Below are 62,185 nucleotides of genomic sequence, written 5' to 3'. Positions count from 1 at the left end.
CACTCCAAAGCTCTTGCATACACAACTTATTTCAAAGGCCGCAAATAACCCATACGCTCTGAAGTTTCCCTACACGTTATGCATAATGTTCCCCTTATATTTGCCAAGTCTAAACAATGTGCCTTGTTTAGTTCAACTAAGACACCAGGAAAACAAACTATATAAGAACTTCGCATATAAAGTATGAAAATGGGAAAAAAGAAACGAGGGTTCATTCACTTTTTTGCAACACTTTCAATTAAGTCAGGAACATGAAATGTTTGCCGCATATTGCACTTAAGATTCCCTTAATTTTCCCTGAATGGGAACTTGGTACCCTTGTGCAGTTGTTTTAGGTCTGTGGGAAATATTGCAAATAATGGCAGTATGAAACTCTGGAATGCTTGAATAAGTAAGTTCCAACAAAGGCTGTGATTACCCTACAGAGAGTAAACATTTATCATTTGTCACTCGCAACATGGTTCCTAATTCAACGAAATGTAAACATACCTTATGCGGACTGGGAAAACCAGCTAAACGCGTCGTATGATGCATGCAAATTAGGAGAAGAGTATTCATACAATTATTTTTAAATCACCTAATTAACCTACACACTCAAAACTTTCGATACACATCACCTATAGAGCGTCATTTCTTTATTCTAAATATGAAGCCTCTGCTATTTTCTGTCCTCCTAGGGAAGTGGGAAATCTTTTAAGCATTTCATATAACGTCTCAAAACAGGCCGAAAGTGAGGGTTTATAAATTCTCATTTAACCCCTACTTCACACACACATTAAAAACTTGCCTGTGTATTGCCACTAAAGTTTCCCACATTTCCTCAAAATATAAACATTACGAGTGGGCCTAGTTTTTCAGAAAACTGTTAAAACAGGCATGACATTTTTGCGCATTTCTTTGCTGTAAAACGGGCGGCTTGCTTGGCCACAGGACGAACACTGTGGTACGAAAACAACACAGTGTCTGCCTTTCCATGTTGCAGTCAATTTCTGCACAGATCTTAAGTATGAATCCATTCCAACTAACACAGCTTTCTACCCTATATATGGCAAGCGGTCACGCAACTGTCACGTGCAGCAAGTAGTGCACGTGGTGTCACAAAGTGCTCAGGTAAACCTAAAGCAGAGCTGGCTTGAACACAAAGTATAACCCCCCAGATGATGTTCAAGAGCTCTGTGGTTGTATGGTTCCTGGTTACTTACTCCATTGGTCTAGTCAAGTTATTGTTTGCCCATTTCCGGTTACATACTGTTTCATATCTGCATACCTTTGTGATGTAAATTACTATGAGGGGCATTCATAAAGTTCATATCATTGGTACCACAAATATGAAGGGAGGGTGGGACAGGTGCACACGATAGGCATCAAACTGAGCGCGTGTCCTGCTAGTGGAATATAAAAATTATGCTCTATATGGCATCAAGGAACACAGCTAGGGCACCAAAACAAAAATGACCTATTGTTACAAATTTATAACGATAATACAAACTTTATGAATGCCACTATTATGCAGAGTTTTGTTTTCAATGAATCGATTCCTTCCTGGCTCATTTCCTGCACTGGAGATAAGAAATCTGCATATAATGAAGACGAGGGTTCTTAGCTGGGCTTGTTGGTTTACGTGTGGCAAAACAGCGCAGACGACGGGAGGTGGGAAAAACGGACAGGACAATGCACTGACTACTAACCGATTCTTTATTGGAAGCAACATCAAGGCAGATGACACAAAAGAGCACAATGCTAACTATAATTGACTCGATCGGCCGGCCGGCATGGAAAAGCTGTTAGACATCAATGAACAAGTCATACTTCATATGAAACATGACTTGACAGGTTAAAAACTTGGGAGCGCACTAAATGTAAACGTCTTTTACCAATCCCTCTTGTTTGATTTGTAGTAATTGTTTACTTTCAGTGCTGTTGCAAGTTTTACGCCAGTCACATTATGTTTAGCATCAAGCACGATTTTCATCGATTTCCAACTGCTTTTCTGTGCCAGCCAGCCGAGTCACTTCCTAATATTTAATTTGGTTAGACATTCGGGTTTCTTTTCTTCATTTGGTTTGATACTTGATTTGAAATTTAATATTCAGTATACACACAACCATAATAAATATCTTTGTGGGAATCTCATGGCCACTTTTTTTTGGTCATCGCATATCGCCCCCATTTGTGCTATTGCATTTAAAACACTTGGTCTTTTGTGGTGCAATCCGTGAACTTCAACTACTTATGTGTGTAAATTAGCATGCCTTACATTGGTGTGCATACAGCTCGAATTTGGTTTGTCTGCATGGTTGCCATATCAAAGTTACTTAGCTGCCATGTTCGAATGCACATTTCCAGAAACTATGAACGTTAACTCTAGTATCTAATCACACAGATTAAGCTTGATATCTCTTTGCATCATCTGAAAACTAGTGGCACAATTTCTTTGCTGTGTCTACTTCACAAGTACGTTCATACCGACACACTATGCCCACTACCCACTGAAGCACTCGCACGCTCCTCATCCCAATTACATAATCATCCGAGCTTGAAGCACATTTTCGGTAAGACACATACCTTCAGTTTATCTTTAAATAAATAAATAAAGAGTGTTTGTTCCTTTCTCCCAATGGCAAACACAATCAAGGATGCTATAGCCCACGCATGGTGAATGCGGATCATTCATAAAAACATTTTACCGACAATTACGATACTCCCTAATGGGAATCTTGAGTGCAGCTGTTTAGGTGTTTTGAATTCACGATATATTGTGGCGAAGAATTTGATTCTGAACGACAGAGTGTTCTCGGCGCTGAGCTTCTGCTTAGGCAGCTTGTTTTGCAGCAGCGGCAAGCAAAGCATTTCCACCGGTTGCGTTGCTCCCTGTTCAAAAAGCAAGCGTGAACACGCGAATGCGTGGCTCACGTGGAGCGGTCTCTAGCGGCGACGGCAGCGCAGGCAAAGTAGCTCATGTGCAGTGGATCCGAAGCTCACGCCAGCGCTTTGTTTCCATGCTCACCACATGCCTGGTCGCCACCGGCACTCCGCTTTCCTCCTCACCCTTTCGCCATACCCACCTCTGCTTTCTGCCTCAGGGTTCCGCTGCACCCTCCACTCCGGTTTCCTCCTAAGCCTCTTCACTCTCGTCACTTTTTCCATCCCCCCACGGTGCACCGCGTTCGCTCTCGTCTTTCGCTGTGCACATTCTCTTGGCTACAAGTGACGCCGACGTCTGCTGCAGGAACGGGCGCCTAAGAGCTGTGCTATAAAATTAAAATACAATGTTGCAGCTACGGATCTGTGGCATAACAAGTTCAGGACGGAAAAATGAAAACTCTGGCTAGTTATAATTAGTGCAGCACGGTGCCTTCTCATAGTACACAAACACTGTCCAAAACGAGCCTACGTCTAGGGATTGACTGCATACTCAAGTAGCTCGAGGATGGGCTGCTCAATATTAGGTATGTATACGTAACATTCCGAGGGTCCCAAACCAACCTTTTGTCTGCTAATAATACAACAGTGAGCAATTGTTGACAAAAAGGGGCAAAATTCCTGGACAATAAATACAAAAGCACGCCTCCCAAATTGCGTGAGAAGAAGGCCCCATGCGAGCCGTGCAAGCTCTGCCGAGATGAAGCAGTGTCATGTGATCCAACTTTCTAAGCAAAAATGACAGCAGCACCAGCACTCCCAGTGTTGGCATATGCGCCCAATATTGGCTCTGCCAATAAAAAGCAACCTGACGCAATGTCTGTAGCGGAACGCCAGGTCTTTATTTTCTTCCAGCAAAATAACACAACTTGTTTCAATCGTGCCGTCTTTCACAAAGCTCAAAATACAGATCTGCAACCCATGTACACCACGTCACATAGTAAAAGTGGACATGTAATACCTACCACACAGCAGACATCATTGGCATACGGAGGACATAAGGTAGGCAAAAAAAAAGAACGAAAAAGAAGGCGCGACGTCATGAACACCTACCGCTAGGCGAGAAAGGTACTCCAATATGAAACAGCTGACTCACAACGTATACATGTGGAAGAAAATACGAGATTCGGCAATAAAACAAAATGAGATTCGTCGACCTCTCAGTGCAAATACAGTTGCGCACCTAACAGGACAGCACGACATCACAGCTGCCCGTTGCACCATGAGGCCTGGCCAAATGAGCCAGGAGTGCAGATATGAGAAACGTAAAATATGTGTGTAAAAGAAGATGCCAACGACACTGCGGCCTCAATGTCACACGTGAACAGATGCCCTACATGACAACCTGCTCTTAAGTTTCGCTTAGGCAGTGAGAAAAAACATCATAGCTGCTTGCCCTGTGTGTTTGCACTGGATGGCTTGGGTGCTGCTTCGTACATCTGCCGTACATTATGTTTGTCAGGCACAAGTTATCAACTTCGGTGCCTTCAAGGCTTTCTTCAACTTCTGAGCATTTGAACGAAGTTCGTTCTACTTTAGATGAACTGAAAAGCAAATAAAGAGAGCGCCCGTGTTACTACATAGCTTTAGAAATGTTATACGATTTTGGTACATTTGCACTCGTGCAACTTCTAAACCCTGATCTGGCTCGGTATGTGCTTGGTTTGCCTGCGACGAGAGGTAGGTGATTGTGGAAAGTCCAGCTGAGCTGGCTGAGATTTTAAGTTAGAGCCTCAAGTGTGCCATTTCAACACTTGGGAAAACCGTCGCATCTTAATAAAATTACTAGTAATACTTGATAGCAGGCAACCACATGCCTTTTGTCCGACTTTTTGATGTGGCCATCCTGGCACGTTTTCGTTCGACTGTAAAAATGAGGTTATTATGCTGCAAACCTGTAGTCGTGAGAAGCACTGACGCTCAAAATGAGGTTATTATAATGCTGCCAACCTCTAGCTACGAGATTCCCTATCTTCAGATCTTGACCTCTTCAACACAAAAGTGCCGTAATGCTGCAGCCTTTGCAGCATGGCCATCAGTTTGCCGTGGACAGCCGAAGCATGCACCCAAACTGCCTTACCCTTACCTTCCCCTCCCGTAGTTCCTTCCAGAGCAATGAATGAGGACGACACAACAGCAGTGGCAGACGGCGCGCCTTCTTCAAAGCTCCGGGCACAAAGGAACAGAGATCAGCTAGCGTAAGAGCAGCTGCCTTGCATTTTGTTTCGTGTGTGTGTGTGTGGTGCCATCTAAAAACATGAGAAATGCACATATTTACAAACTAAAAACAGCACAGATAGCCTCTTGGAGACGATAAAGACTCATGAAAGAAAACAGGACATGAAAAGGAACGCACTAGGCTTGTCTACAGAAGACTCTAAATGGAATGTGCACTGCAAGAGGCTGAAGCCCGGGTCTGTGCTTGGGCCCCCCAACCACTCCTCTCCCCGGGGCCATGTGACCGCGGAGGACGGCAACTATTTATGCCAGGGGCCAGGGACCCACGCAGGGTGCCGGCAACAGCGCAAAGAAGCCAACCAGCAGCATGTAGCCTCTTCCACTGGCTGCACCCTGTACCACACGCAGCGCACACTCGGCTATTCCACATATCCCTCGAGCTGATCAGTTCTTGACACGTCTTCTTTTTCTACGTCTACTTTCAACACACTTTAAAAATGCTGCACCTTCTCAGAATGTACACACTAAAAGAATGTTCACATTGTCTGAAGTTTATCTTGTGCCCAAACGACAATTGTCACCTATCTTGTGTGTACTTCACTTCTCTAGCGCTAGGCACCCGACACTTTCCTGTCAGGAACACCATGCTTATCTGATAAGCACATACTGTTTGTGACCTGGAAGTACTGGGAGCGGTGTTAAATAAAAGAAGTGCATGCAAGATAGGTGATCATTACTGTTTGGGGGCAAATGTTTAAGAGTGTACTTTTGCCTCACGGTAGTAACTGTCAGCACTCTTATGGGCACTTTCTTTTAACCATATCTGTACAACGGGTATCAGCCAGCAATGCTATAATTGCTGGCTGATCACCGTCTGCCTGCACATTGCTATGAGCAATGTGCAGGCAGATGGTGACAGGAGGAAGGCACTGGCCACACTGAGTCAATGCAAGCAAGGGAAAATGAGAATCATGGCAATTATTACTGTACGACAAGAGTACACCACGAGAAAGTGCAACATTTTTCAAGAGCGCACGACGAGTCATCACTCTTATGGGCACTGCGTTTCCTTCACCGGTGTGTGCCCAGTTCTTCCCTATCACCGGCATTTAGACAAGCACAATATTAGTTGGAGGGAATGCTGCTTTGTGTGTTGCCAAACTACTAAAGTACTCCCCAGAAAGGAACAAAATCTTCAAAAAGTGTTTAGCATGGCCTCTCAGCATTGTGCATCCGTGCTCTTCCCCAGAAAGCGTGGCCAAATACCAATTTCTTTAAGTTACCCTAAAAGATGCCCCTGTTGTTTAGAATCACTTGGCTATGCCAAAGGCAGTGATGCAGTAATGCCCACACGCTTGAAGGCTACCATCCACTATATGGGCTGCGACTCTTAGAGCCTTTCTCGACCTTGCTCGGCTGTGATTCGGAATGGCAGGCAACCGCAGGGCGAGAATGGGTGCAGCCAGTGGAGAGAGACCGCGGGAGAGCAAAGACAAAGAAAGCTTCAGACAAATGTGGCCAACGCCGAAGGGGATGTCGTCTCGGGTGGCCGCTGCTGCTGCAGCTGCTGCTGCTGCCGGCGTTTGGGGCCGTACTCGCCAATGAAGGAGCCATCCTCGCCAAACTGACCCGGGTCGCCCTCTCCGTACTCAGCCATGCTGTCGCTGTCGCTCTCCTTGGTGCTAGAGTGCAGCGAAGTCCGGCTGCCACGCACCGGTGCCTGCTGGGCACTGAAAGCCAAACGAGGACTGGCTTGTGACAATGCCACGCCTTGTACTGCTCATTTGCAGTGTAATTGTAGAAAACCAGCTCTGACGAACGGAACATGAGCATCAACTTTGCTGATGCAACGCACTTTTATGATGCTCGGTGTCACAGTTGTTCCCGACTGACCAAGAAAAAGCTTAATGGGGACATGGGTTATTCAGATAATTTTATTTCTAGGTCAAATCAGATACAACTGAGTATGCTCATTCAGTGTTTTGTGTTTGTTTTAAATATCTAATTAAATTTTGCATATGCATAGTAGTTGCCAAGATAATTAATAATTACCTTCTACTGTTTGTTGAAACAATTAAAATTTACCTGCTAAAGGGAAAATTTCAAACTACATATACCGTATTTACTTGCATAATGATCGCACTTTTTTGTCAGAAAAATTGACGCAAATTCAGGGGTGCGACCATTACGCGGGTTAAATTACGCGCGAAAAAAAAAAAATTTTTTTCGTCCCACGCTTGCTGCAGGATGCAGGACACCAAAACAAAGATGGCGGCTGGCGAAGCAAGCCAAACGCATTTTTTTTTCTTGTCATGAGTACATTACGTGCATTGAAACAGTTTCTTCCGTATCAGTGATGAATAATATCGTTAATATTGGCAAGTTTGCGGCAATAACGTAGCCATGTCCACTTTGAGGGGACAGAAACAGATGGGCGCGCTTAGCTGCTAGTGACAGAAACGCATGGCCGGCGTGCTGCTGAAACTGCAGCATCTGTCTTCACTACTATCCTAATACGACACGTTTCCGCTAAGGGTGGGCGAATATCTTAGCTGTGTTTCAAGCGTCGGCGTATGAATAGGGTACACTTTTAACGTATCAGTGTAAACGTGGCTACTGTCATTGCTGCGCGCGATTTGTTGTGTGCCCACAAGTGCAGATGAAAAGAATCGAAAGGCGCCTTTTTGTTTTTGTTGATTACAACCATTATAAAGCCTACCCACAATAAAGGCAAGTTTGGTTGTACCTCTTTTTGTCATGGAAGTGCGGAAAGTGATGAAAGTAATGAAATGAGGCATCTACTTAAGAATGTTTGGTGCGGGCAGACCGCTTGGCTTGTCTAGAAGAGTCGTTCACGTAGCATTCGACAGATGGTAAGCGCGATCAGTATTAGCTAGACTTGGCACACGACATATCGCTGCGGCAAGTTCGGGGTGCGATCATTACAAGGGAAATAAAAAAAATCGAATTTTGACGACAAACTCAGGGGTGCGATCATTATGCGAGTACGATCATTATGCGAGTAAATATGGTAGTTGGATACTATAGTACATAAGGATAGCAACGCTGCAAACAGATTCGAAATTGAACACTTATTTGTCACTTTACAGCCCATTGAAGTTATATGTTCACAGCATCAATAAGAGCAACTGAAAATGTGAATAAAAAGAATTTCAGAGCTGAAAATGTAAAACCTGGTCTCAGCATTGCTTTCCCAACACATTTGGCTTTGTGCTGCAAAAAAAAAAAAAAAAAGAAAAAAAAGAAATGATGCAGCAAACAAGCAAAGTGACCAAAAACTATGTTTTTAGAAAAATGGCAAGAAAGAAAGAAACAGTGTTATATAGTAAAAGCTATGTACACTCAGAATTGACTAGTGAGCCCCGTAGTAGTCTTCCGTAGCATTTCAAGTTTTATGCATTTAGCTTTATATAGCAAAAAAAAAAAAAGAAAATTACAGCTGTTGCTGTCCTAAGTATTGAGATATTGTTGCCACAAACAAGCAGGCTGAGTGAAAAGTTTGTTTTGAGAAAACTGAGAAAAACCGACAACTCAATTTATTCAGGGATATAATGACATATGTATGTTACTTCTTGTAACAGGTTAGTATGCCTCAGAATGTCTGCTGCTGTGTGAAACATTTGTTATCTGGGAAAAAAAATGTGTTGGTCGCCACTTATCGGCGCTCCACATTTCGCCCGCAGCGAGATTGTTCACGAGTAATGGGTTGCACATTTGGTTGATGGAACATGATGGCTGCGATCGGAAACCTAGAACGGCAACTGCTCGTCACGAAAAAAGGCCCTTTCTTGCGTGTTTTATCAGTAAAAATATATCTCACCGACATGATACAAAACACCATTACAACCACAATATTGGTCCAAGATGAGTGAAAATTTTCGAGATGATGCATCGGACACTGTAGAATCTAAATAATAATGTTCTAAAAAAAATTTTTCAAGCGATTTTTCAGTCTCTAACACCCGTGTCCCCACAGCCAGTACATGCGTTAAAAATACACAGGAAGTTGGACATCACAGTGTTCCTGGAAGGCTGGCTGATGAAATGTAAGCATATGACTTCACAGCTCTGTAGGAATAAGCACATGTATGGCCAAGATCTGGAATAAGCAGAAAGGAAGTGTGCTAATACTAATGCTGGTGCAGGCTTGAGACCTCTGAAACAGCTCACTAGTCATTTGGTCATCACTCCGAATGTAAAAGCACACAAGCTATGACAAGATCCAGACGATACATTCTACTGAGCTCCTACATGTGAACTTGGGCCTCAACTTCCCGAATACCACTCTGCGCTAAAGAAGCTGCACATAAGATGATGCATGCACTGCCCCACGCTTTAATAAAATACTCCTCCAATCATATAATTAGTATATTCTTAGGACCACAGCATGTGGAATCTAAAGAATGCCATCAAGTTCCCATATTAAAATTAAAAGTTAAAACACAAGAGCACTGATAATATAACGCAGCAGAGTTCTACACTCGCTTGACTGCGCATGTTTTTGGTTTGCTGAACAAACTGCACAGTAAATCAGCCACAGTTGCAGATCATGCAGTAGCTAGTGGAGCAAAGAAGTTGGGAAGAGAGGAGGAGCCTCGCAGGCACTCACGGCTTAGTGTATTCGTGGAAGCCTCCGTCATAGTCAAGGTCTCGACCCTGGGCCACTTCCTTATCGTGGACCGAGTACTTGCCACCACGGTTACGCTTCACCAGGCACACGAGGATGAGAAGCAGCAGGAGCAGGGCCAGGGCACACATCATGCCAATGAACCAGGCTGCACCAGCCACTGCGTCGGGACTGCCTGGTGCCCGGATGGCTGTAACCGCACACATGGAGCGAGATCAGCACAGGCACTGCATTACCCTACTGTCATTGGCGTTAATTCTGCATGCTAAAATGTATTATGTGCATAGTGCACATGCTGCCATTGCTGCGTACAATTTCTGCACACAGTATGAAGAGCACAAGCTGAGGTTTATAAGTCAAACCTAGTTAATTCAAAATCCACCGGACTGCAGGAAATCTTAAAATTAAGCGGGTTTTTGAACTGCCCAAAACAATGAAAAATCCCAGAAAAAGAGGGGCAAAAGTGTGCGACACAAGCAGGCCACGTTTATTTTCCATGTAGCAAGACTACTTGGAGTAATCATTCATGCAGGATTGCTTGGTATGGTAGTTCACTCCACCACTACACTCAACATAGCTGGCGAGGATGTTCAGGGACTCGATAAATTGGCTGCCCAAGAAGGCTCATTACAGTCTCTGCCATCGTCTACTGTCAGCACTGTTGATGACAGTCTTACACATTAGTGTACAATGTCTGCATGTCTGCTTTTATTTGCAGTAGTTGGTGCAGCCTAGTCGGCCTAGTCCACCACTCCCATCACCTTCTTCATACTCCAGCATGAAACTCACATGTGGCCGAGATTTTTCAAGTGGTTGGAAATAGTACACGCACAACAAACCAGCAATGAAGAAAACGTGACAACACACGCGATGCAGGTGGTATGGTATTTATATCAGAAAAACCAGAAATGAAAAATCAAAAGTGGCATGATTATGATTATGCTCTGACTCGCTTCTTTGTAATGCGTGGAAACATGTGAACATGCACCACCACACAATGTAAGCACTTCACACAGCTGTACGGCTTATCAACACTCACACTGCGGGTCTAGTGCTTACTCAATTGGCGGTGCCCGATTCTCGCTATTTAGTAATGTTGATTGCTTTTGGCTGTTGCAGTACACAAGGCTTTCGAGATTAAACTCCGGGAGAGCCGTCGCTGCTGTGATTCCGACACATATGAAATCTCTCACTCCAGCTAATACAGGAGCTGGAAAGAAGTCACAACAGCCGTATTTCTGACAGCATGCCTTCTTGGAGGCCACAATATAAAACTACGAACTATCCGGATGGATGCACGTGGACTTTTAAGATTATCCAGCGTGATGAAGTGCCAATAGATGCCTGGATGACAACGAAGTGTTGTCGAAAACATGGAAGCACATGCACCGCGGTGCTGGCACTGTTTACAACAAGGATGACACCTCGCTGCACATGTGCTCGTGTCACAGCAAAATAACAAATTAAGAAGACACCAATGAATAAGAAAGTGCCACAACATAGCACTCAGCGAATTGGAAAATAACACGTGGCTCAAGCAGCCCACACGTCTTCCACTCCCGTCACCCAGCAGACAAACAAGAGTCTGCGAGAGCTCGCTTGTCGACTCCACTTGTACAGTTTGTCAAGTGACGCAACACCAGCCAAACTGTGAGTGCGCTGTAGTAGTCGCTCTGACCGCTTTGTAGGAACGCTTGGTCTCGCTTGCTCCCATGCCCTGTGCACTAGTACTTGCATTTGGTATGTTTGAATATATGTTTGTGTGTGGTGATTGTTGCCGTTCCTTCTTTGCTGCCCTTGGAGGTGTCTCTGACTCATACAGTTAAGCCTGCTCCCCGAACCACATAGTAACATCCAGTATATATTGAACTGTATATTAGAGCTTTGCACAAATTGTACAAACAAGCTGACACCAATCTATCGAGGTTTAGCTAGTGACACTGCAGCTCCACAGCTCATATGACACCGCGAGATGCAAGTTGACGGAAATAAGGTGCGCCAGTGAAAAATAATATGCTGTTTTATGTGTCCAAATACGCTAAGTCGTTGTTAGAATGTTCTTTAACTGCAATGTTTCCATGCTGGCCATATGGTAACCCCTGTTTTGAATTTGTCTCATTTTGCCAAATGAGAAGCTTTACCTATTTTCAGGTAATTTATAGCATGTAAGGTGCAGCTAAAACTCTGTATTACAGTTGCCGACTGACTTTTCGGACTCCAAAAACTGGGAGTTGATGGATATTCCGGACTTCATAAATGCAGTGTCAAGTGAACTAGGGTGGTTGCTTGGGCTAGTTGGTAATTCATGATCAAAAATAACGTACAGCGCAAAGGACCAGGACAGCGATAGACGACATACACAGCGCTGTGTATGTCGTCTATCGCTGTCCTGGTCCTTTGCGCTGTACGTTATTTTTGAGCAGTGTCAAGGTTCCCATTGAGCTAATAACCCATTTCTGCGACTGATTTTTCGGACGAATTTAGGCCCCAAAGTTCAATTTTCTGGACTAAATTGCTCGTTCCGAGCCGCAACTACTCAACCTTGAAGTCCGCCATGTTGGATTTATCACTGGCTTGGCTTCCAGTGGCCTGCTCTACAGCCTCCAAGATTCGCAAGTGCACTCCTTCAATAGAGAGTGCGCGACATTTTCCAGTCTCGGAGGCCATGCCCGGTCTTCTTTAGCTCACAAAATGCTCTAGGGTATGGCCCTTTTTCTTGTTCATTTCTTTTTTTCTGTCAGCACTATCGTCATAATAATTTAATGCGGGGACCATTTTTATCCACTTATTTATTTTTAAAGTTTCAATTGCTATTTGCACATGGTGTGTCCACAGAGCAGGTGCGTCTCGGAGATGACATCGCATCTTTGTGTTTGTACGGCTTCGCCTCTGTGTAACTGGCACCACGTCGTGTGCCTTCTAGAGAGCCAAGTTGTGCAAAGAAACGTGGCGTGTTTCTTCGATCTCCATGGCGATCTCTGGCAACGCGGTGATGCTCTTGTCAAACTGTATACGGAGACGACATCACTCTTGCACAAATCCAAGTAAATCTGATCGCCTCCAAGCATAGTATGAGGCAGGGCGTTATTAGAGATATTTTAAGCCGTTCTAAGCCTAATAAATTTTATTTTTTGGATGAACAATTTTTTCAGACTGTTCTTTTTTTTTTAACTATTTTTCGGTCCCCGCAAGGTCCGGAAACTAGGTTGGCGACTGTACTAGTATTTTGGAAGTAGTTGGTAGCCCCTGCTCCTTTTCTTCTAACTCAGCCAAAAGCAGCAGCAAATGCAAAAGCATGCAGGCATGTGCAATAAACATACTGTTTGAGCAATACAAGTTCCAAGAATTTGTGCATGCAATTAGAAGTTTCCATGCAACATTCAAAAGGGTCCCATTATATTTGTTTTTTTCTGACCCCTAAAATTAGGCGTGCACCACAACACGGTTAATGCAGTACTTAAATTCTGACAAGAGGATTTCATGGTCACAGTGACCCTCTTCAACCTCTTGTAACACCTGCCATTTAGTATTGGAGTCGAATGCTGTGCCTTTTTCCCATTCATTTTGCCCCTGTACTGAAGGGGAAGGTGCATACCAAGGCCTCCAGTCTCGACCTCCTCGATCCGTGAAGGTCGTTGGTGTTTTCCGTCGACGGCAATGACTCGCATCTCGTACAGGGCGCCTGTCTCCAGGCCCTTGACCAGGATGTTGTCCTCATTCTTCTCTACCATGGTGGTCTCCCACGTCTCGTCACCCTTGCGCCGGTACTGAACATAGAAGTGGCTGCCTGGGTGGCCCGCCATGGCTGGCAACCAAGTCACCTGCACGTAAAATTTGCTCACTTCATCTTGGATCTCTCGCTATTGAAGATACTGCAGTCAATACCGGATATATAAAACTTGAATCCATTGAATTATTGTCCATATCGAACAGCTGCAAAATTTCGTTGAAAATCTCCTTGAAATAAAGCACAGAGATGTACTATGTGCACAGAGAATGTACTCACCGCCACAATGAATATATATTGAATGCTGCACTGTTATGCATTACAGTAAGTGCACTTCCCCTAACGGGGGTAAGATCACTCCTCGCATCATCGTAAATATTTAATGCCTAAAAATTTGAAACACCACTGCTTAGGCAGATTCTGTCAAAAAAAGACATTGAATCTGAAAGGTAGTACATGCCATGGAGGAAAAGTTAGCAGGGTACTCGGATTTGCTCATTGTGTAAAGAGCTAGCTCGTGTAAAGTGTGGCCGCTTGTTATCGCCAAGAGCAGATTGACACTCTGCTTCAAGAACACGAAAGGTCTTCCGCTACGATATGCGTTTCACAGGAAAGTGTGGATCACCCTAGGTTCTTTCAATAAGTGGTGCCGGGCATGGAATGTCGAACTGGAGATGGTGCGTCACCGGGTTTGTCTGCTTATGCTGATCACTGTATGATTCACGACTCAGGGCAGAACGCACTTCATTCGTGCTCACACAGTTACACATGCTTGGGAATGGACTTGGATGTTCTGCAAGCTAAAAACCACTTTCAAAACTAACATCATCCCTGCAGTGTCAGCAGTGACCGACGCAGGGGCTGGAGAAGAAGAGCTGTGAACAAAGGAGCACACCGGCCATAAGGCGTCGGAGCAATGAGCTGCGTGCAAGAAGAGAAGTGCCGACTTTTTTAGGGTCACCAAGAAGCGAGGGAAATGGGTTCATAAATCCGCTGCAACCGTCCGCATGGCTCATTGCCCATTTGTAATGATCAGTCGTTCATCAAACAGTGTATTGATGTTGTTGATGATCTGTTGATGATCTGCAGTACAAGTGCACTGGTGGTGGCACCGCGTGTATCTGCACAGGCTAGTTTGCTATTGTGGTGCATCCATTTCTGTCCTATTTGGAATGAAAACAAGCACTTCTACGTGCACAAGGTGCACGTCAGGACGATGCAGGCTTTTAGGGTTAGCATTGCGATCAGTATATGAAAGACTGTTCTGCAGCAAGAGAAACTTACAACGCTCGTGAGCAAGAAATAAGCCAACTTTTGTGTGTTTGCCATGACCTTGGAGAAGTAAATCGGTAAGCTCTCGCTTTTCACTATCTTTGGAAACCGCCTGATATATTCAAAGATCTCAGATAAGCTTCACATAAGCATATTTTATATCTCCATTTATTCACATATTGAACCATTTCACGGTCCCCTAGAGTTCTATATACAGTCGCCAACAGATTTTCCGGAATTAAAAAATTCGCACTTGATGAATATTCCAGACTTCATAACTGCACCGTCAAGGTTCTCATAGAGTTAATGCATTTTCGCGACCGGTTTTTCAGATGAATGTAGGTCCCAAAGTTTTATTTTCCAGACCGAATTCCTTGCTGCGAGCTACGCTACTCGACCTTGGGGGGTTGCCATGTTGGATAATCCGCTGGCTTGGCCAGGCTTGGCTTCAAGTGACCCGTTCTATAGCCTCCCAAGATTGGGACGTGTACGCTTTCAATAGAGAGCATACGACATCCTCCAGTCTAGGAGGGCATGCCCGCTGTTCCTTGGCTGACAAGGTGCTCTAGGGGATGGCACCTTTTCTTGTTTATTTCTTTTTTCGGTCAGCACTATCGTCATAATCACTTAATGCGGGATCCATTTTTATTCATTTGTTTAAAGTTTCAGTTGCTATTTGCCCATGGTGTGTGCACAGAGCAGGTGTGTCTCGGAGACTATGTCGCATCTTTGTGTGTGTTTGTGTGGCTTCATATTTGTGTGATCAGCACCACTTCATGTGCCTTCGTGAGAGCCAAGTGGTGCAAAGAAATGTGGTTCATTTCTTTGATCTCCATGGGCATCTCCGGCAACAGATCGAAGATCGCCAATGTGGCGACGCTCTTATCAGACTGTATATGGAGACATCACTCTTGTGCAAATCTAAGCAAACCCGATTGTCGCAAAGTGTAGTATGAGGCCCAGAGTTATTAAGAGATTTTAAGCTGCTCTATGCCTAATACGTCTAATTTTTTTGGCTGAATGAGATTTTCGGACTGTTCGATATATTCAGACTATTTTCCAGTCCCTGCATGGTCCGGAAAACCAGTCGGCGACTGTATCCGAGATTAACTGTACCTCTACATTAACACAGAAAAGAAAGAACGCTTCTGTGCAAATATAGTTCATGCTAGATATAGTACAATTAAATTCCACGAGGCATTGCAATATACTTTGGTATGATATAAACAATTTGGTGCTCATGGGTTTGGTTTTTATGTCCTCGGCCATGCCGTAGCTTTCAGAATAACTAGGACGCAAACCAACCAACCGACCAACCGACCAACCAACCAACCATAAATGTGAATTTTATGAGGACTAATATCTAGCAACCACAATCCCTCCATGAGGCTTAGTCAACCTTACTGACAATTCCACAGATGTGCATTTTTGTAGGTTGCACAGATTTCACAAGAATAGCCAGAGGGACTCCTTGCTTTTATGTGCACGTAGGTAGTTTGGCCTCCTGGGACTGACCAGCGGATGCTCTAATGTACAGGTATTCACGTATCTGTTCTGTTCTGCAAACTGCATGACACCACATGTCACCAAGAGATAAGAGTTCTCATATCTGCTACGTACTATAATTTCAGTAGGTCACTGGCTCGAAGTAGACAATAAAAAGTACCCATCTTTCAGAACTGGGCAGCTTGTTCCCACACCTCTGCAGTCTCATTTAAGTCCTGTAGGCTTAACTCTGTGCTCAAGATATCAGGGTTAACAGACTGGCATGTCACCTTTGAACTCAATAATGCTACCTCAAGATGCAGAAGTGCGCAACATCCCGCCAGCATCTGTCCTACCTGCACAGCTGCATGTCCATCCCGATCCGGCAGGTAGGCCCATGTAAAGTCGGGCATGTCTGGCACACGCTCAGACTCATCGGCCGTCTCCAGCTCGATGAAGTTGGGATCCCCTTGGCCCTGTGCAGTGGCTGCATGGATTGTAATCCGGTACTTGGTGCGTGGCTTGAGGCCTGCCAGTTTGGCTCGTGACTCCAAGGGGTCACGCACAGGTGGCTGTCGCTCCATCTTGGGCCCAAGCTGAGTGCCACGTACCTCCTCATAGTAAATGTGGTAGCCTGTCAGCACACCGTTGGCCTCCAACGGGCGCTTCCAGAGCAGGTAAATGCCTGTCGAGCCCATTGGAATACCCTCGAACGAAGCTACTGGCCCTGGAACACCCTCGGGTGTGGTGATTTCTATGCTGTCTGACGGTGGACCATTGTACATGTCATTGAACACCAGTACGTGGACCAGGTTGCTCGAAAATGGCCGGAAGAGACTGACTGTTGCTGTCGTCACATTCGCCGGCACCACCACTTCTCGCAGCTTCTCTTCACCTTCATCGGGAGTCCACGTTTGGATCTTGTAGCCACGAAAGTGGCCCCGCACGGACTCGGGACTGACGGGACTCCAGGTGAAGTTGGCCGTGCGGGCGTCGACAACATTCGCCACCCTGAAGTCTTGAGGAGCGGCCAATGGCACATTCTCACCCGAGTATCCAATGATTTCGGTGGCAGCTGTGTGTGCCTGGCCTCGCCGGTTGTGGGCCTCAACCTTGATACGATATGGCTTGAATGTAGGCTGGCCATACTCGACGTGTCGATTCTGCTTCCAGTCCTCAATGATGCGAGAATTCCATGTGGCATCAGGGATGTCGTCGCGCTTCCAAAGTACCTTGTAGAAGAAGGCCGGTGCATTGTGCTCAATGGGAGGCATAGGTGTCCATGTGATGAGCAGGTTGTCGAAGCGGTCACCACGGCCCATGACGCGGTCGGGGTTCTTGTGTGGCACGTCTTCAGGAGTCGTGCACCTCGACGATGCCCCTGAGGGCAGCGAGGGCCCGATCTTGTTGCGAGCCACCACCCGGAACGTGTAGTTGGCCCAGGGACTCATGGAAACCTTGAACTTAGTGTCAGGGGCGGGTATGTTCACAAAGGCATCTTCCCATGTGTCAGGGCTGAAGGAAGTGTTGTACTGAATGGAGTATGACAGTATAGGGGCCCGCCGATCGCCTGTGGGCTTCCACTCCACGAGAGCCATGAGACCATCGCAGTCAACTTTGACCATCTGTGGTGGATTGGGCACATCTGCAAGAATGATGGGAAAGCAAATCACGGTCAGTCTTTATCAGAAACATGATATGCCACAGGAAACTGTAGAAAAGGGCTCCAAATAAACATTGCTTATGGGAACAACAATAACGGAGCACAAATCAATCTTTTGCATCCTGCAGGACTATTAGATAAGCCAACATTGACTGAAGCCCATGAAAGTCTACAAGAAGCAAAGTTAATTGAACGAAGCAACAATCTTATGTGTGGTTTTCTACCCATAATAAACCAAGTATGGGAAAAGCAATTCTTATGCTGTGTAAATGCGAGAGCATTACTTATTGCTGAGTGTATCGCTGAGTTATGTTACCGAGTTTAGTGCTGCGGCAAAATGTTGTTGAGTTTAATGCTGCTGCATTACGTTTCCGAGTCACTGCTTATGAGGTCGTGGCAATGCAAGCGACAAACTAGCCATATTGCGATCTCTCAGTCAAGTTTTAATTGCAGAGTTCTCAGTAAAGTTGTGTTTCACGCAAATTGCACTGAGTGTTCTTTCTCGATGACAATGTTTTTGAGCACTATTACACCACTTTGTCAAGTGATGACACTATTTTTCCAAGCAGCACCATGGTGTTGACACTACATTTCTTCATCAGGTTCGCAGGCGAATCCCACGTTATACTCTGAGGGGATGTCAGAGTCGCCGTGAATGGGTACCTGAAGTGCGTTACACCTTATCCGTTGTTGTCGATCATAGGCTCTAGCTCAGGCATATGCAGGCCCCCGACAACGCAAAAGGCAGAGCAAGCGGCTGCAGCTCGTCGTGCCATCTCCACAGCCGCCAGCTCTGCCATCTAGCAAATCACCCGCCAGGCAAAGCCCAACCACATGCTGCACAGGCTCAAAGATATTCATCCCTGATAACTGTTGCAACGGTGGCATTGTGGTTAGCGTGCTTGGCTATAGAGTGGTAGCAGTGGCGGGTCGCAGAGGATCAAGTCCTCACCGTGGCTACATTTTTTGAAGTTAGATGAAGATGGCACAGTTTGTGTGCCGCTTCTCTGCCACGATTTTCTCATAACAGCGGGGTTGCACAATAAGTGAATAAAGAAATGAAACGGAGTGTAAGAAGAAATACATGACAAGCTATGCCTGAACACATAGCAAGTGAGCCGATACCCGATATGTTGTGGCTCCAGTTCTGACTAATACTCTGCAGACTATGTTTGCAAACCCATGTACGGAAATGTAACTCTATTGCACATAACATTGGGATCACAAATGCCCCCTAAATGTAATTATCCTGTGCCCTTCCTTAGCTTCAGTTACTGTGGGCTTCTTTAATAGTTATCGCATATAGTTAATGTTTAAAAATTATGGGGTTTTACGTGCCAAAACCACTTTCTGATTATGAGGCATGCCGTAGTGGAGGACTCCGAAAATTTCGACCACCTGGGGTTCTGTAATGTGCACCTAAATCTAAGTACACGGGTGTTTTCGCATTTCACCCCCATCGAAATGCGGCCGCTATGGCCGGGATTAGATCCCACGACCTTGTGCTCAGCAGCCTAACACCATAGCCACTGAGGCATATAGTTAATGTTTACAGCAGAACCTCGTTCATATGTTTAAAGAAAATGCAAGAAAAGCTTACTAACTGGGAAAACATGCGACCCAAAGTCACAAAACATTTGACACTCGACTGTAGTTGACAACTACGTAATGCAAAGCGTAGCGTGAATAATTGCAGTATGAGACGTGTGCCCGTGAAGCAGCTGGGGCCCGTGCCTGAGACACGTTTTTGCGGCTTCGGCAAACTTACGTTTGCATTGTTTGAATTCGGCCTGTGTGGGCAGCTTCTTTAAGTGGAGCATTTCAGCAGGAAGCAGGAATTTTTGTCGTCAAAGCAACCCACGACACATGTTCTTTTACTACTGCGTAGCCATGCGGTGGGAAACCAAAATGAAATCAAGCTGGTTGGCAACACCAAAATACGATACCTATGATGCGATGTGGCCAGAGCAAAACATGAAGCCCACAAGCTGAGAGGAATTTTGCTGGTATCCAAATAAGAAATCGAGTATGCTTGGCGTTTTGATGTGAGATGGGTGGATTAGGGGCAGGTGTTGCAATGGGCAGCTACAGTTCTTGTTGTGCACGCCTCCTTGCACTTTACCTTGTTTACATGGGATCTATTGGCCAGAAAACATATCATACGATCGCACTCTGTCAATGTACCGAACGTTGGTGCCGAAAGATTCTGTTTACTGGGAACGTATGAACAAGTAAAAAAAGAAGCGCACCTGTATTGGGCCATTTTTTGTGTTCTCATTAGTGAACGTTGGCACTGGAAAATTATGCGTAACGGGATCCTATCAACATTCTACTGTTCTCTGTGAGAACAAATGAGTTCTGCACAAGACCTGCCACAACACCACATCACACTTACACTAAATACCTCTGTGTTCCAGAACATAGTTCTCAATGGACACCAATACTGAAAGAAGCTCATATCGGCTGCAATGTCATCTAAATTAGTGAATGCAATTGGCTTGTGCGAACAAATTCCTTTTGAATGGATAGAGATGAATTTGCCACTGCATTCTTAGGTTGCCACCAACTATAGTGCTTTATGCTTGTGGAAGGAGCCTAGCCCGCTTGAACGGAATTTTGGCTAAAACAGAGCTTCACAGGGAGGCCAACATGCACATTCTTGTAAACAGTCTGTTTCACTTGTTTTTATCCAATGTCGTTTTTCTTCTGACAGTGGCTCGATATGCACCACATGACATTTCAAAATGTTTTGATGTATTCCTGGCAATTCCACATTTCTCAAGTCACCAGACACACCAAAAAAGCGGGCACTCACCCTGGACAGTTAGAGTGGCCTGTGCACGATCACTGTCGAGCTCAGTGCGTGCCACGCACGTGTAGATACCCGAGTCGAGCTCAATGGTGCGTGTGATGGTGAGCGAGTTGTCGCCCGCCTGCACCATACGTGCATCTGCCTCTGGGTCCACAGGCTGGCCATTGAATAGCCATTCGATGCGTAGTTCCAGGCTTGGATCTGCTTCTGCATTGCACCGGAAGGTTGCACTCTTGTCTGCCGCCACCTGTGCGAAGGAATGGTACGCGCTGATACACAAGCAAAAGGTGGCAAGCAAGAAATGTGGTCTTAGCAAACGAAAGACATTACTGTCCGCACCTTCATAGTGCTTCTGAAAAAGGAAGCTGCATAATTTAGAAGCGTATGAAAGCCTATGCCCACCCGCCATGGTAGTCTAGTGGCTATGCCGCTGCGCTGCAGAGCTCGACCTTGTGGGTTCGATCCTAGCCGCATGACTGCATTTTGAAGGGGGCAAGATGCAAAAATGCTTGTGTACTTAGACTTAGGTGTACGTTAAAAAATCTCAGGTGGTCGAAATTGTTCTGAAGTCACCTGCTAAGGGGTGCCTCATAATCAGATCATGATTTTGGCACGTAAAACCCCAGAATTAAATTGTTATAGCCTACTTGCTGGCCCAGGCCCAACAGTAGTTAGAAATTAGTCCCATGTTCGAGACAACCTGTGCAGCAAGTGGCACAGTCAAAATCTGCAAGAAGGCTGTCTGCATTTGCAGGCATGAATAGCTTGGCTTTGGAAACAGATATCTAGGGCAGGGTCACAAGTTGTGAAGGTAACCATCACATGACCTGTGTTTATTGATAACATTCACTTGAAGTCTATAAGTTAGCAAAATAGGCATTTGGCACTGTAATGTGTGAGAATAAGTAAATAATTAGAGCAGTTTCTAATAGACTACAGGTTTGTTTTTATAAGAAGAGACGGGAATGCAAGTGAAATAAAAGATTGTGCCTAACTAAGCAACATTCAAACACATAATTTCCAGTGACACATGCAGTGGTTTTCCTAGGTGCAGCAATAACAGACCCAACGTCAAAATTTTAGGGTATTCAAGCCGTATCTCACCCTACATAACAAACTGCGGGTGATATTGAGTTTGATAACCTGTGTGCCCATAAAATGGCTAAGTGTTAACGAGCACCACCTGAAACCATGGCGGCAGATGTCGAACATTCCATACTCGTTCATTTTATTTAGGCATGCAAGCATCACAACTCGATGACCATGCTGCCTTTTACATGAAGCTTTAGATTTCTATGTGTAGGCATGGGAATGAGTGTCACATGGGTTAAAGGGCCTAATTTTTTGTGTGGAGAGAGCTCAGAAACTGCAGGGCCCATAGTTTTAATTCAACATGAACAAACTAGAACAGAGGTCCCCTAACGTGGCATCATTGTCTGTCTATTTTTATCAGCCTATGTTAACTACACTGTAGCGTGAGGACCCCTACAAGAGATTTGTGTTTATTCCTATCTTGACAGCAGCTGAACATGTACTTGGCAAAAACATTTCGTAGCCTAACTACACCATCCAATCCTCTAATGTTCTCGACTGTATCTCCATTCCTAAACATTCATTCTGCAACACTAAATGACAACCGTTTTATGTATTTCATGAAGCAAGCATGTTGCATGAATCAGCTCAGTTACCTCATAATTCTCAGGTGGCTGAGTGATGAGTGTCTTGCCTTTGACTTCTAATGACCCAGATGCTGAAGCATCACCGAATTTATTGCTAGCATAGCAAGTATATTCTCCCTGGTCAGTGACTAGCAGGTCATCAATCTGTAAGTCGCCCGAATCGAGCACATGGTAGCGGCCTCCGGTCAGCTCCTGGGCTTCCTTCATCCACTTTACTTCGGGTCGCGGAGCTCCAAACACACGGCAACGCAGAGTCACCCTCGACGTTACCACAGCCAGTGTAAGCTGCTCAGGCGCTTCCGTGATGGTAGGTGGAAGTGCTGCAAGGAACATTCAAGGGTAAGTATGCACCCAATAACACGAGCAATGATCATGCATAGCCACGGCAAAATTTAACTCGTTGTGCTCAACGTGTGCCTTGAAAGCAGTGCGCTTTAAGCTGACTGGAGAGAGCATACCCAGAAGAAAAAAATACTGCAACCATGGACTCCACAGACTAATTAGGCAATTACCAGCCTTGCAGCTTTGCCAAGATTGTTTTCAAGGTATGCATACTACTCAATTCAAGCCAAATTAGTCAAAACTAAATTTTGTTGCAGTTTAGGTTTAAGTGCTTCAGAGCAGAGACTAACGTGTCTAGGACAGTGCCAAGGTTGTAAGGATAATTAACGGAGCTTGTGTTGAGAAAGAATGGCAAGGTGAGTTGCCAAGAATATTTAACAAAGTGACAAGCAATTTCAGTCTCATATTTGTCAGCACAGAAGCAGTCATGAACTCAATGCTACAATACACCTCTAAACAAGTGCAGTGTACTAAAGCGTAGCAGATTTGTACATGGCTTACACGTGTGAACCACAATGTAATGCTCTTATCCAAGCAGAGTCGTGGCTTGAGCAAGTCGGTGAGTTATCCTTCAAGAAATCAAAGGCTTAAGAAAAATGCAGACAATGAACACACATGACAGAACAGGCACCAAGTTCCTACTAAGTTTATTAAAAATACCTGAAGATCTTAAGCACTTTTTATGAGTTGTGAATGCGAAAGCATTGAAGTCCAATTGAATGCTGCTGAGCAGTCCTTCTAGTTATGAATTCCTCACAGGCATGCAAGCACGCTGAGAAGCTGGGCACAATTCCATTCGGCTTTAACAAGCCACAGCTAGAATGCAGGCGAGAGCTTCCGTGGACAAGGAACATGCAGATAACACAGATTTCCGAGAGCAAGAGCAGGGGTGATTTGGTGTCGTCGAGATGCACCCTTCCCTCACTCAACAGCTGGTGCTACTGCAGCAACAGATGTTCCCTTTTGCCTTCTCTTCTCTGTCAAGGCGTGCTTGTGCCATGGCACCACAGCCAATAGGAACTCCATCGCTCTCCTGACGTGGCTTCGCAGCCAATGAGAATTTACGTGCCATTTCACTGCTACAGATGCCGGACTCCGGCTTTTCTGCTCAATGAGCCAGTTGATGCTTTCGCATCAAAAGCTAATTTTTGTTCAGCATAAGCTCAGCTGGAAGTTGACAACCGTCTTGTCAAGCGTGTGTTTCTCAACACCTTTTTTGCACTAATGATTTCCTGAAGTATGGCTCCAATTTCCTATGGTTATACAATTTGAGCCAGAAAACACGTTCCAGGACCTTTGTTGCATGAACGTATAGTGCAAGAAACAAATGAGGCAACAGTGGACAAGCACGATTGTTTGTTTGTACGTCCTACATGCGTGGGCATTCACATACCTGCTCTTTTTCAGGTGCTGGAGCTATAGGACTGTCAAACAAATATATTGAAATGTAAACATCAATCTGCCACCCTCCCATCTTTCAGGATGTCCGAATTCTTTGTCATCCGATAGTGATAAGGCTACCTATGCAGCTTTTAAATATTTGTTTATATTTATTTATTGATTTGTTTGTTTATTTATTTATTTATAGTACCCTTGGGGCTTACAAGAAGCATTAAAGAGGGGAGGGGCTAGCAGAGTGAAAATATAGCTGTAGGGGTATAAGGTGATACAGCAGCATACTACAAAACAGATTTTCATTCAAGCAACTATGAAAGATCAGCAGATGGCCCAAAGGAATGCAAGATGATACAAAAGAACAATTTTGTGCTGAACTTGCTTTGCTCTCCTAATATAAATAGCCAGAGCCAGAGACAGGCACAAAGGTAAGTGAGATGAGTTGAAACAGAAAGCCCAGGTCAAAATTGGCTAACCCTCCTGAGATAATAAGCAGGAGTTAGAGCTTACACAAAAACCCGAATGTCATTTTGTTTAGGTACACACCACACTGCAGGCTTCCTGTCGGCTGGTGATCCAAGACTTTAACAAGTGTGGGCTATTTGTCTGCTAGTGATCCGAGATCATAACAAGTGCAAGCGTAGGAAATAAGTCAAAGCTCTCAAATGTTGCTTAAGAGCTCTACAGGATGTAGCATATTGTTAATAAAAAAAATAACAGCAGCCTATTCAACTCAGGAGTTGCAAATCACCTGTCTTCCACCGAACGTACACATTTATACTTCTAGCAGTGCAGCTGAATTAGCCTCCAAACTAGCTCCTAATAAACAGTCTCTAAATCCACTGCTTCAAGTAAGTGTTCATTATTAAACACGTTTGTTTCATTAATATGCAGCAAACTGCCTGCATCCATTCGCTCTGTGCATGTCAAGCAAATAATGTTGCTATTCAGAGCAACTGTTTGTTAACAGCAGATTACTTCTCTTGGCCCCGTAGCAGATTGCAAAAATTGTATATTGGCACTTACCGAGCACATTGAGGTAGAAGTCACGGAAGGCATAGCCATGAGGGTTGGAGGCATTGCACTGGTAGACAGCCGTATCACGTTTGGTAAGTGCCTCGATGGTAAGCAAGGTACCCTCGACTTTGCGGCGGGCATTGGGCTCGGCCTTCTCTACAGGCACGCCATTTACAAACCACTGCAGTTTGGGCTCGGGGATGCCTGTTGCTGCGCACTCAAAGCTCACACTTTCCTCTTCCGCCGCATTTGTGTTGTCCGGGACACGCAGCCAGTACGGTGCTGCTTCCACCTTGACATGCATGGCGTGGGTCTGGGCTACACCCACACCATTGTTGGCTTGGCACTCGTATGTGCCCTCGTCCTCAAAGCCCACTGAACGAATTTCCAGCGTCTTGCCATAATTGGAGTACGTGAAGCGTCGTGACGTGGGATTTGAGCCCCGTTTGGACCACGAAATCTGGGGTGATGGCGTACCACCGTAGATGCAGTAGAGTTTCAGTTCGTGGCCCCGAAGTGCAACAAGGTTTGGGGGCGACAGGTACTGCTTGACGGGTGCATGTTCTGCCTTTCCTGCACTCGACGTTGGCTCAACTTTTAACTGGATCTTATTGCCAATCTTGTACTCACGCCTGAACACTGACGTGGCACTGCACGTGTATACGGCATCTGAAAGTGCATCACCCAGTTCAACACGTGAGAAGTGCAGATCACCCTCGGGATCGGCAGTGATGCGCGACGAGTTGACATTGCGCAGTGCACCACTCGAGTACTGTATTAGCCAGAAGATGTTTGGCCGTGGGTAGCCCGTGGGAGGGTTACAGTCGAGCGACAGTGGGTCACCCTCCACCACATAGACTTCTTTGGTGGTCTCCTCTGCAAAGTTGTTGAGTTCAGCCTTGCGCAGGAACACAGAATTGGACACAGATGTGCCGTGAAGGTTGGTTGCGCGGCACTGGTACAGTCCTTCGTCGACATCGTCTGGCTTGGTGAAGACGAGCGTACCACGGCGCGGCTGCTGCGAGATTCGCTTGTCATACGAGACGTAGTCGAACTCCTTGTTGTTCTTTGTCCATTCGTACGTGGGCTCGGGGTGGCCCTGAGCTTCACATTCGAGCAGGAATGGCTTGTCCAACTCATCCTGAGACTGGGACACCTGGTACAGCTGCTCGTGTTTGGGCTGTTTCACCATGGTGGGCGGAGAGGGCACCACTGCACCCACCACTGCTGCACCCAGCAGCAGCAGCAGTGCTGGCACAAGCGCCATCCCTGCACAACAAATTCATAACATCAAAATTTGTTTTAAGTCAGAATGTCATGTTGATGACATTGAACTTAATGTTTTATGTGTAAAACAAGTTTAATTAGAGCTTGGTTGCAGGCACCCTAATAGGGCTGTCGATAACTAAACTATCCTCGAGGTCACGAGTTAAATCCTGGCTGTGGCAGCTGCAGTTCGATGGGGCAAAATGCGACAACTCTCTCCATACGTAGATGTAGGTGCACGTTAATGAACCCCATGTGGTCATACTTGATTAATCTGGAGTCCCCACTATGGTGTGCGTCACAATATTCTGGTTTTGGCACTTAAGATCTGAGAATTCAATTTTTTTGTAATAGCTGTACTACAGTAAAAAAATGGAAATATATTGGTAGAAGCACAAGGCAGAAAGAATAGTGTCTTATTGAAGGGGAAAAGAAAGGGTGGTTGCAGGCTGACATGGTTTTATGGTGAGCATGAGCAAGCTTGATAAACAAGAGAAAGAATCAATATGAATGTTTTTCTCACATGCATCGTTATGTTTACATGCTTAACTCATCTAAAACCACAACTGCCACTCACAAGTATCACAAGTATTTTGAATAAGTTCAGCCAAATGATGCAACCTGATTCAAGTTGGAGCTTAAGTTCCTTAAAAAATTTTGCTTGTAGTCAACATAGATCTAACAGAGCACAACTAATTACACATGGCGCAACAGTGTAAATAAACTACGAGAATGATTTAACAAGGAATGCTGATTTAAGGGAACACACAAACACAATTAGGTGAAGTATGTTGCCAAGCCCATGGGGGAAAACATAAGAAATGAGGACATGCATGCCACAACTGTTCGGACAGAGTGAACACATCAAAGAAAGATACTAAAATTTATGTATTACAATCACTGCCAGGTGACATCATTACTTCACATAGTATGGGTTGCACAATGACTCGGTCCAACCAGTGCACTTCTCTGACACTCAATGCATCCCATAAAATCATAGTATGGGTTGCTGCTGTCATCAGTCCACTATTTTTTTTATCTGCCTGTGTATGATAGACTTACTTAAACAGACTTCTTTAGAAACAAGCTTACCATTTCTCAGTATGAAAGAGCTATTTTAATTCCATGTTTCAGCTCGGTGCATTGCGTGAACCATTATGTGAAGCTAGCGTGCGCTGCAGCCAACAGAAATTATACAAGTCCTCTCGTCTTGGAAACGCCCACGCTTGTAACTAGAGCGCCATCGATCGAACACTAAACCGGTCTCGAAGGGCAGCTGCAAACACGTCGAAGGGGCATCTGCTGGACATTGAACGTGCAACCATCATCGCGACTATCGGATGCCGGCGCAGGACGCGCGCGTTGCCATCGCGACTCCCAGACTGCTAGCACTCGGCGCTAAATACAGTGTCACGTAACTCTTCTTTCAAATAAGCTGACAAGGACGCTGCCGCGCGTTTAATACGCGATTCGTGCTTCCGGCTCCGTTTCGCAGCACCCGGAAAGACGCGGAGCAAGAACACTTCGAAGAGGCGCACGCAGGCGCGGACATCGTAAATGAACGGCCCGAGCTCGTTGTATTCGGTGTCGGCGACAGTGACCCTGTCCTCGACGCTTCCACATTTTCACACGGCCGAAGACTGATCGGGATCTGAATCGAACGGCTCAGCCACGCATTGCCGGTGATCCGAGCCCAATGATCACATAACCGAGGCGTCATTGAATGTCACGCCGTAGCGATAATGTGCTCTTCGCGAGACAGCTCACGACGGGGTAGGGCATATCTTGTACGCGGTAGACGAATCGGCTGCAGCAGCCAGTGTGACACGGGGTCAACTTGCTATACAAGCAACCAGGGAGGCCCATCGCGTACAGACAGGGCCACGCCCCGAGCACTGCTCGCCGTTCGCCCGGACAACGCACCGGCGGGGTCGCGGACGACTCGTCAGGCGCGCGGCTACCGCTGTCCCACAGACGGGCTCGAACACCGGCACACCCTTCCAGCCACCGATTCCGACGAACGCCCGACGAGCGCCCGTGGAACTAGGCCTAAGCGATTCAGCCTCGTTCTTTGCACCGGTCGCGACAGCCCGGATCCCGTTCGTACTGTTACGAAGTATGTTGCGGCGAAGAGGGCAAATGAAAAGGGGATCGGACCTAGCTTGAACCTGGGAGTGCCCGGTCCCGGAGACCTTGCGGGCGCTCTCCTCTGCGGTCCACACACACTCAGACGCGCACACACACAGGGCCGACGACAACTTCCGAACGGTCGGCGTCCCCCTTGACACACACAGAATCGTTGCCAGCGAAACGCGGGCAACACGCACATACACACCTTCTTTCGCGCGCCGCCGTGGGAATGGATAGACGCACGCACAACAACTTTGGCAAGAACGGTGACGTCAACAACCAAGAATCGGTGACATCACGTAAAACAATGGGCGGTGCCACTGCGCATGCGCCCTTTGCCCCGTTAGCGTTGTAGAAAAAGTTTAGTAGATCATATAGTCATTTTATCGCAGTCAACTTCCGCACGGCGCTGCAATCACAATAGGGGTCTCCATTTCTCTTGTTCTAAGTATCTGGAGAGGGAAGAAAAGCCGCGTTGCCGCGGCACGGACTCGATATTAGACTTTGACTGTGGGAACTTAATTAAGTTATACTTCACGTACAAGCTACAGCATGAGCCTACTTTCCACTCATCTGCCTCAGTAGTGTACACTACTTGTCGAATGATTTCATGAGTGCTGTTCACTCATTGACTTCCAAGCTGGTATTATTTATAACTAAAGATGCTTTGCCATGCAATGTAGAGCAATTCAAAATGCGGCACGACGCTACAAACCTCAATATTTAACATACAAGAGCTGCGTTTCGCTTAGTACACGCTTCGGCCCCTGGAATTAAATGATAGAGAACACGCAAAAGAAATTTCGCTCAAACTGTTAATTCATATAGCCACGCACCTGCGGCATTTCGACATTGCTGCCCCGGCCAACGGTCTTGTTAAGTCGATCCGTGTGAATCAGGCATTATTTTACACTTTAGCAAATGGCTTAGCAAATAAAAATATCGTCTTACTGCCTGCAGCGTACTCTTGCGGTGTTTTCAACTGAAGGGTCGCGCTGAAGCTTCGAGTTTATCTACTATTAGCTTTCACGCTCAACAGCCGCTCGAGACGGCGTCTGCTTTCTCGCTGTTGCGCGGCCGCATTTAGCTCCTTTCTGTGGTAGCGTGCCACACGCATGACGGGGTGCGCGTTTAATTATTAGTGAATTAGGACGCCTCCCGTGAAGGTCGAAGCGTGGGTGCGACCCAGAGATTGGCTGTCGGCCAGGCCATTTTAATAAAAGCAACGCAGTGGTGCAAAGGGTCACGCTCCGCATTGCGTTTGCACCACACATATCGCGCTTACATGGGGGATATGAATTGCGGTTCCCTGAAAAAGACTCTTTTATTATCAGTATGCAGCACTAATTCATGGACTCGACCATTACGCTGATCACAGTAATCGCGGCTATCGAATGTTCTGTCGTCGCTGTACGCCACAGCGTATAGGTATGCAGTTTAACTGTATGTGTGCTCGGTTATAGTCTGATTAGCGAAAAAAAAATTGAAATTTAAGAAAAAGAAACAGCATTACACAACTTGAACTAGTGCCAGATTCAGAAGGCGAACGCACAGAGCAGCAGGCGCAACATTTTATGGGCAAAATTGTAATTACAGAGTAAACTACAAAATACAATTAGCTTCGATGTCACAATCGGTAAAACTTTGACGACAGGAGTTATACAGCACATATCACGAAAAAGTTAGACAGGCCAATTAGGAGCGCTCTTTGATGTTATTAAAGAGAAAAACCGTACTGAGAACAGCAAAATAATGATTTTTTGTTGCGAGTGAACTCTCCGTTGTTATTATTATTATTATTATTATTATTATTATTATTATTATTATTATTATTATTATTATTATTATTATTATTATTATTATTATTATCGATATGTGTAAAAGAATGTAGGAAGCCGATACAGCTAGCCGACAAGCATTCGTTGTAGCAGAACAACGTGAAGAAACACGTACGCATAGGAATTCAAGAAAGATGACTAAGCAGAACAACTGTCCCCCTTCCCTACGTACGTGCCTCTGCGCTGCTCTGACGCCCGGGACGAATACCGAAGAAAAAAAAAAGAAAAAAAACATGCATACTATGCATTTTTTGCAGTGTATGTAAGCGCCACCAGCGCAGATGAAGCATTTTTGTAAGTTAAAATGTTTCTGCAGGTCAGTTCACTGCGTCGCGATATCCTCTCACATCGAACCGAATAGGCTACTTAGCCCGAATCCAAATATAAGTGCATTGAATATGAGCGCGATGATGATGACTTCGGGCGGAAGTGCGGTATCGGCTTATTTGTATCGGTATTGGATGCGGCATATCACACTCTATAAAGCGCAGTTTTAAAAGTAGCACTCAAGCGATTCTTTTTCCCACAGCAACGTTTCCAATCGGATAGTCGTGGCCTTTCTTGGCGACAATACAGTCACTACGCGCAAAGCTCGAAAGTGTTCACTGAACTCGGATCATAATTACCGTTATGCAAGTTACTGATCACCTCATACAATAAAACGAGCATGATGAATAATAAAGTGGGGATTCTTTGGCACTTGTGCAGCTTCCTGTTATGGCCTCTTCGCGCTCGGTAAAAGCATATGTCGTTGCGAATCCGAGCGCCCAAATTAAGCTTCATGCATTCTATAAAAGCCGCAGCATTATAGTGGCTTTTTTGTCTGTGCGTCTGGCATCACGAATCTGATGTCAGATAAAGGAATTGAACTGAATAGGCTTTTTGTCTGTACGTCTGGCATCACGAAACTGATGTCAAATAAAGGAATTGAATATGCTATGGGTTGTGTTCGTGACGGCCTAGAAAGGAGCATGACGTCACAAAGCATATACGCGGGACTCATAAATAGTCATCAAACACACACGCGTCGCAGTTTCAAGAGAAAAAGAATATCTCAGCGAGGTTTACTAGTAACTCTCGCGTACAAACCTACGTACGCTCCTGTAACTCCTGCGTTTATTTGCTGCTTATGTGAGACCTGATGCAGGTACAATGCTAGAAGAGTGGTGTGCACATCGACAAGCGCGATAACGATGTTCTAACCCTGTCTCGACATCATCGCACCATGAGTACGCTTTGCTTAGGCCCTCCTCCCCCTGCAACCGATCATTGTGTGCGCCTTCCTGTCTGCGACGGAAGGCCTCGTAGGCAGTGTTCCTTTGTTCTGAGGGCGGAAATGTATCAGCCATACAGGTACGCGTATATAATCAACTGAGAGGGCATAAGCAAGACGTGATCGGCATGCGCTACCGAGACGGGCACGCATGAACCTATAGGCATGATATGGAGATGCGTACCGCTCTCCACGGGTTGCACAATCATTATATAGCTGCCGGAAAGATGAATGCAAAGCCACGCTCGATATGACCGTCATCGCGTTGAGATCTACTAAACCAGGTTGACAAAGAAGCTCGATAAAAGAATTAAGGACCGCGCAAAGAGCGATGGAACGAAGAATGTTAGGCGTTACGTTAACAGACAGAAATAGAGAGGTGGGGGGGGGGTGGAGAATCAGAGGCGGGGATAGCCGATATTCTAATTGACATTAAGAGAAAGAAAGAAATGGGGCTGGGCAGGCCATGTAATGCATAGGATAGATAACCGGTGGACAATTAGAGTTTCAGAATGGGCGCCATGAGAACGAAAGCGCAGTCGAGGACGGCAGAAAACTATAGGTAAGGTGGTAAAACAAGGAAATTCGCAGGCGTAAGTCGGAATCCGCTGCTGCAGGACAGGGGTAATTGGAGATCGCTGCAGGGAGAGGCCTTCGTCCCTGCAGTGGACATAAAATAGGCTGATCATGACAATGATGACATCTATACGGAGGGGGTGCTTTCTTTTTAAACACTGTCTCAGCATGCCATTCACTTGGACAACGCTTATAATTGTTCTGCGTAAGCAAATTATCATTTGATGAAGTTGTGACTTTAGATCTGAACGGCTTAAACAACTAATAGTTTTACATTCAGAACCGCATTTTCTTTTTTTTCTCACTCTGTTCACGTCGCCTTGAAACAGGCAACAATACCTGCACGCGATTTATTGTGTCCTTTCCCAGTTGTTGCAGTTACAGGACATGCAACTCATGTTACGTACAAATTTACTTATAGCGCCAGGGGAAACACACCTCATTGGATGAGCTCGGAGTGCTCTTGCGTGTGCGCATTCCGGCGGTGCGCGTTCTTCCTGGAATGCAAGAACTACCACATAGAACGCTGAAATAAATCTGCCAGATTATTTATGCGGGTATCGAAGAAGTGTGAACGTGTTTGACGAAAAAAAAAAAAGTCTTGTCGGGAACATTGGAGAAATGGAATGAAAGTCCGCCTGGAGGGCCGAAGGATCTTGCTTGAAAAAGGGAGAAGTCGTTCTACAGGAGATAATTGCTACCACGTGCGCGTGGCCCATACATGAGAGGAAGACGTCCACGGTGCGGGAAGCAGGCAGAGATAGGGGACGATGACAGGAGGCGGCGGGTTTTGATCCACGATATAAACAGCAGAGGGGAGGACGAAAAACGCCTTGCAGTTCAGAAAAAAAAGAAGTCGCAGTTTCGCCCGAAAGGCGAAGCATCGGGTGTTACACAATCGATCGTAGTCATTGTGTTAAGCACCCGCACCACAGAACGCAATATCAACCCAGCTAAGAACTTGCACCAACTATATTTTAGAGATAGTGCAAGAAAAACACAGCGCACACCTGTCACTCATGGTTGTGTTAAATATAACATGAAATGTTGAGATTCCAACAGTCGTGCGGTATGACTGCACCGATAAGCACATCATACGGTTATAATCGTCCATCTGAGCTCGTTCATAATTGTCACATCCTTGCTCGAACAGCGTGCCTGGTGGCAGTGTGTCAATAGTCCTTTTCCCATCGTCGCCGCGGAAACGCGGTAAACCGGAGCGCCTCACTCTCGCCGATGATCGAATAGCAGCGTGAGCTTTCCCACGCCTAGCTGGCGTTGCCAGGTGGCTGACGTTCCCATGCCTGTGTGGAGGACGTAAAGGGGTCATGCATTGAAGGCTGGGCTCTGGCGTTTCTTATCTCCCTGAGCGAGAACTCTAGTAACACCTGCGTCATGACCTCAGAAACCAGAGAGAAATGCGTTATTGTAAGGACTGTTGATGTCGGAGCAGTCGCAGACGAAAGCTGTTCGCCGTGGTGAGCACCTTCTTAATTAAAAAAAAAATCGGAAATGACTTCAATAATTGTAGCTGCCATGTTTATGAAATGCCCATGTGAGTCACTTGCTGAACCGGCTGCAGACAAACGGTTGTCCAACCGGTCATAACAAAGGAGTTGGCCAGTAGACCCGATCGCCCCCTGTAGCCGCAACGGTGGATTAGCGGTTATAAGGTGTCCTCATACTGAGAACGAAGCCCCAGGTTCGATTCAGAGCTTCGGCAGCCACCAAATTTACTGGGACGTGTACCAAATCGAGAGTACGTGTACGTATTTAGGTACACGTTAATTAGAACGCTGGGCGGTCTAAACTAAGTATCAAGTTTATCTGGACAAACTAAAGAAGGTTGTCGAGGGATTTCAAATAAAGGGAAATGAATACCTGAAAATGTGTCAAGATCCTTTGATAGCAGGGTGACAATGAAAAGGAGGGTCACGACATGCCCTACCCTAAAATAAGAAAAAAAAAGGAAGAAAACTGAGGGGCGGGTGGCGACGCCCCCTTCAAGTTTCCCACGCCAGCCCACCATGACGTCATGGATACTGACGGCGTCCGATCAGGTCTGGTTTGTCTTTTTTCCAGCAAGGACAGCTGAACCAACTTTAATAATGGTACTTTTTTCATCCCGATCAGCACGGATTCCGCAAAGGTTTTTCGTGTGAGACACAGCTGGCCACATTTCTCCACGATTTTCACACTAATCTTGACACTAACATACAAACTGACATAATGTTCCTGGATTTCTTAAGGCCTTCGATTAAGTACCTCATCAGCGTCTAATATCGAAACTTAAAAAACTTAATTTACATCCTGATGTCTTGAATTGGATTACAGAATTTAATAACCGCTCCCAATCTGTCACTATAAATAGTCGCCTAACTAGCTCTCTACCAGTAACATCTGGCGTCCTTCAAGGATCTGTTCTTGGCCCTCTATTATACTATTTAATGTATATTAGTGACCTACCTTCACATGTGTCCTCTAACATCCGAATGTTCGCCGATGATTGTGTCATTTACCGCACTATAAGTAGCCCCCTCAAACAGCCCTCCAGAAAGACCTCGCCAACATACTAACATGGTGTGACGATTGGCTAATGACGCTTAATCGGCTCATTCACTCACAATATTCATACGATGCCAGTATTTCTGCACTTAAAGCGACATTAAATGAAAGCACTAACTCGAGATAGGTCGAGAGAGCATTCGTTTAGAAGTCTATCATCGTTTTCTGTATGCAAATATATAAATTTTTGCCTAGGGAATTGCCGTCGAAGGTACCGCTGCTGCTTCTAAATTTGACCCACCCGCGCCGAAGCGGAGGACTTGGCATAATCTCCACGTGACCACCCTCTATGTTGTTATGAGTTTTGTGGGCTCCATATTTAGCTCTGTATACGAAGGTTACTGCGTGGTGGGTGCTCAGATTGCGTGAGTCACTATCTATGCCTCTGCCTGGGTTCAGGTTGCCAGTTGCGGTCACTTGAGCATCCGCTGCCGGAGCCGGCAGTGTGGTGAATTGTCACACGCTGTCGCTTCGCGGCCGTTGTAAACAGAGAAAAGCGATGCCGTTCGCAGCGGCGGGTCCCGGCCGCTCTTTGTGAATCAGAGGTGCTGACGCCACACATAAGGTGTACCATAGTCAACAATAGATGACGTCACTCCAATTTTTTATTTCCGTCATTTTCTCGCTTACAGAAGCTCTGTTTTCATTAATAATGAAGAATTCGTTATTACAGAGGCATAATCGTCCATTCTAGCTCGATTTAATATTTGCCTCTGCCAATTTACACGATAATGCTTCTGGGACCACATAGTATTTAATGGCCGATCGGTCATGCAGATCTAAACGTGAGGATAATAAGGATTTTCTTTCGCGAATCTATAAGCAGAATTGTTCAAATGTATGGATTGCGAGAACTGGAACGAGGCTGGCTTCCTAAGTTAGGAGGGCTGATTTACATGCCAGATTTTTACAGCGATATGGCTATAGGATCTTGCGGATCACGTCCGCGCGTAGACCAACCATTTTTTCATACGTGGGCCGATCCCGAAGATAGCGCAATACCTGGCCGACCCGTGGCGGAGGTGCAGTTAATTCGCCATCAATGGGCCCACATGCACAGCTTCGCTGGTCATCCTTCCTCAGACAGCGGAAGGGCACAGAGTTTTTTTTTTTTTTTAATTTCTTCTCACCTCAGTCCTTGCTGGGCTGGTGTGTTTGTGCAGTTTATATCTGTGCAAATTGAGTAAAGTCAATAAAGAAAAAGAGATCGCGGCCTAGTGGTTAGACGACAGAGCTGCTGTGCTCCACGGCAGAAATTCAACTCCACCACCGGTTACAGATTATTCTTATTCTTTAGCGCGACGGCGTTAAGGGCCCTGTGTCGCAGAATATCCGGCGTCAGCGTCCCGTGTCGGTGTCCGGCGTCGGCACCGGGCTTCATTTCGGCAAAATAGAGATGCTTTAGAATTCGGGACCCAAGACTATGGGTCCCCAAGCCGCGTTGCGTAGGCTGCTTTTGGGTTTAGCGGAGCAGCAGAGTTTGAGAATTGGGTCAAACGGAGACAGCGTTGGGTCGAGAGCTCAGGACGTTGCAATGGGAAGAATAAAAAGGCACTTGAAAGCGAAAAAAAAGAAGAAAAGCTTTTCTTACAAGTGAAAAAAAAAATTTATTTTTGAGCAAAAAGGGTATGCAATAAGATGTAATCAACGTAATTACTGTGAGTACTACGACCTGAGTATGCTGTTTTAAGGCCCAAGACGGCTTGAGGACCCACGCTAGTTGTCGATTTTTGAGTCTTGGGGCAACGCGAACGCAAGACTGGCTTTGATTCTGCGCATGCGCACTTGCGGCCCACAATTTTCTTTCTAGAAAATTCTAGAACTTTCTAATTACTTTCGAACCGCCCATACCCAGGCCCTCCATGTGGCGCAAGGAAGTTACTCAAGTAATTGAATTTCTCAAGCTAATACGTAAAAAAAGTTAAATACAACATATACACAACCCACAGAAATGATAGCGCCGGATTGTAATTTGACTATACGAGAAAACATAATTCTGTTACGCGAAAACTCGAATAAACCTTTTTTTTTCAAGCGTTTATACCATGCATAGACCGGCCACGGCGTTTGCAATTTGCGCGCGCCGGCGCGTATCTTAGGGGCTACGGAACGGCGCGCCCGGTTCTTTGAAATACCCCAATATGGCGTTCGCCTTCAACGCCTCGCGGCCCGCGCAAGAGGCCGCCCTTGTACCAGAAACCCCGCCTTCGTGCATAACTTTCGTGGCTAGCGTTTCCCGGTAAACATTACCGTTGCATACGCTCCAGTTGACGGGAAGCGTAAGAAGCAGTCAGGGATCTTTGAATGCTACCGTGTTCCACTCTTAAAGGCGAAGCTTAAGCGTCCTCAAAATTTTTTTTAAAGCGAGACGAGACAGCAACCTGTAAAGTACCAAGAATGAAGTAAAGAATGCCTCGCATTAAAAAAGGGAAGAAAAGAAAATATACGAGGCTTGAAGTTTTAAATTTCGTAATTTCACGTCAAAAATATCACAATTCTCTGAGCTGTAGCAATATGCGAGATCATCTAAAGCAGACAAATACGATTCATTAGTCTTCAGCCTACAGCAAATCATTACGATGCTTACATGGATTTTCGAATGTCTTGCAAATTAACGGAATACTAATGAGCTGTGTATAATGAACCAATTCTGTCCACTTTTGGCGCTCCAACAGGTGCGACTGAGAATTGTAATAGTATATTGCTCAGTTGCACAATGTTAAAGTTGATGCTGCATCTTTTATTTTTAATTTTCCAGTATTCATGTATGTTTACAAGTATGTGCACCGCCACCCAGGCCCCACCTCCACCAAAACGCGACGTACATCAAGAGTAGGCAAAATTTACATAATATGCAGAGAAGCCACAGCCAAAATGGCAGAATGACAAGAAACACAAACGTGCTTTTCCGATAGTCATCTTCCGTCGTCCTGCAGAGCGCCTTCTTCAGAATACGGGAATGGCCCGTAACAATATCGACATCCTAAATAAAACATTTAGACACGAATGGTTCATTTGTTTAAACGCCTCAATCTTTTCGCAATAAGCAATGACGATCATTGTCGATTGAAAATGTCCTTAGAGTCCATAGATCATATTGAAAAATTGATATGCCGGAGTTTTTTTTTTTTCATTTTCAGTTGATGTAAAATATCCGATTGTTAAGTTCACCAACCACGATGAGCAGTTGATCTGTTTGGGTACATTATTGCGTCTCACTGAGTGACCTGGATTCAAAACGTACCCACAGCGAGAGTTCGCAGTTTTCTTAAGTTGTTGTCAACTTATGTCCCTGCCACGCATTAATCGTTGAATAGCTCAGTTTTCATCCAGGAAGAGGGAATCTGTATTTGTTCGTGCATTGCTCCTATTTCATGTCACAGTTATGTGGCTCGACGGGACTAAACGACACTCGAAATTTCTCAAGGGTATGCCTGTTACATGTTTTAAAGCGAATATCTTTCTTTGCCTTTTTAGCCCATTTCCATGGTTGGTCGGTGGTTGAACACGGCAAGGAAAATATTTCGTTCGTTCGTTCGTTCCTTCGTTCGTGCTGTTCTCTTACATTTACAATCATCCACGATGGTTTCTGCGCCTTTTATACAAGTAGACGACTTTTAGTGCTTTTAAACTGTGACAATCTGCACTTAGGCAGTAATTCCGCTCGTGTTTTATGAGCTGGGCATTAAGTGGCACTCATTTTTATGAGCTACTCCTACGTTTGTGGGCATAAAGACTGATTTACATATTAAAATAATTTGAACATTACATTTTTAATTACGTGACGCTAATTTGGTATATTATGAGAAGCCAATAAAGACACCAAGGAAAACATAGGGGAAGTTACTTGTACTTACTGATTGAATTAAATAAATGATAAAGTAATGTCAATGAAAGTGGATGGAAAAACCCCTTGCCGCAGGTGGCGAAAGGTCCCACGTTATCGCATTAACCAAGTGAGCTACTGCGGCGCGATATCGCCATCCACTTTCTTGGGTACTTATGTGTTACTACTAGAACCTTGGGTGTGTTAGCCAGCGCCGCCACTCACAAACCTTGGCGGCGAATGTGGAACATCTTTTCTGCCACAGGCGTCAGGAGTACGTGATCTTTCTGGGTGAAAGCAACTGGTCGTTAAACCCGCACATGCTACTTGAAGGCAGCAATGTTGCCGGATTCGAGAGCCTCGTTATGTATAATAACAAGAAAGGAGGTTACCCGAGGGGTCCCTCGGTTAACCCTTTTTTTCTCGTACCTCATTAGGTAGCACATTTATAAGAGATTCTAGTTTATTTTACAAAAATTGGACGTGACTGTTATTTCAGAGCAGGGAAAGCTAAAAAAATAAATTATGCTGTTAGTGCTCTTTTGTTGTTTATGCAGAAGACATCAACAAACATTATTGCTGTTTTGACCAATGATGCCGCCCTAACATGACGTGTATGAACGGAGTAATATGAAAGTGCTCCAATAATCCAGCACCTCCAATATGACAGCCGTCTGTGCACCGAAGATTAAATAACTCGTAAAGCTGGTTTAATTTCCTTCTAGAAATTCGTTGCCTCTGCCAGACAGCGTCGAATTTCTTTGTGGCATCTTTGAGCATCATCATCATCTTTGAGCAATTGACCGTAATTGGGACCTTGAAGGAATGCAGTAAACCTTATACCACACATTTATTTCTTATTGCTCAGCACACAAACGATGTCCAAATTAAGCGAATGTTAGAATGTGGGGACAGGGCGACAGTGACCACTCAAAATACCGAGAACTTGATGGATGTAGTAAAGATGAGCGCGTACGGCACCTGAACATGCAAGGAAATGATGCATGCATTTACGATGTGCTTCTGAACACCCCCTTAAAAGTATGCAAGAAGCGCGTCCATAATATCCACGAGCTTCGCTTTCTCACTCTTCGGAACTACAATTTCTCTGGCCAAGACGTTCGCCTGACCAAGCCGGTTGTGTGCCTCCACGCGGACGCTGTACGGCGAAGACCTGGGCAGGCCACGCAGGACGTGCCTGTCCTGCGTCCAGTCTTTGACGTCATGCGAGCTCCATGCGGCATCGGGAAGGTCGTGCTGCTTCCAGGACACCCTGTAGAAGAATCCCGGTGCATTGTGATCGATGGGTGCCATGGGCATCCAAGATACGACGAGGTCATCAAAAAAGTTCCACCGGCCTGTGACGGAATCAGGATTCTTGAATGGCACGCTTTCGGGGGTCACGCACGTCGTTGCCGATGGCTCAGAGGGTGCCGAAGGTCCGACCTTATTGCGAGCCACCACCCGGAAAGTGTAGTTGGCCCAAGGACTCAGCGCCAGTCGAAAACTGGTGTCCGACGCAGGAATCACCGGAGCGATGTCCTCCCACGAGTTCGGAGTGACACTGTACTGGACTGAGTACGACAGGATGGACGCCCGGTTGTCGCCTCGGGGTGTCCACTCTACGAGAGCCATGACCGCTTCGCATTCCACGCGAAGTATCTCCGGAGGATTGGGGACATCTGTGTGAACGAAAAAGAAAAGACGTGACAAACTTTTTACAGGTGTGCGTGTGCGCACAAGAAGAGGCGGTGCCTCGATCTTGCCGGTATAACCTGACTTATTTATTATTATTGGAATAATTTGGTATTATTGGCATTTTTGTTTCACCAAGTGCACAATGAAGTAAGATTGTAACGCGAGTAGAGGGCGGGGAGAGGAGGGGAGGGGGGTCTGCGATAGCGAAACGATTTTTGAGGTTTGAGGTACAAGGAGCTATTTCAAGACGAAGGTTTTTCAGGAAGATGTAAATTTGAAGTGCACAGCAATGGCCAAATAAAGGAAGCCACAGTCTAGTGTCAATGTTTCGACTAGAGGACTTGTCCGAGTGCTTGACGAAGCCGCCGAGACGTTGTTGGTTATAGGCTGAAGATTCTCTTTTTTGGATGTTGTTGATCACCATACAAAATTTTTGCGTACAGCGCGCAGGAGAGCACATTGCTGCCCGCATATCCTGCCCGTATTACGGTTAACCAAACCTAATCGGTAAAATAAATTTGCTACAAGAATGCGCAGGAGCTATGGAAGAAAGTTTGGAATATTTCAAGAAATATTGGGAATTTTTATTCGTTAGAAAGAGATTGTCGGCGTATTAGTAAGCATCACTGAAGGGTGCCTGGGTGGGTAACTTAGATTGCTGAGAAATCTTCAATCTAATAATATCCGCATATGTTTAGGGGAATGACTAGATATAGGGATAATTTTGAGACTTTTAGGTTCTTGCACCTTGTTAGGCTATCTATGCAGATTAATTTACTAAATAATGACCAACTTAAACAATGATGTCCAACATGGGCACGAAGGTATTGTTGGGCTCCTCGAGACGGCCTGATTTTTCACTCGAAGAGGGCATTATTTCATTCCTCACAAAAACTTGTGGCTGCTTCCGAAGTGTGACCACAAAAATCAGAAGTGCGATTGGAACCTGTCGTTTCCTTTGCAAGCATTTATGTTTGTTACTGCTGGTGACAAACGATTGAAGCGTGCTTTTAACAACAACAAAATTCTATACTTAAATTGCTTTTAGACTTCTTTTTGCTTGCTTAGGGTTATCGTCGAAATACGTGTTTCACTGAGAAAGACAATGAACCGAAGCCCAATTTCTTCGTAATAATGTTGATGCTCGATTACTTCGCTGGAATCATAGAAGTCTAGTCGTGGGCTAATGCAGTCTGCAATAATATGGCAAAACTTGCTTCGAGAGTACAAAATAAATTCAAGCGTCTGCTGCCGCTTTATTTTCCATGACAACAATATATACATTCACAAATAAGCGATACACAAGATATGCCCCATGGCTAGGCGTATACAGATTACGTATATGCCCTACGATTAAGTGTGAAGAATGTATACCGCGCGCTGCTGCCATGTCTGTGTTAAACTATTATAAATAGAGGGTTCGGGATTGAATAAATTTTGTTGACCATGGTTCAAAGCACTGGCGGACAACAGCATTAGTGCTTAAACTGCAAATATAACTATTATTTAACGAAATATCGCTAATTATATTCTTAATAGGGGACTTTCGGGGGAAGGTAACATCAAACTGAGCACATTACACGGAGCACAACACTTCTTGAAAAACCCCTATGCACATGTTTCAAGTGTTATAAACCTGGGGCGAAATGCATTGCTGCGTCAATTACATTATCTGCACTGTGCTATAACGCAGTACAGAGAACTATTAACTGGAACGGAAATGCGTATAGCCGCACATTTTCAGTTTTTATTCAAATTCATGCTAGCCTGAAAGTTTCTATCAAACCTTATGCTTTGATATATGCTTTATATTTCATAACTTATTTATTGGTAGTTTGTTTCTTATTTATTTACTGCTGCCATTAGAAACCAGTACGAAAACTAATTAGTGGACTTTCATTAAAATGTTGTGTAATCAGATTTTGCTGTTAATAAATTGTGTGGACATTTGTCACGCAGATTATGAAGTCCGGGGCTGTTATAGAGCATGATCAGCAAGAATGATTATTTCGTTTTAAATTCCTCAGTTTTAACAATCTGAAACAGTTAGCCCAGAAAGATGCGGTAAGTTCTCACACACAGTCATTTACCGGGTTAACCCTGCTTGTAACATCATCACCACCGCCACTACCACAATCACTACCGGCTTTACTGTAATGTTTAGGTGTTCAGAAAAAAAGTTCTGTACACATTCGCCTCTACACCTTCGCCAACACTGGCCATTCTTACCAAGAGTTCCTGTCCACACCTCCTCGATCTGCGAATGCTTCTGGTACTTGCCATCGACGACAACGATGCGCACTTCGTAGGAGGCGTGTTTGTCCAGGCCCATGACCAGGATGCTGTCTTCATGCTCCGCAACCGTGGTGTTCTCCCACGCCTGGTCACCCTTGCGGCGGTACTGGACGTAGAAGTCGCTGCCAGGGTGTCCGGTCACGGGCGGCAACCATGTCACCTGTACGTCACATTCCTTCGCGTCACCTCAGGTCCGTTGCCATGGCATTTGTCACTTCGGTGCCAACAGTAATTATTCTTATTACTTCCGAGGTCTTTCATGCAATCACATGCATTGGTATTATGCAATACTGTGCCAACAATATGCATCATTTATGGGGAATGTTCTTTCATTATTGTTAAAATAAACGATTTCATGTTATATATAATTCTGCTCGTAATGTCCATTGCACATTAGAGTTTTATTATTAGTATCTTTTATAGACTTGAATTGTGGTTTGGTAGCCTGTGCTGAAGTTGTTTCACTTGAAATTCAAGTGAGGTAAAAAAAAATATCTTTCAGATGTGTAACAGTACATTGGTGCGGCCAAAACCAATTGGGGCTATGCTAACTACTGGATCGTAATATGCGGCCTTAGTTCTCGTCACGTAAAATAGGCATCGTGACGCCCACTGTACGCCGCTGAATGTCCGAGAAATTTGTGAATATAGTCTGTACAACCGTACAACTTTCGGTTATACGGTTATACACAAAGAGGAAATAAAATAGTAAGCTTTTTTCGTTGATCCCGCTGAACATAAACTTTTGAAACCGACTGTATGTTCCCTTACGTTTACAGTAGCTGAAAGGATGAACGCTCTTTTAAGCATACGCCGAGACAAGTTATTCGATATATTAATTGTTAATAATATTTTGACTAACAAGCGAAATATTACAAAACTGACTTATCTTGCACTTTTACTTGTAAACCTCGAATAAAACGTCTTAAGGTAATTTCAGTGCCGCAAGAAAGTTTCCGACAGCAAATAGATATAGTTAGTTATTAGGAATTAGTTTAGTGAAAATATCACACTTAATTATCAAATTCTTTGCCTCCATGTCTTAGTTGTTTCACCTATGGGACCGTAGAGTTCGCTGCATCTTTGATTGCTTTCCACAGCTGTAAGTAGTAATGCGTAGCATTTCTCTACTTTTTAAGCAGGAAATCCTTATATAATGGGCTCCATGCGAAGATCTCGAGGTGTGAAAATTTTCCCTTACAATCTCACCGATATCGCAAAGCATCCCGAAACACAAAGGGCGCTCGTCAGAAAGGACAAAATGACGCCAGCACCTCATAATTGAACCGAGGCACCAAATCATGGTGAAAAATCAGATGAATAAGGAATGGAAATAAACTTTCCTAATAAAGGATGAGCCGCCCCCTATAGCCTCAAGCTTCAAATTCTATAATTTTGTGCTCCGACAAAAGCTATCAACGCCGGCTTGTATTCTGGAGACGTGCCAGCGAAGTGTTCTGAGCTTAACTGGAGAGAGGCGAGCCGCCCGTGGAAACTGGGAAGCGATAAATTTTGTAGAAACACGGAAACGCTAGTTGCCACTATCAAAACAGTAGGCAGTGGACTTACCAGAAGTGGGAAAGAAAGAAAGGAGATCGACGACAGAAAATCAAAGCAAGTGTCACCGGTTTAGCATGGTTACTTCTGTGTACATTCAAGGTCCATGGATACTTCTGCGCCTTTCGTGAGACATGCATGGCTACTTCTGTGCCAGCTCTGCCTTTGAAATTACCAGGGCTGTTATTACAGAGCAACCAACCCGAACATGCAGTAAGCGGCTGCCATACCCGCACATTTGCGCGTTGGTCTTCGTCGTCTGGCACGTAGACCCAGATGAAGTCGGCTGCGTCAGGGAGGTTCTCGGACTCATCCGGCGTTCTCAGCTCGATGAAGTATGGCTTTCCTTGGCCCGCATACGTCGACGCTTGAATAGTGATGCGGTATTTGGAGCGCGGCTTGAGACCCGCGAGCTTGGCACGCAACTTCTGCGGGTCGCTCACAGGTGGCCGACGTTCGGTCTTGGGTCCCAGCATGCTGCCGCGTGCCTCTTCGTAGTAGATGCGGTAGCCCGTAAGTAAGCCGTTGGGCTCCGAGGGCGGCTTCCACGTGAGGTACACGGCTGTTGACCCGATAGGTATGCCCTCGAACGAAGCTACCGGCCCCGGGACGCCCTCCGGTGCCGTGAACTCGATGGTGTCCGATGGCGGCCCGTTGTATATGTTGTTGAACGCCAAGATGCGGACTACGTTGCGTGAAAAGGGCCGGAACAGGCTGACAATGGCAGTATTTTCGTTGGCCGGAATTACCATCTCCCGCAGCCTTTCCATGCCCTCGTCGGGTGTCCACGTTTGGATTTTGTAGCCGCGGAATTGACCCCGCACAGACTCGGAGCTCACGGGGCTCCAAGTAAACGCGGCGGTGCTGGGGCCGATCACTTCCGTCAGAGTGAAGTCATGGGGCGCCGCCAACGGCACATTCTCGCCCGAATATCCGATGACTTCCATGGGGGCAGTGTTTGCTTGGCCGAGCCGGTTGTACGCCTCGACCTTGATTCGGTATGGCTTGAACGTAGGTTGATCGGGGACGACGAGTCGGTTCTGCTTCCAGTCCTCGATGACGCGTTCACTCCACGTGGCGCCGGGGATGTCGTGGCGCTTCCAGAGTATCTTGTAGAAGAATCCCGGTGCATTGTGCTCTATGGGGGGCATGGGCGTCCAGGTGACGACCAGGTTGTCGAAGCGTTCCCCGCGTCCCATGACATGGTCGGGGTTCTTGTACGGTACGTCTTCAGGAGTCGTGCATGTCGTTGATGCTTCTGAAGGCAGCGAGGTCCCGACTTTGTTGCGAGCGACTACACGAAAGGAGTAGTTAGCCCAAGGAGTCACGGACAGCACGAACTTGTTTTCAGTGGGAGGTATGATAACAAAGGCATCTTCCCACATGTCAGGGTTGAAGGAGGTGTTATATTGAATGGAGTATTGCAAGATAGGGGCCCGGTTATCGCCGGTGGGCTTCCATTCCAGAAGAACATCACGATTGTGGCACTCGACTTGAAGCACCTGTGGCGGATTTGGCACATCTGCAGGGAAATGGAAAATGAAATACGATAAGCCATAGCGGAAGCTGCTGTTGCAAGAGTAATAGGGTACTGTGGCCCACCAGTCGGCTCATACGCCGAGGCTGGGTTTACGGCATAGGTGACGCGAAGCTAAATCTAAAGAATTGTGCGAAAAAGAAAAAAATAATTCTAAAAATAATTCTGAGGCTTCGCATACCAAAATCACGATCTGATTATGAGGGCACGCCGTAGCGGGGGACTTCGGAATAATTGTGACGTACTTTTAATGTGCACGCAATGCTGTATGAACGAGCGTTTTTGCATTCCGCTCCCATCATAATGCGGCCGCTGCATCTAAGAACCTGACCTGCGACCCCGATCGTGCTCAGCACTACTACACCATAACTTCTAAGCCACCAAGGCGAGTACAGCTATTTCTTTTTCACTCGAGGACTACAGAGTCATTACTGTGACAAACCAGCTTAAATGCAAGAAAATACTTGCCACTCCGAGGCGACCACTGACATAAAAAAATACTTAAACTTCACCGGTAATAAGTGACATTTTCCCGCCAAATAAACGAAAATATCGTTCAAAAATAATTTAATAGTATAGTGATCTAATGCTCACAACCAGTGTCCCTTCAAATACCAATCATATGTTTCGACTAATCGCGGGGGCAATTAGATTAACACTATCAATCGTGAGGCCGACTAACTGAATTGTCGAATTATTCGCTCTCACGCTGTGACCTGTTAGCCGCCTTGTTAGCTTAGATGGTAGAGCGACCGCCCCGGAAATGCGTTGGTCCCGGGTTCGATCCTAGAACCAAGACAAATGTTTAAACTGCGATAACCGCACGGGTTTTCTTTAGCTTCGTGTCTCAAAACTGGTGGATACGATTTTCCTTTTTATGAATCTTCGTGCGTATATATATATATATATATATATATATATATATATATATATATATATATATATATATATATATATATATATATCCACCGACATAGCCGCCGAGATACTGATTAACCAAGCAGGAAGCAGTAGTCATGCCCAATCCGGTAATTTAAGCAAAGAATCCTTCGCTGTTCAGTTCGAATGACCGCCACGATACTGCCTCTGCAGCATGTTGACCGAGAGGAAGGCGCCCCAACAAAGTCGGGACCACTCTCCGTGGACAGGGCCAACCTTACACACAGTACATCGGCACTCTGCGATGATGTCACATTGTATATATATTACGGTGTGAAATTTGTAAAGAATGCCGCCGGCTTAGAAAACTATCCCTCATGTCTTGAACTGTTCGCAGAACCACGGTTATCTGCAAATGACAATCGTTTGCTCAACCATGCATACAGCACATTAACTGTTGATCGCTGATGACTGATGGATTAAGGTAACGCATGTTAACCCAATAGACTGTTTGACCGCCAACATGAATGCACTAGAAAAGTGGGCACTCACCCTGAACGATAAGTGTAGCCATTGCGCGGTCACTATCGACTTCGGTGCGTGCCACACAAGTATAGACACCCGAGTCGAGCTTGGTGGTTCGTGTGATGATCAGCGAGTTGTCATGCAGTTGAACCACGCGTGGGTCGGCCTCAAGGTCCACAGGCTGGTCATTGAACAACCATCCGACAGACAGCTCCAGAGTTGGATCCGCTACGGCGTTGCAACGGAAGGTCGCGGCTTTGCCAGCTGCCACCTGTGAGAAGGGTAGATCAGCAACCGTAATTACGTGGCCGTATAGCTTGAGCAGAGGCTGACGCCCAAAAAAAAAAATTCCGGAAGAACCCGTCTGATGACTTCTGTCCACCTTTAATTCGTTTGGCATACAGTCAATGTAACGGCAGGCCGTATTGCTGAAGGCACCTTTATTCAGAACCTGCAGTCGTCATTCAGAAACTTTCATTGCTTCGGTTATATGCGACACACACTGTCTCCTAGACTGGCCGAGTTTGCTATGACACTCGCTCGCTGGAGCCGGTTGTGACTATGACATGACGACAGAATGACGAAGTAGGAATGACGTCGGTGGAACGATGAAGGCGGTATGACAAATACATGACGACAACAGAACGACTATTCTGAAATTATGACGGTATAACGACGACAGCGTGACGACGGCGGCATAAGGACAATGGGATGAAGGTAGTACGACGACAATGGCGGGACAACGGCATGTGGATGACGGTATGACGAGAATGATTTGACAAAGCTGAAATGATGATGATGGAACGGTCACGACGATGGCATGACAACGAACGCATGACGACTATGGCATGACAATGGCGTGGCATAATAACCAATAAATGACGACAACGTGAGTACGATGGAATAACGAAGAAGGAATGACGTCGATGGAACGGCGGTGTGACGAAGACGGTGAAGCTGCTGGCTGCTGCTACAAGCAAACAAACCCTTCACGCTGTTTGCTAGAGCCCTGCGCAGCGGCTTAGGGCGGTGATAATGAATACGACTGAAGTGCAACAAGTAATAATAATAATAACAGAAGAAAGCAAGACGGCCGGGGCTGCTTGCACCCCCCCCCCCATAGAGTTTCACGTAATAATTACTATAGAGGGAATTCTGGCGCTAGTGTCTACGAGAGCTGCAATGAGGGTACGTGGGCGGGTGGAAGTACATCGATTTGCCTAAGATTCGTCCTTCTGGCTTCAGACGACTTCGTGATTTTGTAAGCTAATCATTTTCAACAACAAACTGCGTAATAAATAACCACATATCCATTATTAAAATTGTCCCACGGCAAAAATTTGAACACAGGACCTCTAGCACAGAAACCCGACATTGAAAACATTACACCACGGGCGCATGCATCGACAAGCGACATAAAACGCTCTTATGAATTTATCGCGGGCAAGCGAGCGCCTTGAGACACTTGGCGCGTTTCGATTTGGCCACCTCGACAAGCTGAATCGTCGCAATCAGTAGCGATTGTGCGTGTTCGCAGCATCTTCTGCATGTCGAAGAGTATACATTGCTCTGAAATTTACGACAGTGTTAATACCTATAAACCTAATAAACAAAGCCACAAGAACGTCTGAATCCACAAGCACAAAGATCAGACAAATCCATGTACTTCCCATCATTCCCATTGTGACTAAACGATTGCAGCGCCAGAGTTTCCTCTAGTAATTATTGTAGGAAATTCTATGGCTTTCTAGTAGCCGCAGCCAACAAACCCTTTTGAGAGCGCTAGTGTCGCTCGAGCAAAACGCGTGGGCCCGCTTATACCTTGCATTCTATTTCGAATTTTGCGGCAGACGTTTCAAACGCGCAAAAAATAACTCGGGGAAATGTAGCGAGCTAAAAACTGTTGAATATGACGTTGTTGAATGCGGTGCACAGTTAGAAAAGCGAGGTTATGCAATTGGACAAGTAGGTAATTATTAATGTAGCCAATTAATTTTGACTAATAATCTGATCAAAGATAAAAGAAAAATTCAACAGTGTGCGCAAGGCAACTGCTAAAAAAATCTAATTGGTCGCACCACCGCATCCCGTAGCATTAGTTTTTAAATAGCTTGGACCGCGTTAGCCGGGGCACACGGTATGCTCCCCTGTTGTGCCTTCCTTTTCCCTTCGTCGCTAGCGCCGGAGTTCACTTCATGGACACAACGCCCGCTTTTCGTTTCCTTCAGTGCCATCCACACTGCAATCCGCCGCCTCCCTAACATGTATGGCATGGCACGTAATGACGTCACATGACATGAATGACATGGCATGCGTCACATAAAATAAATGACATTAAATGTTTGTCATGACAAGCATGACATGAACATGAATGCTATGACACGTATGACAGGATACGAAAGTCATGGCCTGTCACGACATAAATGACATGACAAAGTTGACATGTATGCATGACAGGAATACCATGGAACGTCATGAAATGACATGAATGACGTGCACGACCCCGAGCAGATACTTAGTGGCCCAAGCTAATGCATGACATGACACGAATAAAATGATATACCGCATAGCTTTGAGCAACTCTGTTCCCTTTGGAAGCGTTTATGGGGACACTAAGCAAAGACAGCCCTCTACTCCCGTCGCCCTACCATTGTGCGGGAGCTGCGGTATATATAGAGAAACGTTCGCTGGTTCGCGCGCTCAACACAAACGGCACTTAAGTATCCTCACTAAGCTAACTACATGCCTTGAAGCGCATCATTCATTAAATAAAATGAATAGCATTCTAGAAGCATCCGGTTAATCGCTTACGTTGACAATCATCGTCAATATTTCTGCACAATTATTTTTACACGAGACGTTCACGTCAACCCTACACGTGGTCCTTTTCAGCATTGCCACCCTGCTCTCACGCTAAACGAAGTTTAAAAACACACTCAATTAAAATATTGCGTCGATCTGCATTGAAAGATTAGGCTACCGCAATAACGAATTTGTCATTCGTAGCGAAAAAAAAAAAACAGCTTCCGTAAGCGACAAAGTGTCGAAAATAAGAACCACAAGTTTTAGACTATGGTACCTCTCATACTACGTTAGCTATAGCTGATTCAGAGAATGTGGCAAAAAGGGATGTCACGCTGATATTACGTCGGCTCATCCGTTTTGGCTTCTAAATGATTTTGAATGAGGGTGCATCAGTGGGACCTTCAGTGGAAATTTTCTGAGCAAGAAAGAAAGTCATACTTTTGCATACAGAAAACGGTGATAGGCTTCAATACCACTAATATATCGATCTAACTGATGTCCATATTTTCCCTCAGTATCTAATTCACATGCGCATCTAACAGTGCCGGCTAGCTAGTACTAAAAAAAAAAAAAAAGGAGACGAATCAGTCACCTCGTAGTCTTGCGGTGGCTGGGTAATGCGCGTCTTGTGCTTGACCTCTAGCGATCCAGAGGCCGCAGCAACACGAGATTTGTGGCTCGCGTAGCACGTGTATTCCCCCTGATCCGTGAATCTGAGGCCATCAATCTGCAGGTCCCCGGAGTCGAGGATGCGGTAGCGGTCTCCGGTCACCTCCTGCGATTCCTTCATCCACTTCACTTCGGGTCGCGGATTCTTTGAAACACGACACCGCATCGTCGCCCTCGACATCACCACACCGAGCGTCAGCGGTTCAGGCGGTTCCTCGATGAGTGGAGTTTCTTGTGAAGAGCACAATCAGGAGCATAGCATGTCAAACAATCCCAACAACAATCACACAATAGAAAACAAATGATGGAAACAGAAAGAAATACATAAATAGAGAAGGGAATAAACAGAAACCACAAATGAAAGCGATGAAATGTCGTTCTAGGCTAATTTGAAATGAATTTCTCTGCCTTTCGTAATTGCACTGATCATCGGCACTTTTACGCTAACATTAAGATTATCCTTTTGGTGCAGCTATTGTTAAAAACAGAATAGAGGCTAACAAGCAATTTTATATATATATATATATATATATATATATATATATATATATATATATATATATATATATATATATATATATATATATATATATATATATATATATATATATTGTGCAGGCCAGTGAAGGCTGGGTAAACTCCAAGGCAACAAGAAAGCTTTTTTTATAGGTTTGCGTCACCTCGCTATAGTTTAGCTATTCAGTTTGATGTGCATCACGTCAGAAGCAGTGTGACTGAAGAAAATTGCTTGTTATACCATTTCGTATACTACATTAACACAGTTTACAATATTACTGTGAACATCTCGATCGAGCAGCATGTCGCCCCATATGACAAGGCTATAGCTTCAGCACTAACTAAAATGCGTACCTCTACAACGCCCACGAACTGTGCTTAGTCCGCTGTGCACGAAAGACGCTGCTTGGTTCGAAAACATGTTTACACTGTGACTACAATTGAAACAAGCGAACCTAACAAGAAATATTAACTCTTACAAAGCAAGCTTGAAAAACAATATGCAGAAAATATAAAAGAAATTACGCGAAGTTGATGAAAAAACTCATTGCCTTTCCACTCTGTGAACAAAGATGACCAGCGAAGCTGTGTATGTGGGCCCCTTAATGACAAACTGCACCTCCGCCGCGGGTCGGCACGGCATTGCACTATCTTCGGTATTGGCCCACGTATGGGGAGTGCTTAATGCCTGCTTCACCTCCCGCGGCGTAGGTGAAGCAGGCGTTAAGCATTCCCCATACGTGAGCCGATACCGAAGATAGTGCAACACCGGCCGAATCCGCGGCGGAGGTGAAGCAGGCGTTAAGCACTCGCCATAACTGGGCCGATTCCGAAGGTAGTGCAATGCTGGGCCGACCCGCGGCGGAGGTGAAGCAGGCGTTAAGCCCTCCCCATACCTGGGCCGATTATGAAGTAAGTGCAATGCTAGGCCGACCCGCGGCGGGGGTGAAGCAGGCGTTAAGCACTCCCCATACGTGGGCCGATCCCAAAGATAGTGCAACGCCTGGCGGACCCGCGGCGTAGTTGAAGCAGGCGTTAAGCACTCCCCAGACGTGGGCCTATCCCAAAGATAGTGCAATGCCGGGCCGACCCGCGGCGGAGGTGCAGTTTGTCATTAAGGGGCTTACATACACACCTTCGTTGGTTATCCTTCTTCACAGAGTGGAAGGCCACTGAGTTTTTTTGTTTTTTTTTGGGGGGGGGGGGTTGCTTACGACACGAAAATTTCCTTGGAGGGTAGAGGTATACAGGTTCACTGTAAGAGAATATGGGGCGGATGTGAGCAACCTTTAACAGCTACAATGCTGCTCGGATATAGGTCGCAGGTTCTGGGCTTCACCAGTTCGAGGACGGGCTCAATGCTTGACTACGACTGGGGTACACAACTTGTGGGCGACGGCGGACGAGACGGTACTAATGATGAAGAAAACGGAGACACCACAAGAATAATAAGAGGGAGCAGTGACATGGGGAGGGAAATGGTTGGCGTGGCCGAGAAGGTTCTTGGTGCCCGACGACATTAGGCCTTGACAGTTGTTAACAGCGAAACAATAAAGGGACCAGAATGAGAAGATAGAAATAAATGAACAAGAAGGGAATAAGTTAAAGTGGGCGTCCATTTTGTTACCCTATATGCTGGATGCAGCGGGAAGGGTACACAAGACAAGGCAGAAAACGAACATGTGGAAAGAAAAGTGTCCACGCACGCGCGATGAAATGCCTGACAGCGATCACTCTCTGTCACACAACCCCGATGCGTAAAGATACACACGGCAGTGTTTTAAAGCGAAGCTTTCTTTGCTTACCCTCCCAGGTTTGGCGTGGCTGCTGCTGGGTCGATCGGTACATGCGCAGACACACTGAATAGTATATAAGAAGCTTGTACGTGCGCGCAAAGTCTAGTGCCACAAAACTGGTTTATGCAACCCGTTATGCTGGCTCTGTTCTGCGCAATAAATAACATAAATTCCGGCGTAAAACATGTACGTATAATGTCGCCTCACGGGTATCTCTAAAGCACACCGACCTCTTGAAGAAATAGCGCTTTAGTGCACAACGGGTTATTCGATGTACTTGATTTTCTTTGACTTAGCCATTTGGTTGTGCCACTGGGTGTGTGTCCGTTCTTTCGCGATCCTCCAGAATGGGCATGTGCAACTGTGGCACAAGAGGCACAAAACGCTTAAAGTGTGGCAAGATATGTCGTACATCTCGGTGGTTGAGTGACTGACGACCGCGATCGCCATTCACGACCAACAGTTCCATTTTATTGGTCTCAAATGCTTAAGCACGTCGCTATCGACGCCCCAGACTGAGGACATCGGTACTGTTTTGTACAATGAAGTGAATTCTCTCTCTTCCTCTCTCTCTCTGTACACATACATTTCATCACCATTATTCCTTCAACAAGCGCCACACATCACCTTCGTTTTCGTCGCATCGTTGCGTAGACATCTCACAGGTTGCATGCGGCTGGTGTGGAGTTTTCATTTAGGCATGCATAGCGGATGGACGGTGTAGATCGCGTGAGATTAACGTCGCCACCTTTGTGGCTGATATACATAAACATCGCGCTAACTTGGCCTGCTAGGTACGTACGTAAGCGAAGAAACAGCGCTTTTGAACAGCGGGGAGGTAGAGACGACAGACACGAGTGCTCTTGTCTGTCGCCTCTGCCTCGCCGCCGTTCAAAAGCGCCGTTTCTTTGCTTGAACGTGAACATCGCATGAGTTTTCATGCTGCATAGAATTAAGGTGAGTACGCATCGCACAGAATTAAGGTGAACTGTACGCACCGCCGTTAGTTGCATAGGATATAATACACTCCACTTGATTAAAGCCTCGCTTCGCATGGATGCCAACATCTGCGTTGGATCTGCCTAATTTTCTTAATAACAGAAAATTTCTTAATTATGTCAGAATAAACACGAGGATGACATATATGTTATACAGCGGCGGCGTTAGAAATGCGTATTGTCAGAAGGCGGCGAGGAGGTGGGGCGGTGTTGCGTGGATACTGACCCTTCACCTACAGACCCTTCACCTTCACCTACGGAAGCCCTTTGCCAGCGCGATCAAAATGTTGTCACTCGAAACGGCATTCAAATATCAGATAGCACACACTCCTTAAAAGCTGCAGGTCAAGCAAATAAAAGAAGTTAGTGCTCACCGGCAACATTGAGGAAGAAGTTACGAAAGGCATATCCGTGGATGTTGGAGGCATTGCACTGGTAGACAGCTGTGTCAGTCTTTGTTAGCGGCTCGATAATGAGCGAGGATACATCGACACCATGTCTAATGTGGTTGTTGCGCTCCGTCATCTCGATGGGTACGCCGTTCATAAACCACCGAAGCTCGGGCTCCGGCACGCCCAATGCCGAACAATTGAAGGTGGCACTCCCTCCTTCAGCTGCGATAGTGTCGTTCGGCGCTTGCAACCAGAATGGTTCTGCCTCCACCTTGACTTGCATGGCGTGCGTATGGACCACGCCTACTCCGTTGCTGGCTTCGCACTCGTAGGTGCCTTCGTCCTCGAAGCTTATCGAGCGGAGTTGCAGCGTCCTAGCGTGGTTGGAATAAGATACGCGTTGCGACGACAGATCCCTTCCCTGCTTCTTCCACAAAATCTGCGGCACTGGTGTGCCGCCATATACGCAGTGAAGTTCGAGCTGGCGGCCCCTCAGTGCTACGATTTCGGTGGGCGACACGTACTGCTTAATGGGGGGTTGCTCTGCTTTCCCAGTTCCTGGCGTTGACTCCACCTTCAGCAGGATCTTGTTGCCCAGCCTGTACTCGCTCCGGAAGAGTGAGGTCGCGCTGCAGGCGTAGACGGCATCGGGTATCGCGTCGTCAATCTCGACGTTCGAGAAGTGCAAAGCACCCTCGGGATCCACTGCTATGCGGGAAGAGTTGAGCGTCCGAAGAGCCCCGTTCGCGTGCTGGATAACCCAGAAAACCTTCGGCCGCGGGTATCCCGTTGGAGGGTCGCAGCGGAGCGTCAGCGGGTCGCCCTCTCGGACGCGCACCTCCTTCGGTGGCTCTTCGGTGAACTGGCCAAGCTCGGCCTTGCGCAGTGAGACAGGGTCGGACACCGCCGTGCCGTGCGGGTTGGTGGCGAGGCACTGGTACAGCCCTTCATCCGCATCGTTGGGGCTGCTGAAGACGAGAGAACCACGGCGGGGCTGCTGTGAAATGCGGTCCGATTGCGAAGCGTGGTCCAACCTTTCGCCGTTCTTCGTCCATTCGTAAGTGGGCTCGGGTTCTCCCGTGGCCTCGCACTCCAGGACGAAGGGCTTCTCCGTCTCGTCCGGAGATTGGGCCACTTGAAAGAGTTGCTCGCGCGCTGGTTGCTTCACCAGGGTGGGCGGAAAGATCAGAGCCCCAGTCGATGCCGTTGCAGCAAGCAGGAGGATTGCCAGATGTTGCAGCAGCAACGGCGCGGGTGGGAGTGACATTCCTGCATGCAGCATCGCGTTTTTTGTTTGAAATGCCTAAAAAGAAGCCCGATCCGTCGAAGTGAGCTTTTTTTAAGCACGGGTTTTGGTTTTCACGTTCTACAGCGATACGCGCACCGCAGATTCGCATGCCTTTGGTTGCTATGCCGATATGTTTACATTGATGTGTGCATCATACATATTCATTGCGCTTTTTGATATATTATTACGTCTTTTCATTTTTGGTGCTTCTTGAGTAACGAATTTAATTTTGTCAGAGCCGGGCAGACGGCTTTGACATAGCCTGCCTCCCAGTGTTTCTACATATAAAGAATGGCATGGTCACATGTCAAGTGGTCACAAAACATATCTTATTTCATAGTAGCTATATTGTATTTTGCGGTTTTATATTGACGAGGATCGATCTTGGTCATCATAAGCCTACAAGCCTACTAAACATCCACGGCCTCTTCTACGAATCTCCAATTACCATATCCAGAGAGTTTCTGCGTATTCAGGGTGTCACAACCACGGTGGTCCCATCTATCGTGCACCAAGTTTAAAAATATGCAAATGCCACGTAGCAGGACCGAGCCAAGGTAACGTTTGCCGTCGCTTGGAGATAGATTTTTTTGCATTACGCCTAACTGCATATTTGGTACTAATTAATTGACTTCTCAAATATTATAATTTGATGAAAAGCGTCAATGAGAAAATTGTAGCGCAACATGAAAAACTCCCGATACAGCTTTCTTTTGCTCAATACGTGCTACATAAAAGTGTTTTTCCAGGCGTGAAAGAAGCCCGCGAGTACACGCAGTATTGCCACGCGACTGGCCGCTTGAGGCACTTTGCATCTATTCGTGGGATTTTTTTCACGCTCAGTAAAACACTTTATGTAGCACGTATTCAGCAAAAGAAAGCTGTATCAGTAGTTTTTCATGTTACTCTACAATTTTCTCATTGACGCTTTTCATCGAACTATAATGTTTTAGAAGTTGATTAACTAAGACTAATCATGCAATTAAGCGGAATGCAAAAAAAAATAATAATCTGAGTATCTCCAAGCGACAGCAAACACCATTACCTTGGTTCTGCCCAGCTACTTAGCATCTGCATATCTTTAAATCTTGGTGCATGATAGTTGAGACACCCCGTATCGCCAGACTTATAGCTTATAGCCTATAGCCAGATAGTTTCTTCCCATATTAATACCGGTGCCATACACAGCACTGTCGGATGCAGTCGAGCCCGATATTGATCGAATTTCTTGATTACGCCTTAGCGCCAGAGAAGAGAGCCGTCTAAGACAGATGCAGTCTTAGAAGGGAGCTTACGGCCTCTTATAGCCTATAGAGCTAGCTTACGGCCAGATCTTATCTTTGTAATGCAGATGTCACACGAGCACTGTGGGATGCGACCGAGCTAGGGTCTTTTGCGCAAGCTGCAGAAGGCAGCCAGTCGCGACCACCCGGGGTATAACACTTTAGATCTCGCGACGCTACGCTGTTACCAACGCACGCACGCACATCAGAGGCGTTACGGCGTTACGCTTTGACCCTCCCTCCCTCCCTCCCCCGCATAGCTAAAAAGAGAAAAAAAGAGGCGCGGGAGACGACCGTCCCTTGGAGAACAGGGAGCGGAGGGCGTAAATAGAGTGCTTTGCCCCTGTGCACCCTATCATGTTACTCTCTTATCGCCAAGGCTTTGAAAAGGAGGGCAACTCGAATCAGCGCCCGGTCAAATAACTTATCCCGCTATGCTAAGTCTTAGAGACCGGGGCCGTATTTTATACAAATAGATTCTGATTGTTTTCGACCGTTGTCACTGCCCTGGAGATAGCTCGGTCGGTGCCCCATCGCAATCATTTTTTTGTCGTTTATTTACTGCGACAGTACGTGAATTTTGGCTATTTGTTGTCGGAATCGGCCCATTGGTGCGGCCATTGGTGTTGTCAGCGGCCATTGGTGGTAAAACAGGAATTGAAAGTGTGACGGAAAATTTCAAAATAAGCGATAAGGCTTTGCGCCTACGCGAAAATGCGGAAATCAGCCTCCGAGTCTGTTTGGAAGACCCTGCTGTCAGTTGATTTAAGGGCTTTAACCTGGTAGTTTTCAGTTTTTACAAAAATACCATTTGTTCTCTCTCTCTCTCTCTTTAGTGCAAGAGCTTTGCTGGATGAGCACTTATTGTCGACTGTGAGGTGTTCGTTGATATGAACAGGATTACCTGTACCACCAGAAAAGCCAATCTGGGAGCATCGAAGACGAGCTTTGCGACCGTTGCGAATAAATTCATTCTTATTCTCACGTGAACAAAAACGAACAATGACGTTCTTGTCAGACGTCTTGCTAAACACGGTGAACTATGTCAATGTCCCCATAAAAAGTCGGGCACTTAATTGCACCGGCATCCTTTTTCAAAATTGCAGAGCAGTCCTCTCCCTGTAATGACGGAATGCCTTTTATTTCAATGTTATTCATCCTTGCTGCATTCCTCCATGTCGGCGATTCTCTTTTTTTTTTCTTTTTATTTACGATGATCGATTCTGAGAAGTTAACGCTTTGTTAGTGCACACGAGTTTACTAAATGTCGCTGCGAAGGCGTCATACTGTTCGCTCACAAAACGCACGCTTTCAGTTAGAGAAGCAAGGTTGCCCATTCCCTGATCATCAAACAAGCGAAGCAAGCTTATTGTTTATCGGTGATTCCAGATGGTCAATTTTTTTAGTGAGTTCAGCGTTGGCGGGCATCGTAGAAGACAATCCGGAATCGAGAGAGACACTTGTGAGGAGCAGCCTCAACAGCAATATAACAAAGGATACAGCGGAAAGTTAAGAAAAAGAAAACCAACCAGCAGTATATATAGCAGAAGCTTAGAATGCGTCCTCCTCAGTAGGAGCTGCTGTTCAGAAGTGAAGCCGGTGCCGCGATGGTCCTCCGTATGCGCCCTTCCAGACCAACAAGCGCAGGCGCCGTAGGTCGCCGGGGAAAACCAGAGTCCGCTTGCCGTGTCTGCGCAGCACCCTGGGAGGCGGCGCGCAGAATGAAGCCGTACGCAGGCCCTAGTGCGGAGGCACGCAGATATGGTCCGCCACGCCGACGACAGCAGGAATCACGAGATGGCAGCTGCAGTAGAAGTAGCGGATGCTTAGAATGCGTCCTCTTCAGTTGCAGCTGCTGCTCAGAACTGTTGCTCATTGACACTTTTCATCTAATTATAATATTTGAGATGTTTAATCAATGAAGACTTATTATCTAATTAGGCGCTATGAAAAAGAAATAACTTTAAATCTTGGTGCATTATAGTTGGGACACCATATATATATATATATATATATATATATATATGTTCAGAGTCAGAATGTCATATCGCTGGGCCACAGCGACGAGCACTAGGTCCAAATTGAACCTGGCAGGACGGCTGTAAGGCAATAGGGATAACTATGTCCATTTGCGTTAGAGCCTTTTTCTTCAGTGAGACTCTGAGTCCGCGTAGGTAGCTGGGCAAAGAAGAGCAAAAAGCTAAGCGAGTCGATTGGCATTCTAAACCTTAAAAACCGCTAAAAAGAAAAGCCTATAGTCTATATAGTGACTTCAACGTTATAACTTATGCATTAATTCGCTTCAAGAACATTTACTGCGGGAAAGAATGATGACTTTCGTAGACATTGGAAGATAGAATTTCCATGCATTCAGCTAAAAAAAAAGAAAGAAAATCTCCGTTGGAACAGCCACAACAAAGCAGTAGTGTCGCATGCGCGATATACACAGGGGAAAAAAAGAAGAAACGACACTTCGAAGTCTGTTCACAGCTCGCAGCAGCTAGAGGCGCTAGTCACTGCTTAGAATTTCTCTTTTCGAGCGTACTGCGCGTGAGAGTTGAAGAACGGGGTTCCCTTTCTTACTTTTCGGACGGTTTCCAGGTCAAGAAGGTTGTTCCTTGTTTTTCGATAACACCGGCGTCTTCCAGACCACTCTCAGAGCATGGTCTCGGCACGAATGAGCGAAAACATTTCGAAAGTTTATTTCTGGCTGGAGTACCTCGTCGTAGAAGGTCGAATGAAGCACGATATGCCGGCGAGAGCTCCCGGTTTGTTGCCGCAATGTCTTTGGGGGCGTTGATAAAGCGACGTCTTGCCACTAGTGCATCATTGCAAGAACAGAAAAACATAAAATTACGGACGAAGGCAGCGATGTAATGACCGGCAAAGAAACAGTTTCTAAGGGGGTGATATCTATAAAACAACGCGAGCATATACTAAATTATATTACTGAAGAGCTGGCTATCTTTAAAACACAAAAAGTTAGCCCAGTGGATAAGAAATGTAAGGAAAGGAAACAAAGGCAGAGAAGAAAGAACATCAAAGCAATAAAACTTCACACACAATTAAGCAAGCACTGTATAAGGTTTAGTTGAATGCTTGTTGGGTAATACTCAAGATTAAAGGCGCATAAATGTATTTGTTGCAGAAAGAGGGAGAGCCAGATGAAAAATAGAAGAGGTATTTGGTGTCAGAAAAAAAAATAACGTACCATATTCGAACATTCACAGAGCGTAAATATGAGCATCGGTATAAGCGATCTGTAACACAAGTACTTCATTCACGAATGATCGCCCATTCTATTTTTGCTTTGTAAATATTACTGCGATAGAATCATCTCCCTCCTTCCATGATAATCGTTTTTTGTGTACATTCTTTTCCTGTCGACAAGCATCGCATGCCAATAAGTGTGCCGTGAGTACTTTTCAGTTAGCGAAATTTCAATCCTATGCTACCTTAACAGGCAAACAAACGAACGAAAAAAAAGCAAACAAATACTTCATCGCCTCATTGAATCATTGATCAGACTTCATCGGACGGCAGTTTAGCCATCCAACGCGGGTAATTTCTGGAGAGGTTATAGGGCGTATTACCCTATCGTATGTATTTCAATTACGCTCTGTGGTATTACTGCGCTTTATGTAACAGTGTTATGCACATTTATACTCGACCTTATATCCCAAGTTATTGCTGGTAAACATAACCTGATGCTCTTGATTCTACTGTTGTCCACCTGAGTGTGAATGTAGCACTTTCGTAGCTCCGGTCATTTTCAGGCACTCTTTTGTTTGTAACCTTAGCACCCGTGGCAATGCATGTGTTTCTTCAAGTAAATAATAACACATAAGCAAGCTGTCTAACCTTAGTTTTCCTTGGAGTGTCCTTGCTATTCAACGGAACCTCATGAAACTGTAAGAGAAATTTGTGTGCTCATAAACGAAAGAAAATATGGAGACTTCTAAACGTAGCAAATCAAATGATTGATTTAATCATAAATCCCTCGACGATTCATATGTTGTGACAACGAAATACGGACAGTAGCTTCTACAGAGTCCCTATACATATAGGTGCACGCCAAAGTTCAATATATTCCCTGTGCCGGTTCAGAATAAGGTCCCGGATAGACTCTTTTCTAACACCAAAAAGAGGCTAAGCGCGGGAAAAAAAGAACTTAAAACACTTTAGAAGATTTATTCAAACTTTTCGTAGGTATACATAAAGAACAACTTCACCTGGTGGTTGCCGGAGCACTTGCTTTCTTGTGGTCAGTCCATTTCAACTTTGTCGAATACTGTTAAACACTAAACCCCGATATTTAACTAACAGACACTTTTTTATAGTTACATCTTACCTGCAAACTTTCACTTCGGTACATTTGGCCCTCTAGCTCTGCCGAAGTTAGAATTTCCTCAAATAATTACGGTTTTCAAGATTTTATAAGACGCCCTTATAAAGATCACCAGCTAAAGCATAACCTACTCACTATCTATAGAGTCGTTTCTGTGGCTCTTTTCCTGTCAAATAAATGAAGCGCTGCATTCCTCGAAATACGGTTCCTTATGCAGTGTTTTCAACGAGTACAAGAAATAGGACATATATAATTTACTTTTTAGATGAGAGCGCTACGTTCAACTTCTAAGCAAAGTAAAAGAAAAATTCGGAACACTTTCTTTTTAGCAGTTTTCAAGAAATGTTGGGGGGGGGAGTTAAAGGGTTTAGTGGGGCCCGAGCTCTCAGTGCTTGCCCGAATGTGGCTGTCACCACAGTCCCCCGATGACTTCTGGGACAACAGCAAAAACGACGAAGGCCGCTTCTACGATGTCGGAAGCCGTGGGCTTTGCGAATTGGGGCTTGCCACCCCGGCGGGTGATGAAATCTCTGACGGGGCCCCGTGCTTTCCCGTTTATGTTGTACGCCAGCACCCTTATGCGGTAAGGCTTGCTCCGGTACACGTCGCTCACGACGATCCTGTCCTGTGACCAGTCCCTGACTGGCCGTGCGGTCCAGCTTGGGCCCGGGAAGTCGCCTCGCCACATCACCTGGTAGAAGAAACCGCGCCCGTGGTGCTCTTCGGGCGGCATGGGCTTCCACGAGATGACCAGGTTGTCCGAATCGTCCCAACGGGCCATCACCCGTTCGGGGTTCTTGTGGGGCACGCCCGTGTTGGTCCTACACGCCTGCCGGGAAGGCTCGGACGGTGGCGATTGCCCGACCTTGTTGTGTGCCACCACTCGGAACTTGTATAGGTTTCCTGGTTGTAGCGACACCCTGAACTCGCCGTCGCTCGCTGGAATGTTCGTAGCGACGTAATTCCACGAGTCACGGCTGTACTC

The 62,185-nt window shown here is 45.7% G+C and overlaps 3 protein-coding genes across 5 annotated transcripts in view; all 3 read right to left on the bottom strand.

Annotated features, from left to right (window-relative positions):
- Window positions 1-3,741: 3,741 nt before the first annotated feature.
- LOC142557624 (neuroglian-like) lies at window positions 3,742-28,823 on the bottom strand. Of its 2 annotated transcripts, none has more exons than XM_075669593.1 (8): window positions 28,742-28,823; window positions 25,150-26,409; window positions 22,396-22,706; window positions 20,711-20,954; window positions 16,589-17,877; window positions 13,344-13,569; window positions 9,731-9,938; window positions 3,742-6,830 (listed from the first exon to the last, which is right to left on the bottom strand). In XM_075669593.1, the coding sequence occupies exons 2-8, from the start codon at window positions 26,405-26,407 to the stop codon at window positions 6,605-6,607; spliced, it is 3,762 nt and encodes a 1,253-aa protein (XP_075525708.1). In that variant the 5' UTR covers window positions 26,408-26,409; window positions 28,742-28,823; the 3' UTR covers window positions 3,742-6,604. The 2 variants fall into 2 exon arrangements, with proteins under 2 accessions (XP_075525708.1, XP_075525707.1); XM_075669592.1 differs by lacking the exon at window positions 28,742-28,823 and adding an exon at window positions 28,564-28,723.
- A 10,622-nt stretch (window positions 28,824-39,445) lies between these two features.
- LOC142557623 (neuroglian-like) lies at window positions 39,446-59,582 on the bottom strand. Its single transcript, XM_075669591.1, has 8 exons — window positions 59,436-59,582; window positions 58,382-58,656; window positions 54,264-55,550; window positions 50,503-50,810; window positions 47,133-47,376; window positions 44,395-45,686; window positions 42,542-42,767; window positions 39,446-40,296 (listed from the first exon to the last, which is right to left on the bottom strand). Exons 3-8 carry the CDS (start codon window positions 55,546-55,548, stop codon window positions 39,650-39,652), a joined length of 4,002 nt encoding a protein of 1,333 aa, XP_075525706.1. The 5' UTR covers window positions 55,549-55,550; window positions 58,382-58,656; window positions 59,436-59,582; the 3' UTR covers window positions 39,446-39,649.
- Window positions 59,583-61,027: 1,445 nt separating this feature from the next.
- LOC142557622 (neuroglian-like) overlaps window positions 61,028-62,185 on the bottom strand; it is a 21,615-nt gene continuing 20,457 nt past the window's right edge. For both annotated transcript variants that reach the window (XM_075669590.1, XM_075669589.1), the window contains exon 4: window positions 61,028-62,185. This exon is cut by the window's right edge and continues 122 nt beyond it. In XM_075669590.1, the coding sequence (XP_075525705.1) occupies window positions 61,610-62,185 (576 nt within the window). In that variant the 3' untranslated portion in view covers window positions 61,028-61,609.

This window comes from Dermacentor variabilis, chromosome 9 (genome assembly GCF_050947875.1).
Source record: "Dermacentor variabilis isolate Ectoservices chromosome 9, ASM5094787v1, whole genome shotgun sequence".
NCBI classification, from domain to species: domain Eukaryota; kingdom Metazoa; phylum Arthropoda; class Arachnida; order Ixodida; family Ixodidae; genus Dermacentor; species Dermacentor variabilis.
The sequence above is the reverse complement of the archived record's forward strand: the minus strand, read 5'-3'. Positions and strand labels throughout refer to the sequence as shown.

What these genes read in the sequence shown, in the direction of transcription:
- LOC142557624 (XM_075669593.1), bottom strand. Translation starts at nt 26,407, where the DNA reads ATGGCGCTTGTGCCAGCACTGCTGCTGCTGCTGGGTGCAGCAGTGGTG. An exon ending in CTTCTACCTCAATGTGCTCG is followed by an intron (nt 22,707 to 25,149) that starts GTAAGTGCCAAT and finishes TGTTCCTTGCAG; the next exon opens with CACTTCCACCTACCATCACG. An exon ending in AGCCACCTGAGAATTATGAG is followed by an intron (nt 20,955 to 22,395) that starts GTAACTGAGCTG and finishes TCCTTCGCACAG; the next exon opens with GTGGCGGCAGACAAGAGTGC.
- LOC142557623 (XM_075669591.1), bottom strand. Translation starts at nt 55,548, where the DNA reads ATGTCACTCCCACCCGCGCCGTTGCTGCTGCAACATCTGGCAATCCTC. An exon ending in ACCAACGCGCAAATGTGCGG is followed by an intron (nt 42,768 to 44,394) that starts GTATGGCAGCCG and finishes TGTGACGTACAG; the next exon opens with GTGACATGGTTGCCGCCCGT. An exon ending in GGTGTGGACAGGAACTCTTG is followed by an intron (nt 40,297 to 42,541) that starts GTAAGAATGGCC and finishes TCGTTCACACAG; the next exon opens with ATGTCCCCAATCCTCCGGAG.